The sequence below is a fragment of the Musa acuminata genome, chromosome BXJ1-8, assembly GCF_036884655.1.
Source record: "Musa acuminata AAA Group cultivar baxijiao chromosome BXJ1-8, Cavendish_Baxijiao_AAA, whole genome shotgun sequence".
NCBI classification, from domain to species: Eukaryota; Viridiplantae; Streptophyta; class Magnoliopsida; order Zingiberales; family Musaceae; genus Musa; species Musa acuminata.
Window position 1 is genome coordinate 12,672,543 of NC_088334.1, and position 72,089 is coordinate 12,744,631.

A 72,089-nucleotide genomic window follows, 5' to 3' on the forward strand; every position below is an offset into this window, starting at 1 on the left:
ATTAGGGAGAGATTATAATCCCTTAATTGAGATAGTTCTTAAAGGTTCTATCTATTTATACGCGAGAGCAGAGGGTATAGGATAAATAATTAGGAGAGTTTCTCTCATCAAGATTATCTTATAATGAATTATACTTTAAGTTGACTTCTTTTTTTGTATTGACCAATATATGTTATCAAATTTTAATTAGTTATATTATATATCTTATCTAATTATAAAGCTTACAAAAAATCTTACATTAACTTTTACTTCTTTCGAATTTAATTGTGATAGTACATTATCGAATCCATGATATAGTAATATCCAATCAATTCAACTTATGTCTAGATGTCAACTATACACCAACCATGCGTTTCTATATGATTATGAGGTGTCGATCGAGTTCTAATCCCGGTGTCAAATTCAATATTAAATTAATAATTAATAATAAACTTAAAAGATCACTGGTTTACGACGAGTGGCTACACAAAGACTCTGTATCCCAAAGCAGAGATGGAGATTAGCCTAAGAGCAGCACGTGAGATACAGTGCCTTTTGCCGATGGCCACTTACCTCGTCACGTGAGCTGACAGTACCCTTACGGAGCCAGTAATGGCTACTGGAGAGATGTATAGTGGCATGCGTCATTATTTTGGAGCTCAACATGTTCCGATGGCACGGGTTAATCATCAAGCATCGCATGCTTGACTTCTCCTTGTGTGATGGGCCAAAAGTGGACCTCTGAGGAGAAACATAAGCCGACTCAAACTTTACGATTGGCTCAAAGTATTTGCTGCATTCACTTTGGGTAGTCTCTTGACATGCAATCGAGAGGTTTTCCTTCTCGTTATATATTTATTCTTCATGAACTCGAGCAGTTGTGTCGATGTTGCTCTTATAGGTCGGAGTCTTTAATATTGATGTTAGTATCTTGCGCTATACTTACGGATCAAAAAGAACTAAGAAATAAAAATCTAAATCGAATCTATTCAAAGAAAACGAGATACACAAGCATATATCAAATCATCGCAATAAAAATCTCAAGTTTATAATGTAAAATCATGTAAATCATGAATTGAGGATTTTGATGTGAAAACTACGATACGACAACGAATCTCAACATAGTTTTGAGAGGATTCGATGATACAAAAACTTATGCTAAGAGCATACCTTTTCGACGACGACGACGATGATCAAATTAATAAATATATCAAATAATTTTTAAAAAAAATAATTCTAAAGTGAAATATTAATGAGAGAATGTCGTAACTGTATCTGATAAATATATATATATTTTTTGGTATGTATACAACTCCAATATTCTAACCGCTCGAATAAGAAATGATTCGAAAAATAATTTGATTGTGAAAACCTTTCGATTAGACTTGTCATGTCACGTTTGATTCTAACTCGAGAGAGGTTTTGCCGAAAGCCCAACGAGTCCACCAACAACGTCACGCCATTGACGGATTCCTCCGACTCCCTCTTACCTCGATGTCTTGTGGAGTGCGAGTAGGCACATCATACCCACATGAATCTTCCTTCTTTGGGTCCAACCCAGCAGCCATCGATGAAAAGCAAGGCTCGAGATGTCGACATCTGTAGCATGTGAAAGACCAGACACGGATTAAAGAAACAAGATGGTCCAATAGAGTCCAAGCGCAGGCAAAGAAGTGGTGGCACTGCACTTGGCCTTTCGCAATGTTGGTGGGTGTTCTTCTTCAACAGCCACCACCTTGACAAGATCAGCCCATGCGTGCAGGAAGACCTACCAACATCATGACATGATCAGACCTGTCATTCCAAGAACAAACTATAAACATCTCACTTGGCTTAATATTATAAGGTAAATTATATATATATATTTTTAAAGCGATACAAGTAATTTATATATATATTATATCCATCGATAAGGATATATTTACATGTGAAAGACGGAAAGAGATGAACTAAGTATTACGAATAGTTATTTAACCTTTTAGGTTGAGTTGACATCGAGTTATGTGTATTGAGTTTGATCGAATTTAAATTTTTAGATTGAATCGATGTCTAATTAAATATAGAAATATGGCATATTATATAATGCTTGAAAGAGAAGAGTAAAATTAAGGCAAATTTATCCACCTCAAATCTAAATTTCTACAAGAACATATGCCACTTGGAAGGTAGCAAGCAAGATGAGCCAGGAGAAGTGCTTCCAAGGAACAACTAGTGATGTGCCTGGCTGTTCCCCTACAACCCAACTCAGCTGCCATCCGATCTGTGGGTCACTCCTCTCCTCCGTTAGGGCACACCATTGCTGAGTGGAGGGAAGGTGGAAGAAAGAAAAGGAGGACATGTGGCCATAGACTCTCTTTAGGCCCCCCTTTTCGTCTTTGGATCGCTCACTGCGATCTACACATGATGTCAAAAAAGACGGAAAAGGAGCGACGCCTTTCTTTGCGTCCTCCACCGAAAGCTTAAGCTCGCGAGTGTTGCATGCATGTGGATGGAAAAATCAATTCTTCATGGCACAAAATAACAATGGTCTTTCACGTGCATCGACCGCATCATTCTTTGTCTGTGATCTCTGTTCTCTTCGTCTTCCAAATTGTTCCTGCCGCTGCATCGGGAGACACCAGGAAATAATGAGAAGAGGAAGGAGGAGGTCGCAGGGCACCAAGTTGTCGAGTGTCGTCCGGTAAGAACTAAACTTCCAGCTACTCGACGGGCCATGTCCGTTCTCCACTCCGCTGGCCAAAGCATCGAAAATGATTAGGTGGTGGATGTCCCACCGGAGCTTTCTGAGAAACTTATCATCATCTAATCAATGTTCATCAGAGACACAAACTAGATTACAACATGGGCATAACAGGTCTCTCTCCACTGTTCCCTGACATCAACTCATTATAAAAGGGGCAAGGGGCAAAGAAGGGGGAAGCAACCGCACGGACGCCCTATGCTTACTGTCTTCCCTCGAGCTAGGGAGCCGAGAGCTTAAGTTCTACCCACGTATAGTGAGAAGGAGAGAGGGTTCTCTGTTCTAAACTCGAGCTCGATGGAAGCTGAGGCACAGGCTTTGATGAGCAAGAGATCCACAGCCTCTCGGTTCAGAAGGGTGTGCGTCTTCTGCGGCAGCAGCCCCGGGAGGAAACCCAGTTACCAGCTCGCAGCGATCCAACTCGGCCATGAATTGGTCGGTCTCCGTCTGTCGTCCCAATCCTCCTGTGTTTTTTTCCCCTGAGAATGGAGCGTAGCAAGATATATGAGTCTCTCGCAGCTCCATCTGCGCTGGGCGTGGCTTATCTTTCCGGTGGAATTGGTCAGACTGATGCGAGTGGTTGCTCTGTCTTGCAGGTTCGAAGGAACATAGACTTGGTGTACGGTGGAGGAAGCGTTGGCCTCATGGGTCTCGTCTCCCAAGCCGTGCACGATGGCGGCCGCCATGTCTTGGGGTCCGTCTCTCTCCGTGTATAATACGCATATAATATGCTTGCCGATGCTAATGTTATCTTCTTTGGATACGTTGCAGAGTTATTCCCAGGACTCTGATGCCTCGAGAGGTACGTACGTCTTGCTACCTGCAATTTCTAATCTTTCTTTCGAAGAAGAACACGAGGTTGATGCGAGCATGGCCTGCAGATTACGGGAGAGACGGTGGGAGAGGTGAGGGCCGTGTCGGGAATGCACCAGAGGAAGGCGGAGATGGCCAGCCAAGCCGATGCCTTCATAGCATTGCCTGGTAAACAAACATCCGTGCCGAGAAGCACACTGTTTGACCGCCGTAACATCGCATTGGCATCTTAATCTCGTTGTTATCTACTCAGGTGGCTACGGAACCCTAGAAGAACTCCTCGAAGTGATAACTTGGGCTCAGCTGGGGATCCACGACAAGCCGGTGAGACCGACCCCCGTGCCTCGCTTCCAGGAGATGTTATCACCGTCGTATAATCGCCATCCTCTGGTGGGTTTGGCAGGTGGGGTTGCTGAACGTCGATGGCTACTACGACTCCCTGCTCTCCTTCATCGACAAGGCTGTGGACGAGGGATTCATCGCGCCTGCCGCTCGTCATATCATCATCTCCGCACAGACTTCCCACGAGTTGCTGTCGGAGCTCGAGGTACCGTGCGATCGAGTGGTGGCCGAAGACGATCGGTGCGGTCGATAAAGAGTATCTGAAACACATTCAAATTCATGCAGGATTACCAGCCGATGCACGACGGGGTTGCGCCACAGCTGAGCTGGGAGCGGGAGCGGTTGGGGCAGTCACCCAAATCGAACATCGGGCGTTGACGGCAGCCCCGCCGTGTAAACGTTGCCGACGTCCACGTGGCAGATACCTTCTAATTAGCAGAGCGGTGAGTCGTGGGTCCCATCGTGACTTTATCGTGGTTGACTTTGTTGACGCCGCCAAACTTTGATGGGGTCGAATCATCGTAGATGCTGACGTGGAGAAACAGGACTCGTGGCCTCCTCCTCCTGTCGGTAAACCTATTTTTATTATCATCAGTTTAATTATAATTATATATATATATAATCCGTGTTTTCTGTAAATATTTATGAGATCAATTAGCTAAAACCAGCCAGCAATATGATTGCTGCCTCTGAGCACATCATGCATCGACCGACTTTAATCACTATGAAGTCGATTTTGACCGTCCCCATCGACTTGGAAACGAAGCATGTGCTTCGTACCTTTCAAAAAAAAGAAAAGCAACGCATCACCAAAAGATCGAGAGAGATGTGTCCAAGAAGATATCCCATCGGACACTCAAATCATGAGACAGAAAAATAAACTAAGGTGAAGAAGGGCACATCCGATGCAGCTTTTCATCTTCCATATCCAATCTCGATCTTTCACTAATATTGATTGTAACATTAGCAGCAGCGGCAACGACAAAACATTATTCGCCGTTAATAATCGAAGGAAAGATGGAGACTGTTCCAGACAGCTACAAATAATTGCTCTTCAACTTAGCGAGGACATCTGAAGCGTCAGGGATGACGCTTCCTTTGGATAGATGGTCCAAGTTTACAGGGACGAGCAACGTGTCCTATCATGCCACCACATAGAAATAAGACATTGATGATGTCGATGACGGTGTTCTTTTATTGGAGAACGATCCGAGTTGGAAATAGACGATGAATAGGTAGACGATGTTCAATTATGTGGTAATCAAATCATATCCATGTGGTGGAAACGAGGTACGTAGGAACAAACAATTGCACAGGGAACAACGGAGGAAGAGCGAGGGAAGTAACTCCCAAAAGGACTCCTCGGGGGTCAACTCGATCGGTCTCTTTCGTTGTTCTTCTTCCAAGTGTTCGAAGAAGAAGAAGAGTTCTCACTGGCAGTAGGACGTTTGATGCATGACAGCGGCAGGAGACCCTGATGGACCTGTAGGAAAGGCGTCTCTCATCCACCTTCACACCCCTCACATGCGTAGATCCATGTGGCAAGTTGGACTAAAGAAGAGGATGAACAAACGTCAATCACGTGTCGTCGTCATGTATAGAATTCAAAAGGGTTTTGTGCATCGCTCGGCCTTCTTTCCTTTTGCGTCCTAACATCAACATGGACACAACGTCTGTTGGGAGCACTGACATGAAAGCGGCACACAGGTGCGGAGGCCTCTTGTCACTCTTTTGTAGTGCTTTATCTATCTACATCAGTACAGGCTGTGACATGAAAACATAGCTTTCCATTGAGTGGGCGGACAAGGATTAGTTTGAAAGGCATGCCTTCGGTTAGAATCGAACTATAAATTGAATCAGAATCAGACCGCTCAACCCAATAGTTGGCTGGTTCTAAATTAAATCGGAATTGATCCTGGATGACTCGATTCCGGTGCATAGGTTTAAAAAAATCAAAAACATCGATTCCAAATCTTTAATTTTAAATTTTTTTATTATTTAAAAATAAATTTATAAAATTTGTTAGATGAATTCTTAAAAAAAAATTTAAATCTGAAAATTTTTTTTTCTTTTTTCATAAATAATCATTTTATCCTTAGCTCCGATTAGATCTGTCTCCACTCTGCATCACCTTTGTATGCACGACGAGAATGGCAAGTCCAACGAGGACCAATCGTGGGGTCGAAGGAGAGATGGCTCTACATGAGTTGTGCAGGAAGTTGCACGAGGCAATAGCGAGCCTTTGAGTAAGGGCCAACCATGGGGGAAATGGGGGAGGCCAAGTTTAAGGTTACGAGCGACGATAACAGCCCTCGCGCGAGGGCTACAAACATCGACAATAAGCCCTTGCGCGAGAGTTACGAGAAACAGAATGACAACTGCATGCGACGATGAGTCCGACAAATTTTTTTTTTTTTCAAACTTGCTAGCGGTAAAATAATCTTTTCACACAACCAAAGGTACTTTGTAAGAAAATTTTAAAGCTGAGGCGCTCTACAAAAAATTCTCAAATTTAAAGTTTTTTCCAAAAATTTACCCAACTTTTTGTTTTATATTTTAAAATTTTTAATTAAAATAATAAAAAATTAATGATTTGAACTGAAACCACCTGAACCAAAATCAAAATCAAAACCATCGTTCTGGTTCCAATTCCCAATTTTGGGGAACCGGAACCGCCAGTTCAGAACACTTTATCAGGCCTAGCTGAGTTACCATTTATGTAATGCAAATAACTCATCAAAAAAACTGTCACATGTGCTTGCAAATTTTGCCAGAAATAGAAAACTATCTCAAAGACTTTAGGAAGCTTGTATCATTCTATAAACGAAGTCCTCGTCAACTAATACAATAAGGATTTAAACTATCAACATAGGAGAAGTGAATCAGATATATTACCACCAAATTAATTTTGCCACTTGGAGAAAAAGATGTGGATTTTTTTTACTTTTTGACCCTCGGAGATTTCTTTTCAGAATAGAAGCATAAGGGCAAGAGTGGTACCATAACGGGATCCACCAAGAGCATATAATTGGGGAAGACGAACCTTATCTCCTGATGCAACCCTCTTTTATCTTTTTGCAGTCGTACACATCCATAGTGCGTCGCAGCACTGTTTCAGATAACCAACGATACACAACTGTTCCTAGAAGCACCACTTCCATCAAAGCATGTCAATATTGATCAGAACAGTATGTAGATGTGATGCAGGAAGGTGCAAAAGCAAGCAGAGAAATGTTCCTTTTAGAATGTCAATCCAAAGCTCCTTCCTACATGGCTTCAAAAACACTTTAGAAAAAGTAACTTTAGTCATGACATGGGGACACAACTGAACGGATCACATTTCCAAATAGGGAACATGGAGAAGTCCATAAATTGCTACCACTCAAACGAAACTGAAACATGTACTTGCTATTAGTTGCCATCTTAAAGGATAGCCAAGTTGAGAGACACTGGTGTCTGTAATGAAGCTGTGTCAAGAGCAAGCAACTTTCTACATACTATAGTCCTCAACTGGAGAGTGGAGACAACTATTCTGAGAAGTGCTACCTAGTACCACTTATAAACGGATAGAAGCATAGTAAAACCAGTGAGATAATATAATGCATCAAGGAAGCATACCACCCGAATTGAAACAACCAGACTTTTAATCCAAGAATCTAATCTAATCTAATCTAATCTAACCAGACATAATTCGTTATCATGTCATGTTCAAAATATGCCTGCTACATTCATTGATCAAGTGGCAATAAGCTATACATACAGAGTTATGATAAAAGGTGTTGCAGTCAAACATACACTCCGGACATAAATGTATTATGTTTTAAGGCTCAGACAAGGAGCTCTAAATGATTCTCTACTGCAGACAAACAGAATCCTCAAAACCCTGCATGACCCCGACAAGTTCGTACTTAATATTATAGTGAGATGAAATTGAAGGCCCACTACTAAAGCTAGCAATAACTTTCAAATTTTAAAAGATTAGATGTGATATTCATGGTATGGTACATACAACAGAACTTTGAATTATTTGGCCAGAATAGAAAATGAGTTAGGAAAAGCAATAATTCACATAAACTAATGTGCCTATTAACATTAGAAAAAAAATTGTATAAACTGCAAACAATTTAAAAAAAAAAAAAAATCTGAATTTTAGTTGGGAGATCTATTCGATAAAAGAAATGTAAAAAAGGATGACCTTACGCTAGGTCGCAAGCAAAACTGCAGAACGTTAACTTAAATCCATCACTTGAATTATCTCAAAATGCATTTGCAAACTGGGCAGATTATTGGCAAAATAGAATCTTTCGGTTGCCTGCAGTTTTCCTTCACATCTATGAGCTTCATCTTTAAGCAATTGCAGCATAATATCTTTCTCCTTACGAATCCATGGCCTGTGACGGTCAAACCACTGCCTTGGAGTACCATGAAGAACAAAACGAACACTAGCATTGTGAACCAATAAAAGCTCAGCAACCTTCTTAATAACAGTCCGATCAGTCAAATATGCTCCAGCACTATTCAATCCGACATCAACATAATGGAACTCAGAGATGCTGAACAACAGATCATCCTCGGATATGGGATAGAGGTGATCTTGCCTCCTATCAAATATCTGGGGTGAAGCCTTCAAGTGAGCAAATTCAGTCACAAGCTGGTTGACCACAGTCCCACCTTTGCTGAAACCCAGAATTATTGTTTTAGGGAAAGGGGTTGGCAACAAAGTAGGTGCATCTACATTTCCTTTTGTTTGTTCCACCAGGTTGCTTGATGTCAAGCTTGGCACCTGCTAATCAACAAGAGAAAACAAAGGACAAAAATATGCATGTTGCCACCATATGAATTGTTAACAATTTTTTTTCCTTTTCTTTTACTGTAAGCAGATGGAAATTCACACCAAATCGGTAGGACAAAAGAAAACGGTACTAATTTTTAACTGTGTTATTTTCATATATGGACTTCAATATCAATGAGTTTCAGAATTGAACACTTTACGAATACAGACTGAAAAAATTAATTCAGAAAAAGCTAAATCCCTTAATATAAGAAAGACAATAATTTCTTAATACTATACCTTTCTTGCAGCACCTTCGTGGAGAATGTAAAGGAAATAGATAAGTAAAAGTGTCAGACGAGAATAGTCAATTTTCATAGGCGGACATTCCAGTTCCAGGATCTTTTCAAGCCAGCACCAGCAATTCGAACTCCCCTACTTCAAAGGCTTCTTCTTAAAAGCACCTTCCAGCAATTTATTGCATAATTCAATCCAAATCTAGGGATTCAGTAATTTTCTCGACCACTATTTTTCTACTTGGTATTTTGGGCAAGCTAATATAGGTATTGAAGAAAAAGGGAGAAAGACTATTGAAGCTCTTCATTTTCAGTTTAAATAACTAACAGAGGTTTGATATTTTGAGAAAAAAGGATGCATGAAGACTTCTGATGAAGTTACAGTTTATGACTATTTTCATACTCGTCATTTAAGAGTAATTTCTCAATGCATTGTACTAAATACACACGATAAATCTTTAATGATTGCAATTGTTCTGCCTCTCCAAGAAGACTAGTTGGTCATTATTAATTTTGTATATTTCTAACTAGTAAATGCTAAAGACCCCAAGCTATGTAGAAGATTTATCACTTAATTATTTTCAACATCACAGCTTAAAGGAGATTACTATTTGCAGCCCCTTTTTTTACTATTTACAACCCCATTTTAATTTTTTTAAAAAGTTCTAAACTATTCATGGCGTTGACAAGAAGCAACGTCAACAGCGAAAATGACATAAGAGGTTGTGGGGAAGAAAAAAGGAGTAAAATCGGTAATATTACGATCGTAAATAGTATAATAATATTTTATTATTTATTAATGGGTTGCCAAAAGCAATGGCTTGTCAATAGTAAAAAATAGGCTAGTAAGCTTCCAGCTTAAATTGTGTCTTCTTAAATAAGAAACCAAGGGTGGAAACACTTAAACTTACAGCATGCCGAAGGCTTAACATCTGTCTTCTTAAACCACTTAATATATTGGTTGGATTTTCGACGAAAGTGCAACAAAATGAGTCAACCAATCTCTGATTAAAAACTAGATCTCTGAATATTTTGCATATAGGAGATAGGTCTAACCAGATATTATCCATCAAATTAACAAATTTTGACTTCATTCACTGATGCTAGCATGAATGTACCTAAAGCATCTGCAAAGAAATAGGGGATGAAATTTGGACTGGGTTCAACACAAACCTTGTCGACCTAAACCGATCACTAAACGTGATTGGAATTCTTGGAAAACCTCAACCAAACCCTAACTTGGATTGGGTTCGTTTTTATCAAAAAGCCCAATGCAAGACCAATCTGAATTCGAGCTAACTCAACATGTCCTGAACCCAACAGTAAACAATTCAAACTTTTTTCTCAAGTACTTAGGTTAAATTAGATTAGGGTCGAAAAAGAAACAATCCTACCGAAGATCAGCTTTAGTTGATTAAGGTTAATAAATTTAGGTGTTGGGTTAGGTCAAGATTTACCTTTAGCCTGATTCAACACACCCAGGCTGCATTTCTAAGCAGAAACAGGGAGAAAATACAAAACCTATCATCATGCTATATTTTCTAGTAAAAGCGATCTCCGATGACTGCCTCAGATCTAGTGTCGATGCTTATGCAGGCAGCAAATGGCAGAGAGTTAAAGTGGTTTCACGCCAAAATTGCAGGCACACCCTCATTCAGATAGCTATAGGCCCTAGGGATGGTATGGAATGACCAGTTTGAGAGCATATATTGGTAAAGGGCCATCCTACTAGGATGGTATGGTATGAACACTTGTGGATTTATGATGTGGTTATTGTTTTGATGAGTTAGCTTTAGATCTTATGATTTATCGAGTGATGTGGTGTATGATTATAAACTACACAGGTTTTATGGATTGTTAGATGTTTGAATGTATTTAGTATCCTCAATTGTTAGTCAGGATCCTGAATTTTGGATTGTTGAGAAATTTTAATATTATCGATTTAAGACAGTTTCACACCTCTTGATTTAAACTACATAGAACAAAAAAGAAAAACACGGGCATATCAGTATGATATCCAGATCCCTGGAGTCCGGGCCTAAAATAGGATAACAGTTAGGTACAAAATGCCAAACATAAACTATAATTCATATGCAAGCAGTAATATATCATATGTTTCAGATACTATCCAAAACACTTTAATAAACAAGCACAAGTTATTTCCCCTTATACCAGGAGTACAGACTGATATATTTCTTGACCTCATATAAAACTCAAGCCAACTAAATCATAGCAGTTTTGTATTCTAGTCTAACCAACAACAAATATACTGGCATAAAAAGGGGCAAGACTAAATCTATATCTTAAAAGATCAGAAAAAAGAATAAAGAAAAGTCAGACAACAAGCTAAAAGTACTGCATAAACAACATAAATGGAGATCATTGAGATGAAAATCCCTGAATGCGTACAATAAGTATTCTGGAAACTATGTTAAGCATTATCTGAAGCTTCTGAATGAAAGTTAAATAAGAAATATTTGCAGGGAACATAAAGAGACACTTTTAGCCTATTCCCTGATGTATTGACACTTGATGCAATACCTACTCCATAATGATTTATTTTAGACATGCAAAAACTTTCATATACAGAAATACAAGTTCACTATGATTAATCAATCAATTTTACTAAAGGTTAGATCACCAAAAAAATCAACTAAAATTGATTTTTTACCAAAGCAAACAATTTTATTTACCATTAAAAGTACAATCTCATACTTTACATATATGTACATTGAGCTCAAATAGAAACACTCCCTTCACGTACACTAAAGAAGTATTCTCTCCATACAAGGGCATATTCCATTATTTTAATAATTCACTTTCTGAACACTATCCTCAGCCTCCGATGATAAAATTTAGCACTAACAGCCTCCTTAATCCTCAAAGTCATCTCCTCCTTGGACTCCATCTGTTTCTATAAATTCTGACACTTCTTTCAGCCCATAAGTGATGTAACAACAGCTTCTTTTAAGGCTTTTATAAAATTATTAATCAATGTTTTACCTTTACAGTAATCATAAAACCACCTCACCTTCTCTAGACCGTTGCGCTGTTGTTTATCTTGGCAAACATAAAACAAACCAGTTGTCCTGTCACTGAAAGAGTATAAAATAGTGCCACAGGCAAAACACAGCTCAACTGTTGCAGAATACCTCTCTGCACTAGCCTATCTCTGACCTACAACTTCGACTGCTGGATGACGTAGTTAAGGATCCATCGGACAATGTCGTAATTAGAGCAAAAGGTAATACAAGCAGCAAACATCAGAGAGGAAGAGGTGATACAGCAACATTGCAAGGCAGCAGCACCAGAAACAGATCAATATAAGAAGAGGAGAATGGCAGCAGCACCAGTGACAGATAAAGATAAAAAAGGAGGATGGTAGCAGCTCAACAGAAATAGAAAAAAGAAGAGGAGAAAACAGAAAAAGTATTTGTGGGCAGATAAATAAGGGGAAGATTGATTCAAACAACACAAAACAAATAAAAAAGAAGACAAGGACTTAGCTTTGACGAGTAACAATGACCACCCCTTTCCCTGTTTTCTTGGCATTGGTATAATGATTCTATCAGATAGCAATCTACAAATTATAAAGAACAAAACAACTGAAAGGTAGGACTCCTACAACTAAAACTTCTGAGGCATATGCCTACAACAAGCCTTATAAAGTATATTATACACCACAGTTGCAGGATGCCTTGAGGGGCAAAATCCTTGTCAATGCAACTCGAATGCCAACGAGAACTGCCATAATAACATCTAAAAGTGATGCCAACTACACCTTGTTTTCCTGTTACTGAAGTGACCTCACACCAAAAGAATGGCATCAGTCAGCCTAGCTTCCTTATTGTGAGAGCTAAAAGATTACTTGCTTCCACCATAATGAATTTATTATTCTACACTCTATAAAAATAAGGTACAATTGTATCAAATATGTGACAATGACATGAAAATCTAAAAGCAAATCAAGCCACCTTTGGAAGAATATTCTAAAAACAAAATTGAAACTAATTCTTACCTGTTCAAAACACCTGGATAAGATTGCAACAATTGCAGACGAAGCTGGAAATCCATTAGGGTCATACCGTTTTGGATCACCTCGAGAAGTCAATGATGGTATGAACTCCTTGTATACGGCAAAAGGTCCATTAAATGTAGATGCCTCCACTACCCAAACATTGGCTGAACACCCCAGTTTTGACACAAGCAATTCAGATATATTCCTTGAATCTGATAACCTCTCAATCACAGAATTCCCAGTTCCTTGGACCTTATCACCGTTAAATAAGATGGCATTCACAGAAGGCATCTGTTCCCAATGGCAAAAGCAAAAAACAAAGGGCAAAATCAGGGGTCTCAGGATCTGGAGACTGGAAGATCTATGGATAGAGACATTACCAAAAGAGTTCTGGAGGATGGTGAGAACATGAGTGAAGCAGCAACCTTTAAACAGGAGCCAGCTTTGGTCGGATTGAGGGAGACCTTAAAACATCCGGTCCACCGATCCATTGGTTGAGAAACCAAGGGTGACAGCTTTGAGCAAGCCAGGTGGCGATAAGACCTAATAATTTAAAAGATGAAAGATACATAGATGATAATAACATCGGAAACTGGAAACAAGGAATAAAGAAAAACCATCTCGTAATTTAATTTGAGCAGCCCAAGACTTTCTAACCAGAACTACCATAGGTTTATTTAAGCTACTCTAAGAAATCTTACCTGGGCAGACTACTTAAGGTGAAAAGATCATTGTCTGCCAACACCAATAAAAGGATATCATGCAGATGAGGGGAATATTTCCATACTGAAACAATTGGTGGAGAGCATAGGAATAAGTGCATATAAGTAGAATCTTAATGTCTCGATTTTGCTTACCTAGACTACCATGATATATGACAAAACAAATCTAAAGAGTAAGACATGCTCACATGATATACATACAACAGAAACCCACAGGTGCCAATATGTATGACCATTTCTTATAGTCAACTCAATGATCTAGTCATCTGCCATGCTCCTATGATGCATTAGTTTCAAGATTTGCAAAAGAAAGGGCAATGACCCAACCCATGAGATTATGCCAAATTTTAATTTTCTTATTTAAGGATCCGCTTTTCAAATAAGACCTGATTCTTTACCTTTTGTAGATTTTGTACTTTTAACATTGGTTATGCTTAATCTAAAGAAATAGGTCTGAGTAACTGGTGAAGTTATGGTCGACTTCCTAATTAGTCATCTATTTGAATTTCCAATTCAGGATAGAAATTTGTGCATAGGGTTATAATGCCCCCATTTGTGCAACTTCGAAGATGCACTACCCATGAAATAAGAAGTTTGTTCCTATTTTTTTGTTTTCGATGCCAAGTACAAAGAAGGGTGATCTATTATTTTTGCTATTTTAAATGCAACGGTTGATGTATTTAAGCACTGACATACTAAGAATCAATAACAAAGTACATGACATGAAAAGGAAACTAAGCAAAACTAAGCTTCTTTGTGGCAAAACCAATCAACCCAGTGATAGTTCAATTACATATGGTTTGCTCTAAACAAAAAGAAAGAAAGGGATGAGAGGCAGAGATCATCAACAAAAGTTGATGCTTCACTATTCCAGGTTATAAGATGCAAGTTAGCATTCTCCGTAATTATTGTTGAACCATATTAGCCAGCCAAAAAATATTTGATATATGTCTTGTCTTCTACCGTCCTGTAATTTTTTATCAGCAAGAACCAAAAAACAAAACCCTTTTCTTAGACCTCTAGTGTTTGATGACTGTAATTATCTAGTTCAGATAACCATACCTCAAGAAAGAGGTATCAAATACAACCCTGGTTCTACCTCTGAGACTCATAATCGTTTCAGAAAAGTCGATACGATGCCCCACAATCTTCAGTTGCATGAGGCTGCGGTAGTGCCTTTCCCTATGCTCCTAAACCTTCAAGATCGTATATCTCTCATTCTTCGGATGCCAATAATGTACGGTCAGCCGAACCAATCTAACAACGAAGCAAACGAGAGAACAAAAATCGAAACCGCCCATCAAATTCCGACACAATGCGCAAGAGATCGATCGAGAGAGCGACATAATGGCGATTATAGTACTCATCATCACTCCGCAACCTTAACAACAGAAACAGACAAGATAAGCAAGCAAAAAACCTGCTCGGACGAAAGAAGATCTCAGAAATCTACGAACCGGGGGCGCCGCCGGGAGAGCAAAGGGCGAACCGAAACCCTAGGTGCGGAAGAGAGAGAGAGAGAGAGAGAGGAAGCGAAAGCCGCGAAGGAGAAAAGCCGGGGGGAAGGAGGACGCCCGTCGCTCGCTCCTTTTGCCGCTTCCACCCGAGGCGTTTGGACTTGTGTTGGCCTCCCCGTTTGCGTTTGTTAGTTTATCGAGTTCCGGTAAAGGGCGGGCCTCTTTTATATGGGCCGCACACATTAAAGCGTGCCCCTATGGTGATGTGGCATCCGTGTGATGACGTTAAACATACTTAGAAAACCCATGACGTGGAGCATTAAATTTATAATAAGTGCCTTATTAACGAATATTAAAGGGTGATGGGTCAACCGAAACGGTCCTATGCCACCTCCTCATCCGTCATGTGAAATCGAGGTCAGATTCGATGCATAATGTGTCTAACTGTCTGCATTATATGCACCACACGTATGCCACATCATCACCGTCCCATTCCATGATTTGGAGACATATTTTATTTTTCGTATTGCTGATATAATAAATATTTTTCGAATTCGGATGAACTAGGCAATGATACACTTATCACAGTAACACCAAACACTATTGAGAATATTTTGAGTCTTATAGGAACAGTATTCCTTCTTAACAAGGCTACTGTATACTGTAAATGGGAACTTCTCCAAATACAATCTAAGCTCTCTCTCTCTCTCTCTCGCAATTATCATGTATAAACAAAAACCAGAAGGAAAGTGTAACTAAACTCACGGAAACAGATTAAATAGAATAGCAGATTATGTATATATACAGCAAAAAGGAAAAAAGGAAACTCAATTTATATATGTAATTAATGCATGCCATACCCTGCAAAATATTTTTTTAACTGTTATGTATACACGGAGAACAAATCCATTTTCTACTACTGACTTTGTACAAGAATAAGAAATCAAACCATTTTAGCCATTTGAAACCTAAAAAGAACCCCATCAAAACACAAGTTGTAGCATGAGAACCATACAAGTTATGCACGACAAAAAAATTAGTGCAATTTAACTAGGAAACAGCGATGAACACCGACCAGCTAACTGTTAAACCTCAACAACTCGACCATGATACAGTAATCCACGACTATGATTTGATGCCATGAACAGCGTACGGACATCTACTATTGAACTAATATGCTCAAGCTGGATGCTAAATACCAATAATCCTGGAAATTTATTGAGATGATAATACCATTCATACCATAATGCTGATTCATCATTCAAAACATGCTACCTTCACCTTCAATGTTGGACATGTACGCAAATGGAAACATTTTGTATCCTGTTCTAGATGATAAAAAGAGGTTTGAAGCAGAACTACCATATCAACAATCATATTGGCGACTGAATCTTCGTCCAATTATTCTTCTTGATCCAAACATGAATAAAATCATCAGCTGAAGTGATGCAGCATGTTATTCAAGAGAGAAATTTTTGCTGATCCGAATGCTGCGCTGCTGATCGGCGATCCCTTTGGCCAAACGTGCAGTTGTTGGAATCATTTCTGCAGGTCTTCCTGAAAAAGATGTGCTGGTAACCCTTGGTTTAAACCACCTTCTCAAAGCAAGACCATTTATTCTAATTTTCCCATATGATTCTTCTCCTTGATAAGGAAGGCCCAGTCTCCTCAACAGCGAACCAACTGCCTGACCAACCCTGTATTGCATATAACACCTCAGTTACCACAATCAAGATGAAGTATACTGCATAATCAAACGCAGCATTGACACAATGCTGATAGCTATTGTCTTAATGCGAAAAGCAGCAAACCTCTATATAAGAACAACTGAAAAGTGCAAGTATGCCACTAACATAATCCCAAAGCTATCATCTTAATGCAAAATGCAGAAATAAGTTGCAATATGCACAAACTATTTTTAAGTATTCAAGTGTATGCAAATGTGCCACTAGCATTATCATGTGCATATTCCTAGATGTTTTAATATGCGACAGTTTGTTTCTTAATAAGTGTGACATTAGCATTCAAGCAGGACTCTTAATAACTCATATTTCTAGAGCAGCATATCTCCTACTTGCTTTATTTTACCCATAGTATATATAACAAGGAATGCAATTTCATCCGGTTTGGTGTCGTACAGCCCGTATTTACCGATCCAACTGTTGGTCCAACCGTCGACCAACACACAAACCAACCCAATTTTGATTCAAGTGTAAAAAAAGCCTCACCACTTAGTAAGCCCTATGAACCAAGCAGTAAGGCTTCTGAACTCTGCTTACCGACTTAGGCTCGGTAATGACCTTGGATTGGGCAGCCCATTTTTTAAACAAATATTTAAAATGAAAAATTAAAACCCTAACTTATCCTCTTGTGTGTTCTCCCCCACATCTGCATCTGTCGTCGCCCGCATCCCTCACCGGCACCCCTCACCGTTCGCTCACACCAGCCCTCGTCAATATTCTTCTCCTTCTCCTCATCCTCCTTCAGTCTTCTGCCCTCTTGCACCTTCTCCGTCACTGCCTTCTACCATCCTTTCCTCCACTGCATACTTCCCTCCTCTCTTGTGCCACTGCCCCACCGCCTCTCCTGTGCCTTTGTTGCCTCCTCTCCTTCTGTGCTACAGCCTCTCCTCCTCCACCACCTCCTTCCCTCCTCTCTTGTGTCACAGCCTCTCCTCCTCCTTTGCCGCCACTGCCTCCTCTTTATTTTTTCAATTTTCGATTGATCTTTCAGTTTTTTTTTTCATAAAACTGTATCGAGTGTCTGTACATTGTACTTGGAGTACATAGCAATGAACGCAGTGATTTGAAAAGCGCTAGGCGTCAAAAGGCACTAAGGTCCAAAAATGCCCGACTCACCCGAGTGAAGTGAGGCGCTAAAATATAAAAATATAAAATATAATTAATAAATATAATTATTTAAAATTTTAAATAAAAATATGCTATTAAATTAAGAAAATATAAGGTACAAAATCACAATGTCACATTAACAATAAGTCTCAAAATTCAAAACAATAATTTCAAATAAATGAAAATTAACAGTATTAAAATCAAAATAATATATTATTAATCTAATAAATACAAATACTGTTACTAGTATACAGTTAACAGTATACTGTATACTGTTAATAATATACTATCGAAAGAGAAGAGAAGAGTGGACGGGAAGACCGAGGGTGCTGATTGAGAAAAGCGGGAGCGGAAGCGGGAGTGACGACAATGGCAACGGCAGCGGTAGCAGCAAGCAACAGCAGCGACAGCGGGAGTGGCGAGCGGAGAGAGTGGCAACAGTAGCAGCGAGCAACGACAGCGGGAGCGACGACAGTGGCAGCAACAGCGAGAGTGACGACAGTGGCAGTGGCAGCGAGAGCAACGACAGTGGCAGCAGCGAGCAGCGGGAGCGGCGAGCGACAACAGCGGCAACGAGCAGTGGGAGCGGCAGCGTGAACGGCGAGCAAGGTTAGGGTTGGGAAAGTCGCACTGATATCAGTGCTTTAGTTGGTTCAATTGAACCAACTAAAGCACCGGAGACCGAACCAGACCTAAAACGCTGGTTCAGTCACTTGGTTTAACCCAGGCGCTCGCCTGAAGCGCCCGACGCTTGGGCTTAGGCGGGTGCCCAAGCGGCACCTTTTTGAAGCGCACCGCCTGGAAATGAAGCGAGGCACTAGGGCCTCGTCTCGCCCCGCCCGAGCGCCTATTGAAATCACTGACTGGACATACAAGGGTTGGTACAAGATTGCATTCCTTGGTTTTTCATAGCCTAATAATCATAAAGAATAGAGATTGAACGGATGAGAATATCAATAAAAAATTTCAAATGCTGCCTAATAAAATAATCAATGTCATAAATTACAAACAAACATCTTTCACCTTCCAGCAAGGCTAATTGTTCTGTCTCCTTTGGAAAACTCTATTTGTGTCCTTTCCGTAGGTAACAAAATTGTGATATTTGGTAGCCTTGAACCTGCAAAAATAACCAAGAAGTTTTAATCAGTGGGGAGGCAAGCTAAGATCAGTGAGATGCTAAATTGACTTATTTCTTATGCGCAAGTCTTTGTACTATTATTGCTAGCACAATATGAATAGCATTATACTCTCCTCTCCATCACACATCCATGAGTGATATATCTAAACTTGATCACATATGTGTATTGGCAGTATCATCTCAACTTATTTTGGAAATGGAATTTGAAACTCATTCTCTATGTAAGAAATAATGACTAAAAATAATAATGTAAGAAATCAAGCATCAACAAAGAAGCAAGATCACCAGCAGCAAGCCGATACTTGAGACCTTTCAAAATTGTTAAGAGATACACCTGAAACATTTGTAAAGACTAATCAGCTATTATAAAGTGGTACATAACTCTCATATTAGAAATTGATCATTATCAGTATCTCTTTACCACAAAATTTAACTCAATTAAAGAACTATATGCAAGAACAGCTATGAAAACTAGAACAACAGTACCTGATAATAGACATGCATGTTTCTCGTGTAATGCTTAAAATTACAAGTTATCAGATATTGAAACTAAAAAATTTCTGGGTGTTAAACCCTAGTCATATAGGTTATTCTACAATGGCACATAATAAGCACAAGCAACACAAACACAACAGAGTTTCTCCTCTGTTGTTTTTTTTCTGCAAGGCCTTGAGGTTACTTATTAAAAGCATGAAATAAGTACATATGAAAAGAAAGAACAAAGAAGAGGATAGAAATTATAAAATAAAAAGGAGAAAAAAACACAAACGAACTTCATACCTCTCTGCAGAAGTCAGAAGCATTCCCATGAAGCTGACAAACTGACCCTTCTGATTATAGAACAATATCATGATTCAATCCTTTGAAAATTCTGTTGTTGCTTTCATTCCAGACAACAGCCTATTAGCTGTTAGGCTACTAACTGGACATCAATGACCAGGCAGCTGATGTGACAACCTAGGACATGCCCACCAGTCATACCACCACTGGTGCATATGCTAGAGGCTTCCAAAGTGCTTGATAATCAGAAGCCATGAGAAACCTACGGAATATGGCTGATCGATCACTTCTTTGTAATTTGTATATCCGCCACTTTCATTATTAGCAGCATCCGGAACCATTTTCTACTCAGTTTTCCTTTATTTGGCCAAGGATTGAGACATCAGTCATACCACCACCGAAACATATGCTAAAGGCATCCAAAGTGCTCTATGATTAGAGGCCCATGAGAAACCTATGTAATATGACAAATCAATCACTTCATTCTTTCTATTCTTTTCATCCTCACTTTCAATTCTCACTCTCTGAAATCATTGTATTTTCAACAAGATAATGTCGAAGTTTGTTGCTCTAAGTAGTTTTCCCTTGAGATCATATGTATTAAATATGCTGCATGAAGAAAAAAGCATGTTCTCATTCTCATGCAGCATTGAGCATGTCCTCATCACAATCAGATATTCTCTATCTTCTCTGACCTTATTTGATGAATTGTGAAATAATTTAAATGGTGTTCTAGATTATTATATATTTTACAAGTAATTTCAGATGAATATTCACAGTGAAATCATCACTCAGATCCCCACCATTAAAATTCAAGTAAACAATGCAAAATTTTATGTTACCTCAGCAACTGTTTTATTGTAAATTGTTCTCAAGCAACTTATGCACTTCATGATGCATACAGCCAAAGTTGTTCAAAATCCAAAAAACAATTTAGAAATAAAAAGTGCTAGTTGATCAGGAAATAAAAATAAAATTCATTTTTCTCTCTAAATTCTAAGCCACATTCACGGATCAAACAAGTCAAGTCTCGATATTCTTAAACCTATTTTCTCTAGTTTTACCCACTTAATGCTTTCCTTCCTTCAATTCCCATGCAATTAAAGCAGGCCTCATTACTCCAGAAATGTTAGTTACTTAAAAATGGAAACTGATACATGAGGCTTTGTGCAATCTTATTACATCTGGATATGGGATTGTTTATAGAAGTCAATCCAAATGACAATTTTAACAAAATATTGTTTTTCTTATCCAAGTGACAAGAACTTGAAAATGACAATAACAGACTAAACAATAAAAGTTAACAGAATTCTGAGGTTTTCAGGCAATCAAACCTCAGCGGTATGAATCTGCAATTTCCTTGCATCAACAACTGTATTATCTTTCATCGTTGCACGTGGAATTACTCCTAGTGAAGTAGCTTCCTGAGTACTAAGATTTAGGTTAGTTCCTTCGTGATGAATACATCAATGAAACTAAGCATGTAAACCAAATAGTTTGCTGCTGCTGCTGTTGTTCTTACCTCTAGTATGGAAAAAGAACGGATATCATATTCACCAAAACCATCTAGCAGTGAACTCACATTTGAAGATCTTGAGGAATCAAAACCTATTCCCAGGTTCTCAATAAATGTTTTTCTTAATGAAGAATCACGTGGAAACTGCAGGCATCCCAGCACTTGCGAAAAAACTTCAATTGTAGGTATGACACCAGCTTGAATGGTTTCACGATAGACCATTATTGCTAGTGAAGTCCTGGTAACATATCAACATCTAAAAACATAACATGCTGAAACCTTTCACCATCACTTACTTCATAATTAAGATAATTATCATGTATAAAATTTTGAGATATGTATCTAAATGTAGACTATGCTGTGTAAGACATCTTCTATTAATAGTTTCTTCTCTTGTACTTGTCGCACATCCTTAAGTTGACAAGCTATCATTCATTCCATTTTGGTTGCTCGGGAGAATATGCTAGGTCATTAAAGATCACCACAGTGCTACACCTAGCGCTAAATGGCAAAAGCTTACTCCTTTGATGATGTCCTCTCTCATATTCCTAATGAATATTATAAAACAAACGATCCCAACAAATAATGTCACATTCCTAGCAGCAGGCCTAGGAAAACTAGATCCAATGATTACAAAAAAATAAAAGGTCTAAAAATGAACTTTTTACAGAAATTTGAGAAAGTCTCTTATAAAATAAAATTAAAATACATTCAAATAGTCAAATAAACCTCTCCTCCCCTCAACTAAAGGATTGTAAACTAATCTTCAATGTCCATATGTGATATTTTCAAGATTAGAAAAGATAAATCTGTTAATACCAACATACCATTTACTATCAACTTGTGGCCGCCCTGTGTTGAAAGAAACAATAGGCTCACCAAGTGAATAAGCCTTCTTAAAACTGTATAAGCACAAACCTACAAAAAGAGCAATTAAGTTAAGAGAGAAATCTTAATATGGATTGACGAAACTGACATCAATAAAGATCCTAGAAAATGTGTAGTTACACTTATTTAAGCTTCCAAGTATAACAAACCAAAGCCAGATAATTCCAAGCCAAGACAATCTCCTACAATTGCTTAACAAAACAGAAAAGTGTATTTTTTGTTCTTGCGAAAAATTAACAAAATAGGTAGTTCACAAAATCACCAGTCAAACAGCGGCACATAATGATATTGGGAAGGACGCGATCCCTCTTTGCTTCTCCAAAGAGTGTAAAGGCCAATTCAGCTTCGCCATTTCTTTGAAACCAAAAGTTTCTCTTCAGAAAATGACCAGTAATGTAAATAGAACTAAGTTCATGACCATCACCTTTCACATGCTACTATGAGGACAGAATAAGTAATTTCATTTGGTTGTACACCTTTTTTTTTCATTTCATCAAGAACTTCAACAGACTTCAGTACTTGGTCAGCCTCGCCTGCACACATATGTAGTTATAAGCCATGGACAATTTTAAGAAATTTCATTTCATTTAGTAAGAATTCAGAGAGTTGGAGGAATGAGACAACAAATCAACAGATCCAGAAAGTTCTATGATGCTTTCATGATTGACATAGAAAATTATACTTATAGTCATAGATATATGAATGAAAATTTCAAACCAATATATATAATCACATCCTTAACCATTACAATATATTAAATTATAAACAAAACATAAATTATGACCCTTAAATTCACAAATGACAGGTACAAATCAATATACATAGGCCCAAATGAATAAATAGACTCTTCATTATTGCAGATTTATCATTGAAAAGAAAAGGTAAGTATTCATTGTCCTCTTTTAGAGGTTCATTATTTAAAATAGATAAGGTATGATTGTACCAATTAACATTGAGATACAAGTACAAAACCAAAGTTCTAAAGGTCCATTAACAGGGACACTGGACAGCACCCAAAACCATTATAACCTGTTACGAGGGTGATAATGACTTAGAGGGTGACCCAAGCCAAAACCATCCTCACGAGGGTTCAATTTGAGTCTCCATTATAACCAATTATGATGGTAATAATGCATTACGGAGTGATCAGAATCCAAACCACCTCTAAGAGGGCTCAGTCAGGGTGTCTTGGCCATCAACAAGCCATCATTGGCCTTTGTTAGCGATAAGATAATACTAGGATAGTATTGACAGGCTTTTCCAGAGAAAGCTCAAGACAAATATTGATTGTTTGATGATTAAACTAAGACAGAAAGGACATTTTAAAATATCTATAAAGGGATTTCCAAGGCCAAGGAGGATTCCTAAACCCAACAAGAGAAAGGACAACAGCTTGTGATAAACATTTTATTTGTTATTATTTTATCATATTATTTTGTGGTGCTTAGTTTTTAATTAAAACCTCGTTAATGCCCTATGCTTCTTAATAAAAATAGGGTTGGACAAGCCTTTAAACAACTAATATTGTGTCTTGATTCTCTTGAAAGTACTAGAGGTATCTTTAGATAGGATATTGCAGATTGACTTCAGTTCATAATAAATAACCTTTTCCCACAAGGCTTCTTGATTAGTTATATATAAGCATATAAGCCCCGTGGGTCCAAGAATTATTTATCTTTTTCAAATTAAAGAAGGCCCCTTGGACATAAAAATTTAACTGTTATTACTTTCACTGTTCTAATAGAATTAAAAGTTTGATCTAGTTACTTCCTTCTTCTTAGTTTTAAGTACTCATCTTCTTCAAATTAAAGGTGGCCCTGATAGAAAGGACAGATTTGATATCCTGCAGCCACTATCAACCATCCATCTCACTTGAGCCCGTGTGCATAACCCAGCTTACTAGAAATAAGCCCAGCAAGTTTTACATAACAATTTGACACACCATCCTTCTCTTTTCTGTGTTGGGAAAATCGCACCACATATTCTTTTAATGACTCAAATGGAAGTAATCAGCACTTCAAACTTTACATATCAATCAACCAAACATCCACTTTTGATTCAGGAATAACTAAGGCATCATAATATCCTGCACTCAAAACTCAAAAGCTTCATGTTTTCATCAAGACCAAACAAATATCCAGAATCATTCATTGGTAGGCAGCACATGAGGCACATGGCACCATTCGGCTTGCTACCAGGCAGCTGCATCATACTAGAGGCAAGTACTAGGCCTACTAAGACCTTTCTTACAAGACCACTGCAATTCGTAGTAGTAGGCCATATCATATTTATTGTTAGATTAGACCTTTTAGCCAAGTAACTTCCATTTGAGAGGCCCTAAACCATGCCTCGCAATGTACTTCAAGCCAACTTACTAGTACACTAATCTAATCATACACCAAATCCAATCCAACACCATTTTCCAATGCGGCATTAACTAAGGTATCAGGAAAAAAAAAAGAAGAAAGAAACTCAGAGCCATTTTGTTCATTATCTGGTAGGTTTACTAAACTCAGGAATTATGTAAGTTTCTATAACTGAATAAAACAAGAAGGGTAATTCACTATTAGGTTAGGAAATTCAGTGCATTTGTTATTACATTGACCCTCAAAGACCACATTGGTAGTAGCCTCATGAATTGGACCGTCCTTATGGAATTCATGAGTCAAGATTGTTTTCCGTAGCATGATTTGAAACACAATCAAGTAATAACAGAGTGTCCAAAATGAAATTTTATCAAGATACAATATACAGGCTAGAATGGCCTATTCATGGGACGACAATCTTCCTACCTTTAATTCAACAGTCACTTGCAGTTGCCATATCTTGCCCCCACAAACAACCCAAGCATAGAAAACTGTTAACAGTTCAAGCTTTCAAGTTAGCAAGGTAGAAAGAGACTAACCCCACCTTGGAGATTTTTGATGAAAGAGGCCATCCAATAAACTCAAATTCAATCAGACTTCAACCAAACTAATTTTAATTGGATCAAGATTAGATTATCCATCTCAGTTCAGGGACAATATAGCCGCTAACCAAAGCCAGTTAAAGTATAGCCACCTGGTTCATAACAGATTGCCCTGGCAAGAGGCATTAGAAGAGAGCTAAAAGAGCAAGGTTGAGTGTTTGACAAATAGAAGATTTGAAACCTATGTGCGACAGCAAATCAAAGCAGGATCACATACTATTATTTCATTCAAGAAAATGATAACTGACTTATGAAACATATCAAGTTACCTCATTGTTTAATCACAAGAACAAGATTAACACCGCCATTAATTAGGTAAAAATCTAGGTTACCACATTTTCTACTCTCAAAAGCAAAATAAAATCAGTCATTATTTAAATAAATATCTAGATTGCTCACAGTGATAGTAGAACAGATAACAATTCTGTTGAATCCCGGATTTTGATGATGAAATCAAGATTATGAACTAATAAGTGTACGAGATAAATAATGCAAGAAAACTTCAATCATGGACTCGAACCATTGAAGCAAGAGAATCAGACATTGGGTCGGAAAGCATCATGTCAGAAATTAGACGTCGAGCCGAAGGATTGGTTGACGTGCCATGAGTTCGGGCATTAGGCCGGAAGGATCGGGTATTGCGCTAAGAAGATCGGATACTGCGGGAGGTCAATATGCCGAAGGAAATGACGATGCACCAGAGGTTAGGACGAAGTGTCAAACGAGCAGATGACATGCTGGACAACATGTTGAAGGCTTCATGATTGTAATTGGAGTCGTTAAGTCTTGATCGGAGTCATTTAGAGTCTAATTGAGTTGGTTTTAGGGCGTAACCATGCCAACTTGACTAGGAGCCCATTGGGCCTGAACCAAGGTTGAATTGGGCCTGTCAGAAGGCCAATTCAGTGACCTGGGGTTGGGCTGGGCGATGGTACCACCTATGAACTGGAAAGTACGAAATATACTTTTCCGGGATTCCTGATGATAGTACCACCTAGGCAGGCGGTGGTACCATCCAGGCCAACGGTAGTATCACCCAGCCAAGCGATGGTACCACCAGAGTCCTAGTTCCCAAGCTCTGTCAGGCAGTAGTACAGCTAGTATCCTGAAAATCTAGGGATTTGAATTTTTAGCTTCATTTTTTAAACCATTTGGGGCTTATAAATACCCCACTCATGCTTGCTTAACAAAGTAACAAAAACTTATGATTTTAAGTGTGTAAACTCTCTTAAAGTGTTGAGTCTCTTCATCCTTGAGTCTAGAAGTCATTCTAAAGGAGGTGTGAGATCTTCTTGCAAAAGAGAGGTGTGAAAGTTCTCTCCTAAACCTGTGAAAAGGAGAAAGAGTTGTAACAAGGGTAGTTGATCTTCGCTCATTGAAAAGAAGATCGGTAATGAAAGTCGGTGGCCTCGAGGAAGAGGAATCGGAAGTGGACGTAGGTCGAGACGACCGAACCACTATAAATCTGGTTTACATATCTCTTTATGCTTTTCATTGCTATTACTAACTAATTTAGTTGCTCACTACCCTTACTCATATTCTAAGTTAAACACATTTCCGATATGTATTTTTCAATTGTTTTTCAAATTGGAACTTTATTTCGAAAGCACTAATTCACCACTCTCCCCCCCCCCCCACCCTCTTAGTGCCTTTACAATCATAACAAATACCAACAAGCATATACAGTTCGATCCAAGATATGATTAAAAACCCATTTTTGTATAATGGCAATTGCGAACTATTGTGCTATCTATAGTATCTGAAAACCTAACTACACAAAGCTTTCAATATCAGTATTTCCTTACATTAGTCACCATCAATTACTAGTAAGTCATTAAAGCTCTTCCTAAAATAATGGCTACTCTTGGCTGAAAATAACATCTCAATGGAGTTCACTTCCAGATTGAGTTTGATGAACAAATTGTTTGTAACACCTTGGTTTTCTCCCACATCAGGAGTGCCTAAAACTTAGGTTGACTTATAAGAGTCTGATGGCTGTACTAACTTAGGCTTAAGCATTTTAGATCAATGGCTTAGACTCGACAAAATTAACAAGACAATTATACCATCAGGTCATGACACTGTTGGGGCTAAAATATGGTCAGTAAAATAAACTTTTTAACAAGAGACGTTATTTTGTTTTCCGATTCACATATTCAAACTCAATTTATTATAGAAATTTTGTAGATTATTTAGCTTCAATATGATCATCTCTGAATGTTTCAATCTGAATAGTTTGCAGCTCTATAGAAGTGTATCAAAATAATTGATACAAAATTTAAAAAATCAAAATGAAGACAGCCACAGTACAGTTATCTGAGTCAGATACTTGCTAAATATAAAAGACCAACCAAGAAATAAAAGTTGATGTTTTCCATGGACTATACAGAAAAGAAAGAAAAGGAACTGCCATAACAAAGGTTCATGATTAAGAGACATACATAATGATGTGATTAAAGCATTCAACAAAGAAACTGTAGGAAGCAATTTTATTGCTTTAATCTCCTCATATAGCTCGAGTGCTTTCTTCCAGTCTTTGGCCTGAGAAAGAATGATAATTTATGTAAATAAACAATAACAGCCCGGCATAACGTGGTAACTACTTGGAGTCAGCGGTGAGTTATATTAAGGTTACGGCATATATCTATTACACCTAATTTTGACATTGTAAATAAACACCTATTCAGAAAAAGAGTAGAATGTTCACTTAGCATGAAAGTATTGCATGAATTAACATGACATGTATGCTGAATTCACCATCATACATTGCAACAAGCCCCCATCAAAGAGCTATATGACATATTTCCAACTTTTATTCCATCACTCTTTGCTTCTTGCAAGATTTTGAAGGCAGCATTTATCTTCCCAGCATGCCCAGCAACATCAATTATGGTGCTAAGAAACATCTGCATAGAACTTTCCAAGTATCAGGATGCAAAATTATAACCGATTCAAGAAGGTTTTCGGTAGGCAGCAACAACTTGTACAAGTAAATTAAACCAGACTCGCAAACCATTCAGCATTTGTTGTATATCATATAAATTACACAAAATCAGTTGAAGAGAACTGAAAATTGAATTGAAGTAAGCTGTTCACTTCACCTAAGCTGACAATTTCAATTTTAAAGACAGAAAACCAAATAACATTTTGTTATTATTCAAGTTTCCCTGCCCAAAATAAAAGCTGAAATTTGAACCAAACTGAATACACATTTGACCTACATTTTGCTCATTTTAACAACAATTGTGAAATATACAACTTACAAAAAACCAAATATATAAAAATTAATTACATAAATCCACCCAATCATAGATCTCCTTTTCGTCCAGACTATTACATATTGGTTCGGGTGTGAACTGGTATACAAACCACCCCCATTTAACTGTCAAATGGCCTTAATTAAAAAAATGAAAAGGGTTGAGATTGTGAGCCCTCTTCTTGGCAGACCCATCCTCTTGTTGTCGTATACCGTCCTCTCCACTCTTCTAGCTATCATCCGTCACCCTCTCCACTCTTCTAGCTATCATCTATCACCCTTGCTGCTTACTTCCCATCTTCTCCACGTCATATGACACCCTCTCCGCTCTTCTAGCTATCATTTGTCAACCTCCGCTCCTCTAGTCATCATCCATCACCACCTACCTCTCCTCTCCTCACTGCTGTCCACACACTTCGCTGCCCTCTTATGAACTTGGAAATGCTTCATCCTCCTCTTCTTCCTTCTACTTCCTCCTTCCTCCTCTCTTTCTTCTTCCTCTTCGAGTTTTCAGTATAGATCAATATACTGTGTCAGTACACCGATACCGGTGTTGGTACATACCGATCTGACTAGGAACTAGTAAATACCCGATATGAGATTGTAGTCCTTGGTCAAATATACTTTTAAAAATATGCATAAGCCTTTCTTTTAGCATTTCCTCCAAGAAAGTTTTATTTCCATATTTTCCATTAAGTACATTACAAATTTAATGATAAAATTTACATTTAATCAAATTAATATGTTTGAGCATAAACAAAATAATTCTAGAGAAATAATTTTTTGATATAACTGCCAATTTTACCAATTAGTGTAAGCTAGAATACAAACCGATTATGATCATCGTTGTGTCACTTTTGCTATATACAAATTTCCTATACCATAAAAAAAATTTATAAACAATTATTGTCTCAAATTGTATATAGAATTTAAATTTCTATATCATTATTCTTAGAACTTATATAATCTGTGATTTCCTTGGTAAATTTGTTAAAAATCTAAAACAAACCCCACCTCCCCTAAGGACATCATACAATTAAAATCCCTTGAATCATGGAATTCTTATTGCAAGATGCTAATCTCACAAACACACTCTCTCTCTCTCTCTCTCCCCCCCCTACCCGAAGGGGCAATGTCTATAGTCAGTGACATAATTAGTGATCAAATAAAAGGAATGTCATTTCATGTACCAGACCCATAGTTTGACCGGTATGCATTGATCGATATCGATGTACTGTGTGTCAATACATTGGTATGCATTGGTGCTTCGAAGGAGGAGAAGAAGAGAGGAAGGAAGACGAGTGAGGAGGAAGAGGGAGAAGGTAGTGGAGGAAGAGAAAGAGGAAGAGGAAGGAAGAGGAAGAAGGAAGAAGATGCAGTGGAGGAGGAGAAGAGAAGAAGGAAGCATCCTGGGAAGGTGGGTAGTAATGAACAACAGTGGCATCTGTTCCATGCCCCTTGCTAAAATAGGGCTCATGTTTGCAGGCCCTAATTTAAATTTAAGTTCTTTATTCTTTTATTGGCTTGGATCGGACCATCCGAAACAGGGGTGATTAGTGTACCGAACCATGCACAAACTGGTACCATCCATTTCATACTGGTCCGGGTGAAATGGAGAACTCTGATCGAATGAATAAATAGGATTGACATCCCCATGAGAAAGCTAATTCATCTAGAATCATTTCACTTAAAAGTGTTTCACATAGCAGATAATTATCTCTGGTCTTTTTTGCCCTAATCTTTCTTCTAAGCTTTCTTATGCACCTTAATCCATCTTTTTAATTAAAAAAAGCAAGTAGGCATTGCCTAATGTTGCCCAATAAACTATTATAATTCAGTAAATATTTCTTGCAGGTTTGCAGCTAACATTTTTTTTTCTAAAAATAGCTACATGGTGAATGTTAGACTATGTTAAACTCAAATTGATTACTTTTTTGCAGGTTAAAACTTTCAATAACTTCAAAAAATTTACATACAAGGTGCAAGCCTAGCCTGCCTTATGAGGTCATGGCCAACCAGATGTGGTCATCTGTCAAAGGTTTGGTTCATGTTGGCCAATTTAACATGTGATGGTCATCAATAGAATAAAAATCCAATTAAAGAAGCTACCATCCAGCACCAGAAATAGGGATGCACCAATATGTCTATGACACATAAATAATTGCCACTCCAAAAGCATCTCATAAAGATCAAATAGATAAGATGTCAAAATAATGGCAATTTAAATTAGAAATAAGACAAAGAATTTCAGTCAAAAGAAACTGCAAGAACTAGACTACAGCTTCTTATTTGGTGATGAAAAATTACCTCATCAGGTATGACTCCATTTCTTTTCATATCATCATAGATTTCAAGAGCAAATTGGAAATCACCTATCTGGCTACAACTCTTCGCAGCAATAGTGTAAACTTCTGGGGTGCCTGTTATGTGATACTCTTGAAGCATTTTGTAAACTTCACGAGTTCGTTCAACCTAATACAGGATCAGTAGTTCAAAATTCAACATAAGTAAACTAATTTAACATTAATTACTAGAACAAAAATGTGAAAAAATGAAATATGAGAAACTATACCTGACCAGCCTTACTGCATGCCTTAATCAAAGCACCAACAGTGACATGATCAGGGTCAATTGGTTTAGGTTCTGCCTTCATCTCTGCCAAGACATCAAATGCACGATCAACAGCTCCTACCTCACCACAGGCAGTGATGAGGGCATTGAATACAACTCGATCAGGCTGCACTTTCTACTGGCATACAAAACCTTCTTAAGTCCACAGAATATTACCAAATACAAAAAGGATAAATCATATAAGACAGAAACCTATAATTACAAAGCTATGATAAGCATCCAAACTAAGAACTACAATATCAATTAAAGCAATGCCAGACACTAGAATATGTTCATGATTGTACCTTCGATCTCATAATTCCATAAGCACCAAAAGCTTTAGCCACTTGTCCAGCCCTTGCACAGCCATCAATAAGTGTGCCATATGTGTTGGCATTTGGTTCTATTCCAGCATTTACCATTTCATGGAAAACCTAGGAAGAAAACTTTTGAGAATTTGTACAGATTTGGTGCTGAGTTCATGAAACACTAGCAAGCATTTTTTTTAACAACTGTTTTCACAAAGACTATCCTAGTTGACTAAGAATGGCTCCATGGCCTACACAACCAATTTTTTTATCCGTGCTACACAGTTAATCAAGAGTGGACATAAATTAGAAGCTTTTGGCCAAACCTGAAGGTTTTTCACAGACATATTAAGCTAAGAAAATTGAACAAAAGAATGTGACATCTGATAACATTTATAAAAGGTCCAAATTTCTAAACATATAGTCATTGCCAGCACTTTGACAATTATAATGCAGACAATGTCCAAGATGAATAAGTTAGTGACAACTATGACATGAAACCCTCCAACACATAGATACCAAAGATTACCTAAAGTGTTGAAAAATTATAAAAATATCTTTCCTCTCAAAATTTGTACCAGCAGTTATTGATTATATTGTGTTTAATGAAAATAGTTATTGTGCCAAAATGAGTACTCTCCAATTTTTATAGGGAAAATGAAAAGTTCTATCTTAAATTGTAACCAACAAGATCTCAGAACCCACTCGTTCATTTTTCTTTGCTAACCAAAGTTTCAAAACCCGTCCATATATGTCGGCATGGGCTGCTCTTTAGCCAACCAGGATAGAACCAACAGTTTCGCCCATTTCAGTCAGGTATGGTTTGTATCACCTGATATTCATAACCTTTTTTTTTCTAAATAGTGACATCTCATATTGGCTCTGCCCTTCTCTCTCTTTCTCTCCTCTTTTGCCTCCTCCCTACCACATTGCTACTTCCACCTCCTCCTCCACCTACCAGTATGCATTACCACCTCCTCTTGCTCCTTCGCCTCCTTATTTCCTCTGTCTTTCCCTTCTCCTCCACCTCTGCTAGTTACTTGGTAACTGTATCTTCTTTTTTATATATAAATAATGATAGCTCCTCTCTCCTCCCTCCTCCGCCTCCTCCTTCCTACATCACAACCACCTCCCACTGTTGTTACCTCTTCTTATATATATATATATATATATATATATATATATATATATATATAACTCCTCTCTCCCCCCTCCTCCCTTCTTCCTACATCACAACCGCCGCCTCCTACTCAGTGTCTGTCGTACCGAATCGTACCGCCCGATATGGGCGGTATGTACCGGTTCGACAGGCCAGCGGTATGCGGACCGCCCGGTACCGGTCCGCCTGTAGCAGTACAGTGCACTGCAACAGTGCACTGTAGCAGTATAGTGCACTATACACTGCACTGCTACAGTGCACTGTAGCAATGCAGTATATAGTGCTACAGTGTACTGGTGCACTGTAGCACTGTGCGCTGCACTGCTACAATGTTCGGTACACCTGGGTGTATCGCTCGGTACACCGTACCGTACTGGTATCGAGCCCAGATCGAAATACCGGTACAGTACGATATTGCGAACCTTGCTCCTACTGTTGTTCATTGTCACCTCCTCCCCACTATCACTACATCAGGAACTGGTTATTGAAATTTGAAAGTATAAAAGAAGATATTGCAGTTCAATCACAAGATTCACAACTACTCATCTAAGACTGTAGCTTCCATGATAAAGGAGAAGGAAAGCATACTTCAAACATAGCATCAACTTTTCCACTTTTGGCACAGGTTGATATCAGCGTAGTGTAAAGTTTGCAATCAGGTTTCAGTGCATCGTCCTTGATCAAAAGCATGACTTGAAAAGCTCCTAAAAGGCAACATGGAATCTATGCATTAGAATTTTGAAGTGAATACTCGAGCCATATTTTAAGTGATATTTAGAATAGTCAAAACTAATAGGTAGAATAAACGACCTTCAAAATCTTGAGAGCTTGCACATACAGATAGAAGCATATTAAATGTGCTCATCGTTGGGTTTTGAATTAATTTGCAAAACTGAAAAGCCTCTTTTACAGCCTTTTTATTCTTACAAGCTTTAAGAAAGCTCATATGATGAACCTGAAAATATAAGGACAATCAATAATCTGCACGATGAAACTCAGATAAGTTAAGCAAAAGCACGGGACATATAGAGTCACCGCAGTCACCTTGTCCATATCCAACAATCCCTTCCTTTCCATGCTTTCCAGAAAGTCGATGCATTCTGCCAACCTGATAAGCAAAGTCTGTCACTGGGAGACTTAAATTAAATGGGCCAGCATAAATTGTAGCAGAATAAAAACTCAGTAGATGATGTCAACTTGGAATGCTATTGGTAAGTTCTTTCTTCCAATACACCGACATTACCTTAAAAGCACTAGTTTTATGCATGAACCAGCTAAATCATTCACTCGGATAATGCTAATGTAAATAATACCTTCCATCCCTTAAGAGACGATTGTAGGTTCTCAACCATGATGACAGATCATTTGTACTTTTCTCAAAATTCCTCTTTGGCTGAGGCAATCTGGACAAGATTGTATCACCCTTTTTACATCTCATGTTTCTTCCTATGTCTTTGGCAAATTCATGCACATTTCTTAGTACTTTTTCTTCTCTTTTTGAAGCTTCCTTAAAGCATGACATAGGTGGTTGTTGTTTAGTAGGATCTGAAATTGACAAAGATGACTTGCTTGAAGCCAACTGAAGTTGAAAATACCTTGTTGTGACTCGAGCATAGACATTAATCATAAAATAAATAAGTAGAATACCTACTATTAATCTTTTCAAGCTTTACCTGCTGTAAGAAAAGAGCCTTTTGCAAGAGCATCCTGATACCTCAGGTCAAGCATTAACTGACTGCATGAACCATTGTTTTCTTGAAGGATGAGATGAAGAGGTTCTGCACTTAAACCTTTAAAGCATGATAGAGACCTGAAGTCAAGCTGTTCCTCTTCACTGCAAGCAAGAGTTTCTTTAAGGCATTGGCTATTATCCCTAGTAAGCATGGTTTTCTGACCACCCATGGATGTAATATGGCGTAAATCATCAGCCTGACTGACCAAATCCTGCTTCTTCTTAGCTGAGAAAGTAAAAGAAAGTTGAACTTGTAAGGCGTGTCAGCAACTACTACTGCTGTTGTTGTTATTCTGGCAGCAAATATGGTATTTTTAATGAAAACTTGTCTTTCTAGAACAATGATTTGTGGGTCAAAAGAATTATGCAGCCCTACAGATTATTCTATTTAGGTAACTACAAAAGAAAGCAGGACGTACTCATGCAGGTTGAAAAGCATAAAGTATCAACAATGTACATTCTTTTGTCTACGGCTGCAGGTACATCCAATTTATGAATGAAATATGGTAAGAAGCATGATGTTATTCAAATCAAAGCCATTTAGTTTGCGTTGGTTTAAGAAACCTAGCCCTCTTCAACTATAACTTCTGGTCTGCATCCAATACTCATCCACTATGAAATCATCACCGTACGACACACCACATTATGCAATTGTAAAAGAAAATGTTTGCCTCCGAATTGCTTTGGTATGCTGCACTAATGTGGGGTCAGACTAATACATATCACTGGTTTGGTATGTAATCCTTGACTCAGATTAACTAAAACATGGAACAAGCCATGTATTTTTCAAACATAATACTACAAGCACTTCTGAGTGTCCATCATATTTTAACTACAGTGAATATTTATAGTTGCAGGTGGTACTTCCAATTAGTATATAGAGGTATTTCTTTGTATCAGTGACCTTACATCTTAACAAATTCTATATTGCGTTACCAAAATATATTAGTATAAGTTACAGTGGTCGATCAATAAAAAATTATTCATCATCATGTTTCCTCTTTAAACTATTGCTGACCCAAATAAACCCAAAAATAGAAATGGATATGAAGAAATAAATCTTTTATATTGTAAAATTCACATAAAGGTCAATAGGATCATGCTACAACTAAATAGAACCAACTTGAATGCAGCCTACTGGTTTCTTAAAGGCATTACCTTGATCTAGATGCAAAAATCCATGAGGCCTCTCGGAAATTATATCACTTCCTCTGTTCATGGTTTGTTTATGTTGACCGATCATAAACTCTTTCGCCGCACCTTCCTTACTCCTACTAATGGCATCTTGCTCACAGGGTCCAGAGCCAACCGTAACATCAGAAACTTGTAAACCTGAGAACTGTCAAGTTTGCACCAGAAGTTAGATTACAAATGGTTTTCCACATATTCACATAATCCTTACCTTATATGGAACTCGTTGACTAATAATTTAAAGACCTGTAATGAAGAGAAGCCTCTTGATTTCTCCGGTAGCAGTAGTGAAATGGTTACCATGCAAAATATATATTATTGTGACAGGTTGACTCTCAAAGATAACTAGGGTGGCTGAGAGAGGTGAATTCCAACCAATTTTAAGTCTACATCGTTGTAAATACCAAAGAAGAAGAAATTTGCTTTTTTTCCCAAAGTAGAGAAAAGGAGATACAGTAGAGAAAAAAGAAAGATATGGAAACAGGGAACAGAGACCAAGTGCGAGCGGAGACAAAGTTATAATCACCAAATCTCACAAATCCTTTTATAAAATATCCAAAAACAACTAATCCTAACCAGATTATTTATTCTAGGCAATGCCGCTCATCTTTATCAAAACACAACTCAACAATTTCCACTCCAGTCAATTTATTAAATGAAAAGAGGGACAAGCATATAATCGCACCTTCCCAATTAAGACAATCGAATAATGTCTACACCTGCCAAACAAAGAAAAGAGGGAGCGAACATGTAATCCCCAGTCCCTGAAAGTACCATAACCAAGATAACCTACCACATAATATGGTTACCTTATTCTTTTGTCTGGGACTGATCAACACTTACAAAGACCAAAACCAGTAACAGATAGTAAATGATAGCTGCTTGCCAAATATCATCCATATAATGGCTTAGATACAGCCCATAAGATCTGCACTCTGCCCAACTACCATGACTAATAGAGAAACCCAAACTGTGTATTTAACTGAAGTAAACTGGAGCCACCTCAGATACAAATGACAAAACTAAACAAGATTAATTATAGAATCTGTTCAACGGGTTCACCATCCCACAAAAACCCATACAAGAAAGACCTATGAAACTCTTTAAAGTGAAGCCCTAATAACTAAATAACTTTCCTAAACCACAATATATCTAAAGATAAGACTCCTTATCATCGATGCCATACTCAAATAGGCCTCCTTTCCTAAACTACGCTCGGATAGGACACTACATGATATCATAAAATAACAAAATAATAATAATAATAATGACTGAACACCTACAAAAATCACAGAAAATAGTGAATAGAAAGGGCAGACCCAATGCGCAAGGCTGTCACCGACAAACAAAATTACCAAAGCCTAATTTCCAGATATTTAATGAAAGAAGCACCAAAGAGACAAACTGTCATCGAACACTAGATACCGTACATTAATCCAAAGAAAGATCAAGAACGGAAAACACATTAGGAAGAAAGAAGCAAAAGAACCCCTCACTTTGGGGGATTCACTCCTCCGCTTCCGCTTGTGATTCAGGTAAATGAACTGGAAGGCTGTGAAGGCAGCGACCACCGCGGCAGCGGTAAGAACGGAATCCTCGTACGAGAATTCCTGGGAGAGGCACCGGGGAGAATGGAATTGGAGGCCCGATTTCTTGAATCGCTTGAGGGAACGGAGGCCGGAGGGAGGCCGGAGATGGCTGCCGCATCCGAGGAATTCCCTCCGGGTGGAGAGAGGCAGGAGGCCCGGAGAGAAGGGGAGGTAGACGGAGCAGATGGGCCTTTGCGGCTTGGGGGTGAAGGCGACATCCATGAACGGAGATGGAGAGGAGATTGGGCGGAAGAAAGAGTGGCGTGGGATGGATATATGGGAGGACTTGGGATCCGACGTGGGTGGGTCACTTGAGTCGACCGTTTGGCAAGGATTTTTCTTTTCTGGGGTACCCACAAATATATACGTATATAATAGCAGCAGATAAACTATACAAAATATGTTTTATTTGTAGAGTAAAATTTAAAGCATTGATTCTGAGATAAATAAAAAATTTATATTTTTATATTAAATTTATTAATCAGTCAATTATCCTATGGATCACGAGGAATTACAATTCAAATATGAAAGAATTAATTGGTCACTTATTCTATAATGACTTATTTTTCGATATGTTAAAAGACTTAAATAGAAAATTATCGATCAATTATTGGGTTGACAGCTCATATTCAACCCAATGTGAGCTTTATCAGTCTATAGTCCATCCCCTCTTAATATAATCCTAAATCAATATAAGGGGGTGTGGTAGCTGCGTTTTGGCAAGAAGGTGGCTATGTTTTTGGGCAGAAAAGGATAGCAACGGGAGAGCTTTGCAGCAACAAAAAGGAGAAGAAAAAGACAAAAAAATAAGAAAAAGAAAGAGAAGAAAATAAGGACAACGCAGAGAGACTATTCTCAATCATCTAGTAGCGTTCTCATCTTAGGTTAGATCAAATCTACAGTAGACTCTTGCTGTGATTACTTGGGGAGGTTTTAGATATCGTGGACAGTGACGTGATCCTTGTATCCCAGTTATTCTCTTGTGATTGTTGCTAGGGTTTAGGGCAAGAGATTGAGATTTGTATATTCACTATTCTCATAATGGATTATCTCTAGTTTGTCCCGTGGTTTTTACCCTTCATATTGGAGGGGTTTTCCACGTATATTTTGGTGTTTTATTTGATTATGATTTCATTTAATTCCGCTGCATATCATGGCCTACTAGTATTTATTCATATACAAAGGTTATTCCGCTTTATATCCCCATCAACTAGTATCAGAGCCAGGTTTTTGGTGATTTAATTTTTGTGTTTGAACATGGAGGCCAGTAATGTTTCTCGCATGATTAGTTTGAATGAAAACAATTGGATAATATGGAAACCAAGAATGAAAGATCTCTTGTATTGCAAAGATTTGTATGGACCTTTGCAGGGGATAGTGCAAAACCTACAACTATGACAGATGATGAGTGGAAGAAGTTAGATCGAAAAACAATTGGGTTTATTCGATGGTGGCTTGATGATAGTGTCTTTCACCATATTTCTACTGAAATTTCTGCATATTCTCTTTGGAAAAAGTTGGAAAATCTCTATGAAAGAAAAACAACTGGCAATAAATTTTTTTTATCAGAAAACTTGTGAACCTAAAATATAGAGAGGGTGCTTCTATTGCTGAGCATTTGAATGAAATGCAAAGTATTACTAACCAGTTATCCTCTATGAAAATATCTCTTGATGATGAGTTGCAAGCATTGTTACTTCTCAGTTCATTACTAGAAAATTGGGAGACACTGGTGGTTTCCCTTAGTAATTCTACGTCAGATTGTATTGTCACCATGAGTCAAGTAACAAGCAGTTTGTTGAATGAGGAGTTGAAGAAAGAGTTCAGCAACATCTCAGAATGATTCATAGGCACTTATCTCGGAGAACAGAGGAAGGTCAAAGTCTAGAAGCAGTTCACATATGAATAGGAGCAAGTCAAGATCAAGAAAAGATATTGTTTGCTATAACTATGATGAGAAAGGACATTACAAGAACCAATGTAAGTAACCTAAGAAGAGCAAGAAAAAGGAAAAAGAAGTGGAGTCTATAGAGTCAAAAGATAATATCACAGCTATAGTGTAGGGTGGTGATTATTTGATTTGTCTCCTTCTGATGATATTTTTTCTTGTATGTGTCAGGATCTTGAGTGGGTGATTGACATAGGTGCTTCTTATCATACTACACCATGGAGGGAGTTTTTTGCTACATACAGGTCTAGAAATTTTGATGTTGTCAAGATGGGGAACTATGGCACAGCAGACATCATAGGCATGGGTGATATCCATTTAAAGACCAACCTTGGCTGCAAGTTGGTGTTTAAGGATGTGAGACATATGGTTGACTTGAGGCTGAATTTAATTTCAGTTGGAAGGCTAGATGATGAAGACTATGATAGCAGATTTCATAGAGGGTAATGAAAGCTCAGTAAGGGTTCTCTTGTTATAGCTAATGGAAAGAAATATCATACTTTATACAGGTTGCAGGCTAAAGCTTATGGTGAGCAGTTAAATGCTACAGAAAAGACTTCAGCATGGAGTTGTGGCATAGATGACTGGGACACATAAGCGAGAAGGGGCTACAAGCTCTTTCCAAGAGAGAGGTATTACCAGACCTTAGAGGTATACATCTGAACCCTTGTATTGATTGTTTGGCAGGTAAACAACATAGAGTTTCATTTGCTAGTCTTGTTTTATCTAGAAAAATGTATGTCTTAGACCGTGTTTATACAGATGTATGTGGTCCTTTGAGGACAAAAACTCCTAGTGGATCTATTGATGTTCTTGGTATAAGTGGTGCACTTTATTTTGTCACTTTTATATGATTTTTCCAGAAAAGTTTGGGCCTATGCTTTGAAGACCAAAGATCAGGTTATTAATGTCTTCAAAGAGTTTCATGCCAGGGTTGAAAGGGAGACAGAAAGGCAATTGAAATGCATAAGATCAGATAATAGTGGTGAGTATACAGGATTATTTAATAATTATTGCAGGTCACATGGAATCCAACATGAGATGACAGTTCCTAGTACACCTTAGCATAATGCAATTGTAGAAAGGATGAACCGCACCATCATGGAAAAGATTAGATATATGCTTTTACAGGCTAAGCTACCTAAAAGGTTTTGGGATGAGGCTTTGAGGACTGCAGTTGATGTGATCAACTTATCACCATGTACAGCCCTAGATGGTGATGTTTCAGAGCATGTATGGTTAGGGAAAGAGGCTTCCTACAGGCATTTGAAAGTATTTGGTTGTCATGCATTTGCATATATTCCAAACAATGAGAGGTCCAAGCTGGATGGTAAGTCTAAAGAATGTATTTTTCTTAGCTACTCACATGATTATTTTAGCTACAGGCTTTGGGATCCAGAAAAGCAGAAGGTGTTTAGAAGCAGAGACGTAGTCTTCTTTGAGGATCAAACTTTTGAAGATTTGAAGAAGAAGGCACCAGCCAATACTTCTACAGAAGGATTAGCAGATTGTGACCCAATTACTCCTCCAGTATATCAGGGTGATGGGGTAGATGTGCAGGAAGATAGTGTAGAGCCTGATGTTGATCTACCTGCAAGACATGTTGAGCAAGAGGAAGTTGGAGAGCAACTTCCAGCAGAACCTTAGTTGAGAAGATCTTCTAGACAACGTCAACCTTCCAAAAGGTACTCTACAGATGAGTATGTTATGCTTACTAATGCAGGTGAATCAGAGAATTACCAGGAAGTAGTTAAAAGTGAGCAGAAAGAGAAGTGGTTAGTTGCTATGCAGAAAGAGATGAATGCTCTTCAGAAGAACCACACTTATGATTTGGTGCTACTAGCAAATGGAATGAAGGCCTTGAAGAACAAGTGGGTTTTCAGGAAGACTCAAGAATATTGTTCTCAACCAAAGTACAAAGCTAGATTGGTTGTTAAAGGCTTTGGTCAAAAGAAAGGTATTGACTTTGAAGAGATTTTTTCTCCTATTGTTAAAATGTCTTCTATTCATATTGCTCTTGGTATTGCTACTAGCCAAGACTTAGAGGTTGAGTAGTTAGATATGAAGACAGCTTTCCTTCATAGGGATTTGGAGGAGGAAATTTATATGGAACAACCAGAAGGCTTCAAAGTCAAAGGTAAAGAGAACTTTGTCTACAAATTGAAGAAGAGCTTGTATGGGCTAAAGCAGGCTCCAAGACAATGGTACAAAAAGTTTGATTCATTTATGACAAAAAATGGATACAAAAGAACAGCTTCAGATAATTATGTGTACATCAAATGGTTTGGTGAGGATTTTATTATTCTCTTACTTTATGTTGATGACATGCTTATTCTTGGGAAAAATATGTCTAAAATTGACAGATTGAAGAAGGAGCTGAGTAAGTCTTTTGCAACAAAGGACATGGGGCCAGCAAAGCAAATACTGGGTATGCAGATTTCCCGTGACAAGAAAAATAAGTAGATTTGGTTATCACAGGAGAAATACATCGAGAAGATATTGGAAAGATTCAGTATGAGCAATGCAAAACTAGTTGGTTCTCCTCTTGCATGTCACTTCAAGTTGTGCTCAAAACAGAGTCCATCAAGTGATGAGGAGAAGGAGAAAATGCAAAAAGTTCCTTATGCTTCAGCAGTTGGAAGTTTAATATATGCAATGGTATGTACGAGGCCAGACATCGCATATGCAGTTGGTGTTACTAGCAGATTTCTTGCAAATCCAAGCAAAGAGCACTGGGCAGCAGTGAAGTGGATTTTTAGATATCTCAGAGGGAGCTCTAAGGTTTGTTTAAGCTTTAGAGGTGGACCACATGTGTTGATAGGTTACACAGATGCAGATATGGTAAGAGATATAGATACGAGGAAGTCTAATTCAGGTTATGTACTTACTTTTGCAGGGGGAGCTGTGTCATGGCAATCCAGGTTGCAAAGGTGTATTGCTCTCTCCACTATAGAAGCAAAATATATTGCTGCTACAGAGGTATACAAAGAAATGTTATGGATGAAAGAATTCTTACAAGAATTGAGGCTGAAATAGGAAAATTATGTGGTACATTGTGACAGCTAGAGTGCCATCCATTTATGTAAGAACTCAATGTTTCATTCCAAGTCAAAACCTATAGATGTCAGATACCACTGGATTCGAAATGTATTTAAAGAGAAGCAGTTGCGGCTTTAGAAAATTCACACAGATGACAACGGAGCAGACATGTTGATAAAAACTTTACCAAAAGAAAGACAGGAGATATGCCGAAAGTTGGTCGGCATGGTTTCACATTGAGGAGTCATGGAACAGCCTCCCTTATGGGCTGAAGGGGGAGGTTGTTGGGCTGACAGCCCATATTCAGCCCAATGTGGGCTTTATCAACCTATAGCACACACCCTCTCTTAACCTAACCCTAGATCAATATAAGGGGGGTGTGGTAGCTACGTTTTGGCAAGAAGGTGGTTGCGTTTTTGGGCAAAAAAGGGTAGCAACGTGGAGAGCTTTGCAGTAGTAAAGAGGAGAAAAAAAAGGTAGAAAAATAAGAGAAAGAAATGGAATAAAACAAGGACAACGCAAAGAGACTGTTCTCAATCATCTAGCAGTGTTCTCATCTCAAGTTAGATCAAATCTACAGTAGACTCTTGCTGTGATTACTTGGGGAGGTTTTAGATATCGTGGACAGTGACGTGATCCTTGTATCCCAGTTATTCTCTTGTGATTGTTACTAGGGTTTAGGGCAAGAGATTGAGATTTGTATATTCATTATTCTCATAGTGGATTATCTCTAGTTTACCTCGTGGTTTTTACCCTTCATAATGGAGGGGTTTTCCACGTATATTTTGGTGTTTTATTTGATTGTGATTTCATTTAATTCCGCTGGATATCATGGTCTGCTAGTATTTATTCATATACAAAGGTTATTCCGCTTTATATCCCCATCAATAATAGCTCATCGTATCTTACAATCATCATTGGATTCCATCTCGTATTTATTATGTCATGATTTTGATTTGAGATATGTTGATTTTACTTATTTAAGCTATGTTCATTCTTGATGATGAGATATGGATCCCTCGAATATAAAAAATTATAATACTTCGGTCTAGTGTTATAAGGAGGACTCAAATAAACTTGTAAGGTCTATACGAGTCTACAATGGCAACAAAGTAAATGATTATTTATCCCATGAGATTCAGGTTACAGTAGATTGGTTCAAACCCAATATACAAAACTTTAATTGATTAAGAATATATATAGATATGTATGTATTGTCTAAATAAGATTTAAATATAGGATCTTTACTTTGATATCATCATAATTTTTTTATTAATATCATTCTATTTAGAATAACGTAGCGTATATTGATTTATACCATTACCAATGACATTTGTCTCTATCGAGACATCATAGTGGTTAGTCCATCTTAGCATAATTTTATGCTATGATATTCAAATCCATGTGAGAACGCCTTATCTATCGTTTGACGTAATAAATATAATTTTTTTTAAAAAAAATTATATATTATATAAAACCATTTTTTGTTTTTAGCATTACTCATAATCTCTATGTTAGAAAGAAATTCAGAAAATAATTAGAAATCCTACATTTAATTATGGTAATAGAATTAATAGGAAGAGATGAGAACATATAGCAAGCGATGAAAGGGGAACAACAAAGTTGATTTCATTTATTGTTTTGATGTGTACGTTATACCTACAGCTCATCTGGAATGAGGGAGTCGGTGCGGCCCACAACACCGTATCCGATTCTAGGGTTCCAAGCATCGTTACTTGGACTGCTAATTGACAGGTCTAATCTAATCCACCCCTCTCTGTGCTGCTGCTGCTGCTAATTTGAGCGATGACGTGATCGAAAGAAGCACCTCAGATTGAGGTAAAGTTGTGTCCATCTAGAAAATGCTGCCCCGCATCACATTACATTGAAATCGGTAGAAAGATAACCGAGTTTGTGAAATGGAAGCGGAAGAGAAGAGGGAGGGTTTATATTAGTGGGTGAAGGCGTAGAAGATGGTGGCGATGTAGACGGCGAGGGCGGTGCAGACGAGGGTGACGAGGGTGGCGACGGCGCGGACGGCGGACTGGCTGCCGCAGGAGAGTAGGCCGAGGCGGATCTGGATGACGTCGACCATGGAGAGGAGGAGGAAGAGACAGCCCATGACGGATCCGACGGCGGAGGCGAGCATGCCGAGGCGGAGCACGCGGGCATTGATGTGGGCGCGGAAGGCCTCGTCCACGTCGTTGCTGTTGAGGAGGTTGATGGCCAGCTTGAGGCCCTGGGCGACGAGGCTGGAGAAGAGGAAGAAGCTGAAGGAGACCACCTCGAAGACGAGGAGGTTGCGGGCCACGTCGGGGCCGGCGTCGCACGTGGACCGCCCCTCCAGGCTGCGCTGGCCGGGGGCGGCGATGGACACCCCCACGAAGACGGCGATGGTGAAGAGGGAGTTCACGTTCACCAGCCCGTCCAGGGCCGTCACGTGGATGCTCGTCATCCCCCCTCCGCCGCCGCCGCTCATGGTGTACTCCTTGGGCTGGTTGTCCTCCGATCTAGGAAACAAGCAAACGGATCGAGCTGTCGCCTTAGCTTTTCCGCACGCCACCAACGAAGAAGGAAGGAAGCGAAAGAGACGATTACTTACGCGTCCATGGGAACGGGGGAGTGGATTCCAATACTAAGCAAGCAAGCGTCACTCCTCTGGCCTTTGTTATTGTAAGGGATTGGAATAATGGGAACCGCAACGGGGAAAGAGGAAAGGGTAAAGATGACGATGTGACGTCCAGCTTAGCTACAGTAAAATATCATCCGACGGTGTTCGTCTTTGATTGGCTTTTCAGCCTTGAGGTCTATTTCCAGGTCACGCAAAGGTTCGGGCACCGACCCTGCGAAAACAGCCTGTCTAATTTTAGTGGTAAAAATAATATCATCTGTAGGTGTAGCCAAACATCATGGGATTTATCATTGCTTGCGGATGGTCTGATTTACCCGAACCTGCTTAGATTAATAATAATCTTTTTTTTTAGGAAAATAGGTTTAAGACGGATTCGATTAGGCGATGTTTCAGACACTAGTCGAGTTGTTTGAGTTTATAGAGATGGTATTTATTGCCAAACGACGACCGTACTGAATCAGATAATTAGGTGGATGGATATATGTCCGATTCATTGTGTCGTTGGAAGCACTTTTGAGTCTCATGTCAGTTGTAAATAATGTTTGATATTTTTACATATAAACCAATATTTCTTTGCAGACGTAGCGTCTAATAATGATTCAATATGGCTTTCATAATAATATGATTATTAATATCAAACACGATGGAATTCGAGTTTCCCAACAATATAACGAACAGGTAGGTTGTCCTCTCGCAAGCACATCATTGCCCTAAACTTGAGGTACGACAAAAAATGGTGAATTTAGACACTCGCCGAAATGGGAGTCGTGCAATCACTTTTTTCCCATCAAAATGTGGAATTCAATCGATTTATCACACTCCCAGAGCTGCGCGTAACAGAAGGAAAGACAGATTCAAGAGACTATCAAGAGCTTATATATATGCCAATACAGACTCTAGATTATTCACCAAGATTTATCACAGAAACTAAGTATTACTCCGGAGAACGTAATATTTGGGAGAAAGTAGTAAGCATGGACAATCGACAACAGACTGACACATCAACGGACTCGATCCTGTGCGCGAGAGACTTTTTAGTCGACCTCCTCCATCTTGCTCTCCTCATTGTCATCTTCCTCCAAGGCAGGCATGTCGGTGTCGTCGCCGCCGGCTTCGTCCTCGTCGATGTTGAGACCGAGCTTCAGCATCCTGTGAATCCTTCCGGCAAACGTGTTCGGGTCCTCCAAGCTGAACCCGGAGGTCAACAGAGCAGTCTCGAACAAGAGCAAGACCAGATCCTTCACGGACTTGTCGTTCTTGTCTGCCTCGGCTCTCTTCCTCAGCTCCTCCATGATCCCGTTCTCAGGGTTGATCTCCATCGTCTTCTTGCTGGACATGTAAGAGCTCATGCTACTGTCCCTCAGCGCCTGGGCTTTCATGATCCTCTCCATGTTTGCCGTCCACCCGTACTCGCCCGTTACCAAACAGCAGGGAGAATCCACGATTCTGTCGGACACCACAACCTTCTCCACCTTGTCACCCAGGATCTCCTTCATGGTCTTGCAGAGGCTCTCAAAAGCAGCCTTCTTCTCCTCCTTTCTCTTCTTCTCCTCTTCGGTCTCCTCCAGTTTCAGCCCCTCCTTGGTAGCAGAAACCAGCTTCTTGCCATCGTACTCCTTCAGTTGTCCCACAGCATACTCGTCTATAGCATCCACCATGAAGAGCACCTCATAGCCCTTCTTCTTCAGTCTCTCCAGGAAGGGGGAGTTCTCAACAGCTTTCTTGCTCTCACCCGTGATGTAGTAGATGTCCGTCTGACCCTCATTCATCCGGGTCACATAGTCCTTCAAACTCGTCATCTCCTCACCGCTCTTGGTGGAGTGGTAGCGGAGGAGGTCGGCCAACTTAGCCCTGTTCTGGCTATCCTCGTGGATCCCGAGTTTCAAATTCTTTGAGAAAGCCTCGTAAAACTTGTTGTAATCCTCCTTGTTCTCGGCGATCTCAAAGAACATCTCGATGCACTTCTTCACGAGGTTCTTCCTGATCACCTTCAGGATCTTGTTCTGCTGCAGCATCTCACGGGAAATGTTGAGAGGAAGGTCATCAGAGTCCACGACGCCCTTCACAAAGCCGAGGTACTCCGGGATGAGTTCCTCGCAGTTGTCCATGATGAAGACCCTCCTAACGTAGAGCTTAATATTGTTCATCTTCTTCCTCGTGTCGAATAGGTCGAACGGGGCCCTCCTTGGCACGAAGAGAATGGCCTTGAATTCGAGCTGCCCCTCGACGGAGAAGTGCTTAACAGCCAAGTGATCCTCCCAGTCATTGGTCAGACTCTTGTAGAACGAGGCGTATTCCTCCTTGGCGATCTCCTCGGGCTTCCGAAGCCAGATGGGTTTCTGCTTGTTGATGAGCTGCCATTCGTGAGACACCTCCTTCACTTTCTTCTTCTTGGATTTCTTCTCGGTCTCCTCGTCAACTTCTTCAATATCACCCTCTTCTTCCTTCTTGTTGTCCTCGGCCTCGTCGTCACTGATCTCCTTTTCAGTTGTCTTCTCAGTCCACAAGTAGATAGGATAACTGATAAACTCAGAGTGCTTCTTGACCAAATCCTTTATTCTCCTCTCTTCAAGGTATTCCAGCTGTAACCATTTGTTCCATCGATCAGCAACCAAACAACGAACATAATATGATAACATTAAGTACATTACTAAGATCATGGCAGGAACTGTACCTGGTCTTCCTTGAGGAAGAGGGTAATCTTGGTTCCTCTGCCAAGTTGTTCACCAGTAGTGTCCCTAGTGACGGTGAAGGAGCCACCGGCTTGGGATTCCCAGGTGTACTGTTCGTCATCGTTGTGCTTGGTCGTCACAATGACCTTCTCAGCTACCAAATAGGCTGAGTAAAATCCGACACCGAATTGACCGATCATGCTCACATCGGCTCCGGCTTGCAATGCTTCCATGAATTCTTTTGTACCAGACCTAGCAATGGTCCCGAGATTGTTCACCAGATCTACAGCAGATACGAAACATACCGAGATCAGAATTGAGAGTTCCACGAGAGGTATTAGCAAGAAAATGAGCACCGAAAGAGTAGCTTTGAAGAGAATTTGTTTTCCATGAAATAAGTTATAGATTATTAGATAGGCTTAACATACATAACTTCTCCCCTGATGGGACACCTGCTAGTACTCTACATTCAAGACAGCAAAATAAACCAAATCACAGCTAATTCTGGTTAAATAGCCATGATCAATAAAATGCAAGCAAAACGAGGCCAGAAACAAGAATACCGAGGACGGAGTGCGTGGGTTTCGTTTTGCAATTGAAACAACAAGATCAGGCACCAATCAAATCAAACGATTGGAGAAATAGATCTTTACCAGCTTTGGTCATGCCGATGCCGCTGTCGATAATGGAGAGGGTCTTATTGGCCTTGTCTGGGACGAGGCGAATGAACAGCTCCGGTTGCGCATCGAGTTTGTTCTTGTCGGTCAGACTCTCGAATCGGATTTTATCCAGCGCCTATCCAAAGCAAACACACAAACCCAAGTCAATCGCAGTCGACAAAAGGCCAATACAAATTCACCAAAACACCAAGATCAACAAATCCCAGAGGACTCACATCTGAGGCGTTGCTGATGAGCTCCCGGAGGAAGATCTCCTTGTTAGAGTAGAAGGTGTTGATGATGAGGCTGAGGAGCTGATTGATCTCCGCCTGGAAAGCGAAGGTCTCCGTCTCGCCCATCTGCACCTCCGCCATCGCCGGTCGCTTCCGCTTCGCAGAAAGAACAGAGTAAAGCACAAGAGAGAGATCGAGGATTCGTAAACAGAGATCGGAGCGCGAGTGTAACGCGAGAGGAGAGAGGAACAAGGGATTCTTATATAGAATGCGGGGTTCGAGGAGCTTCCCAAAGGCATCGAGGAGTCTACCGGCCTCTGGAGACTTCCCCAACCGTCACGGCTTCTAGGAGCTTCCTCTGGCAGCGATTCATTTCGTGGCGCCAAATCCATCACTCCAGCGGCGGGAAAGAAAGACAGATTGATAAATCCGGTTCGAGTCGGTTCGAATTTTTTGGACCGCGTTAAAATTGGCCGTAATAACAACCGTGGATTTCGATTCTTTAATATTTATATATCTTCATTTATTCGTTTTAGCACGATTCGATAAAAGCACAGATATATAGGTTTCGTATTTTTATTCATCATATGGATAATATATTTTGTGTGAGAAGTACCAAGGTGACTTATAAGCGTTAATGAACTTTTCTAACCGTAATCGAGGTGTCAGCATAGCTCGATCTAGTTGTCAATGTTCAAGACCATCCTAAGGCCTTCGTTGGGTCAGACTCAGAGTTGGCTCCATGCGCGCTCCGTCTATCGGTACGTGTTGAATCTCGGATTTTGATGATAAAATCAGTTTATGATCTAATGTGTGTTTAAGTGACGTAGGACTAACTTCAATTATGGAAAGACAAATAGATTGAAGCAGGAAAATTCAGATGTTAGGTTAGAGTGGAATATGTCAGAAGAATGGACATTGAGCCAGAGAATAAGTTAACGTGTCGAAGGACTTCGTATCATGAGTTCGGGCATCGAGCCAAAGGATCGGATATTGCGTCAAAGGAGATCGAATGTTGCAGAAGGTCAGCATGCTAATTGTGCAATATACCGAAAGAGAGGACAATGCACCGAAGGATTGGACGAAGCACCAGATGAACTAATGACATGTTGAAAAATATAGGATTCGCGCTTACTATCATGTGTGTCTAGATCGAAGTAGTCTAGGTCTAATTGAGTTAGTTTCGAATATAACCAGGCTAACTTAATTAGGGGCTCATTGGGCCTGATTTAGGGTTGATTTGGGCCCATTGAGAGGCCCATTCAGTGACCCATAAATGGGTCAAGAGGTGGTACCGCCCAAATACAGTCTCCCAGATTGTATTAGGTAGTGGTATCATTAGTGTCAAGCGATGGTGTCGCCTAGACACGATCTCCTAAACTATGTTAAGCGATGGTATTGCCAATGTCATGCGGTGGTACCGCCTAGACATAATCTCCCAAACAGTGTCAGATGGTGGTACCATCTAGACATAGTCTCTCAAACTATGTCAAGTGGTGGTATTACCTAGTATCAATCTGGCAGGAGATAGTACCGCCAGTTATCAAGGGTGCAAGTGATAGTCACCGCCAATACTATTGAAAACCTGATAATTTAAATTTTAGCTCTAATTTTTAAAGTCATTTAGGGTCCATAAATACCTCATAAATTCCTACATATGAAAGGAAGAAATTGAGTAGAACAGAAAACGAATACTCGAGTGAAAAAGTATTATACTCTCTTTTAAAGTTTAGAATCTCTTTCTAATCGAGTTAGAGGTCTTTCTAAGTGAGGAGTGAGGTCTAGTGTAAAAGAGAAGTTGTAAAGGTTCTCTCCTAAGCATGTCAAAAAAAGAAAGAGTTGTAAGAGAGCAGTTGATCTTCGCCCATTGAAAGAATATCATTAGTGAACGCCGGTGGCCTCGACGGAAGAGGAATCGAGAGTGGACGTAGGTCGCAATGATCGAACCACTATAAACTCGGTTTGTATTTTTGTTCTACTTTTCATTCTCATTACTTATTGATTTAATTATCTACTACTCTTACTTGCTCACTACGATTATGAATGCTTTTAAGTCAAATGTATTTCCAATACAATTTCATCGAATGAAGTTTTTCAAATTGACGTAATTTTACGAAAGCACTAATTTACCTATTCCCCCTCTTAGTGTCGATACAATTCTAATAATACGTAGTCTACTTCGTCGTTGCCAGGCTCCTGCACATAGGCCTGAGTCAGGAGAAGAGAGGTCTCCCGACTTAGCCCCTCCAAAGGTTAAGTTAGTATTGGGTGTAGTTTAAAAGGGTTAAGCTTTCTGAAAAAATCCCCTCCTTCCTTCTTGATTAAGGAGAGTTAGCTTTTATACTTGTGAGTATGAGTTGATCGTGTGAGATCAAATAACTGTGTTCGGCTCCTCTGGCGGTTGGCTTAAGCTTTTGTGCGAGCGCCGACCGACTTGCATGGATTAATGTTGCGTGGTGCCTTCTCGAGCTTTTCGGGGCGGTTATACCGTGATGATGTCGTTTCGTACGGAGAAGACTATATCATGAGCTTTTTGGAACGGTTGCCCACCACATGTGTGTTGCATGCCACATCGAACTTGAAGTTTCACGTCCGCATTATTGTGTCTGCTTGCTTAGGTTCACGTGGGCGATATCAAAATGTACTATCAATAAACTTAAAAAAATATATACTTAAAATATATATATTTTTGCTTTTATAGATATAAATTTATGTTTGTTTGTTTTAATAGATATAGGTTTATACCTATTTGAATATTTAAATATTCAAAAATATTTAAAATGGGGCCTAATTTATAATTTATATCTGTTTGACCGATCTAAATCAGAATTGAAACTTTTTTTTATTTGTTTTAGAACGGTTAGATAAAAACACAGAGATATACGTCTCTTGTTTTTATTTATCATATGGTTAATATGTTAAGCAATTTCTCGTTGTGTGCAATGTACACAAGGTGGTCAATAAACTTCAAAAAAATATTTATCTTGAGAAAAATAGTGTTTTATTTATATTTTCCAATTCAATTCTCCACGGCACAAATGCAGAAAAGATGTGTTTTTACGTGTAACTTCAAATATGCAAATAATAATTCAATTCTAATAGCATCTTTGCTATGTAGCTCGAATTATCCGTTATGATGTTGATTTTAGGTATAAAATGATATATACGATGAAAATTTACTAGACAAAATTAAATTATTCGAGATACCCATATCAAACTAATTATTTAGACTTTGTTTTTTTTTAATACAATTTAGACGTTCACTATTTTTTTTTATTGGACAACATTTTCTCACATATATATATATATATATATATATATATATATATATATATATATATATATATATAAGATTAAAGTATTTTAAACAAAGTTAATCAAAAATACACTCGATATTAAACTAAAATTACGCCTAATGCGTTCTTCCCAAACAGAATATTAGAAAAGTGGCCAACGTATTTTTCTTGAGCTAAATATCGAAAATGCATATTTCCTTTTTAGATCATGCATACAAAATATTTAATGTAATATTCTCATACTAAACATCCAAAATGAGCTCAATGCGTGAGCCAAACATAAAAAAAACATGTTTGATGCATCATTCTTGAACCAACAAGTATAAAAAATACACCCAATAAATCCATAGACCAAGCATCGAAAATGTGCCCATTGTGTTCTTCTCGGGCTACATGTCAAACATACCTTTGATGCATACTTCATAAGCTAATCATAAAAAATATGCCTAGTATAAGTACCCCAATCAGCCCTGCCATTTAGGTTACTGTCAAAAGCAAGAGAAAAGAGCCAAAGAGAAAAAAAGGAGAGGTGCTACCAAGTTCTTCTCGTCGCAACCCCTTCTTCCCTAAATTCTAATAGCTAAAGCTTTACTTTGAAGTTTTATCTGTTGTGAGAAATCTAAGAGCCCTGTTGTTTATTGTCCAAATCTGAAGAGGAAGTTTAAACAGCAAAGACATCAAAACTAACAATAAATTCTCTCCCGATAGCACCATTGCCAAGACAATTTGTATTTAAATATCTTTTGTTCGAGTCTTTCATGTTCCTTATTCCATTGCTTAATCAACACTTTAATTTTATGAGTAATAGAGGTTGTGTTTTTTTTATTTTATATTATTTTTAGTGATATCTTTATCCTCTATCAAACCTTCCATTCGAGAGATTGTATTGAATTATACATCCTACTCATATGAAGAACATGTCTTCTGCACATTGTATTACATAAATTATCACATACTACATATAATAAATGCACAATTTATAAAAAAAATTATTTCAATATTTTTATCTTTATAATGCATGTGTCGAAAATATATTCAACTAAAAAATAGCTATGACTTCTTGATAGTGTCATAAATCACGAAAAAGTCTCTTGTAAGTGAAAATAAATATTAAAACATAAAAACAATTATATATACTGAGTAAGAACATCCAAAAAAATTATAAAAATAATATTCAATATACATGAAACATATTCAAATATTAATACTTTAATATGAAATAATAACATATCAATTCATCATGAAACTCATATATCAAATAAATAATGATAATTTTTATATAATAAATAAAATAATGCATCAGTCTCATATAACACATCTAAACAATATACAAAACTGTCAAATGATAAGAGGATACATCAAACACTCGATGATGCATTTGTTAGCATAAAATCTATAATATGCTATATTAAATATAAAAATAATCTTTTATGTCAGGATTAAAATCAAATATAATTAGATATAGTTTTATGATACGTACCTTTTGATACCATCTGAAGAAAAAAAAATCTTTGCTTTCATCTACAAAGACATCGTCTTTAGATCTAAGATCATTGTCAATCTACAAGAGAACTAATCCTTCTCCTCTCTTCCTATCCTTTCATAGGACCACCTAGTTTGATAAGACTGTAATCTCTCAACTAAATCACCTATGAGGTGCGTAACATCTCTTCTTGTCCGGTCCTTGAAGGTCCTATCTATTTATAGGCGAGAGCAAAGGGTCTAGGATTAATAATTAGGAGAGTTCATTTATCAAGGTTATCTCCTAAGGAATCATATTTTAAGTGGACTTCTTTTTTATTGGCCAATATATGTCTTCAGAATCCAATTAGTTATATTATATATATTTTATTCAAGTATAAAGGGTCACAAAATCTAATATTCTCCCACTTGACCCATTAATTGATAAGATATAAAAAGATATTCAAAATCAAAATAAATAAAATAAAATTTATTTAAAAAATAATTTTACCTAATTGGATTCTAAAGAATTTTGAAAAATATTTTATACATGGCTATAAATTTTAAAATAAGTCAATAAATCCAATAAACATAATAATACTATATTAAGTCCAACTATCAATACGAGTCATAGTGGTTGTATATCATCAATATCATACTTGCTAGTCATATGTGCCCTACAAACCAATCATGTGAGTGATGACACGTGTGACTTGACACACAATCTCTTTGCTTATTATATTATGACATTTATCACTTTATATTATATTATACTATATAATATATATATATATATATATATATATATATATATATATATATATATATATATATATATTTGGATCTATGCAATGAGAATAAGATAATGATAATGAGATCGATTCACCTTTAAACACAAATCCTAAATAATCCCGGTCATAGGTTACTCGAGAGAGACATCGAGATAACCGAACAGATTGGTATATTGTATACCCGTCTATATGATAGATGTAGCTAGTCTCATAGCTGCTCATGTGGAGACACTAGGGATACAATATATGTGCTCATTGGGGAATTAGTTCACTGATTGATCCGCTTACGGAATACTAAATAGTTGATGATGCCTTTTTGTCAGACAACGATTATGTAGTCCTAGTGGTGTATCTGGTCCTTTGACTTGAGACACTAAGGATGTCTTGTATAAGTGCATCACTCTTTGATACCAGACTTATAGGTTTGGATGTCCCAGATCTAGTATAGCCAATTATCGGGAGTGATAATCAACTTTACAAGAGCTATTGAGTGTCGATAGAAGATCATCCACTCTCGATGTCATGAGATGAATATCTCATATGTTCTTGCTTAGACAAATCTTTGACCAAGGTCATTCGGATTGAGAGAGAAAAAGTTCTCCGAGAGAATCTGATTAGAGTGAGACTCGATTAGAAACCGTATGGGTCTGATAGTACCATGTCCGGTATACGATATCTAGGATATTAGATGGATGAGGGACTATAGGTACACGATAACTGAGGATAGACATATCCAATGGATCGGATTTCCCTGTATCGTTTGGGGACTACGGTGTAGTGGCCTAGTACGTCCGCAGTCGATGAGTCGAGTGAATTATTATGGAGATAATAATTTACTGAGCCAGAAGGAGTTCTGACAAATATGACTTATGGCCAGCTATATATTGGATCTAGAGGGTCACACACATATGGTAGGCATTGCGATGAGTAGAGGTTCGGATATGAGATATCCGTCGAATCCCCTATCTTATTGGATATCCAATAAGCCCCTGAATTATTGAATGAGATCCAATAAGAGCACATGAGAGATTATTGGATAGAGATCCACTAATCTTAGAAGCTTGGGCAGTTGGATGGAAATCCAATACCCAACAGGGGAGGATCCATTAGGGTTAAATTGACAAGAGACATCTATAAATAGAAGGGAATTAGTGGTTCATAGAGTCTTTTGCTTCCTCTCATATTCTCCTCCCCCTCTCCACCTCAAAGCAGGTTTGGAGTTTTGATGAGCGTCATCGCAGTCTTGCTGTGTGGATCACCACTAGAGAGGAGGGCACTTAACCTCCTTCACCCGCTTCTAGAGATCTGCAGGGATTCAGGGATATACAATCTCCCTATGTAACATAATCTATCTCATACGTGGTTTTCTGTTTTGTGGAATTTTTGCACACTAATCTTCACACGACGACGAACATATCTTTGAGAATTTGGAATTTTATTTTCTGGTCTTCCCCTGTGCTTGTGATGTTGGCTCCAAGATTTCCCAATAGTGGTATCAGAGCCAAGTTGTTCATGCGAAAGATTGGTTTTTAAACTACATGTGTTGTGTTCTAGAAGGCTGTGGGCACAACAGCCTATGGGGGTGCCCACTTGCAAGGGCGACACCGTTAGCGGGCATGCCGCCCGTAGGCAGGGGCAGCGCCCTCGCCCCCCATCGCATAGGTCGTCGTCGATAGGGTGGCAGCGACGGCGGCGACAGCAGGTGAGACGGAGAAGGGTATTAGGGTTTTTGGGCAAAAAAATAGTTTTGTCCCTATAAATTTGATAAATTCCTTTATGTCCTTTTATCTAAATTATTAAAATACCCCTTAGAATTTAGATAATTTTCTACATGTCCTTGATTTCATTAAATATTAATTAATTAAAAGTTTTAATTGATTATTATTTTTTATTATTATTTAATAGTCATACATAATGATAATTGATACATGTGATATATGATGTATGGACGGATGATCACGGACAATGTGATGTGTGTGCTTGTGATTATTATTATTGGGGCATGCAAGTTTCTATTTTATTTCTCATTTATTGTCGGGCCTGCGTGCCTATGATTAAGTTATAATCACACGAGGAGGCGTAGTGGGAGCGTAGATGTGATAGCAGGACCTACGAGACGGATGATCGCGATGCATGAAGATGTGTTGAGATGCCGACGGAACATACGAGGACCAAATGGACGATCATAGGGCATGGAGATGCACTGCTGCACACATAGATCTTGATGTGAGTGATTAGGCCCACTGGCTCAGGCCTGATCACATTAGGCTGTGGTCCATGATCATTTGGTGTGATTGTTCATGTGACGTGTGATTGCTTATACACCTACTAGATATGTATCTATATTTGTATGCGTATAGATATATATTAAATATCTATGAGTGTGACATGTTATATTAGGAGACCAAATCATAGAAACCCATCTCTCGATAATATTAAGTCGGTAAATGTAAGCCAATTAGATTGACCCACGTAGCCTTCCATCGTTATAGGTAGAGATCGATTCTCAATGTAGGTTGAGTTGGTCGAGTCCCTCAAGGCTCACCTATATCACGATTTACTATCTTGCCTACGACATAGAAATGTCACCAGTGACATGAGGACATGGTATGCTTGGTCGAGTCCCTCGAGGGTATATCATCAAATCAGACTCATCTTGTAATGATAGTGTTGACTTAACCGAACATCATGGTTGGTCGAGTCCCTCAAGACCATAGTGATGCGGAGGCCAAACAGGACGGGAATCACAAAGAGTTGTGATCGGCAAGAGTTGCCCACCTTTTGTGCTTAGTATGATTGGTCGAGTCCTTCTGTTTTATGTATTGAGGGTGTCGCGTGACTCATCAATAAAATAGTGGGAGTATATTAAGATAGAAGTTCGTATCTTGATTGTTTATTTTTTATAAAATTTATATGTTATTTATTTTTGCTACATCTTTATTTTTAGAAAATATCACTTTCAAATCCTTTACGTGGTATACTAGATGTCAACCGCCTCACTGGTCTAAATTATACGGATTGGCTCCATAACTTGAGAATTATTCTTACGGTGGAGAAAATCACATACGTCCTTGATACAATGATGCCTACGCCCGAGGAAGGGGCAAGCAAGGATAAGATCGCTCGCTATGTGAAATACATTGATGACTCAACTCTTGCTCAGTGTAACATGTTGGGCTTCATGACTCCTGAGTTATAGAGACAACATGAAAAGATGGATGCCAAATCCATTCTCCTACATGTCCGCAAACTATTTAAGGAACAGGGAAGGACTCAACGGTATGAGATATCCAAGAGCCTATTCCGTGCCAGGATGACTGAGGCTTGGTTCTGAATCGGTGTCCCCTCAGTCATCCTGGCACGGAATAGGCTCTTGGATATCTCATAATGAATTTTAATATGAACAAGCTTTAGGTGACTCTCCCGGAGCTCCTCAATATGTTGAGGGAGGCAGAGAGCACTATCAAGAAAGAAAAGCCAGTTCTCTACACTAATGAGACCAGAACGAAAAGAAAAGCAGAAAAGTCCCTTAAGAAGAGCAAGGGCAAGGGCAGACTAGGTAAAGTAAAGGTTGCTAAGAAAGAACCGACAAAAGACAAAGGCCAGTGCTTCCACTGCAGAAAAGATGAGCACTGGAAGAGGAACTGCAAAGAATACCTTGTAGAGAGGGCGAAACAAAAGCTTGGAGAAGCTTTAGGTACATTCATGATCAATCTCTATTTGTTACTCTTATGATAACACATGTGTATTGGATATCGGTAGTGCTTATCATATTTGCAATTCATTGCAGGTTCTAGCAAGGCTTAGGAGATTGGCCTAAGGTGAGATGGACCTCAAGATGGGCAATGGAGCAAAAGTTGCTGCGGTAGCTGTTAGCGAGGTCACCCTACATCTGCCTGGTGGAGCTATTATTGCATTGGATGCATGTTATTTTGTTCCTTCTATTATTAAAAATACTATTTCCATTTCATGTTTGATAGTTAATGGATATAAATTAGTTTTTAAGAACAATGATTGTTCAATATTATTAGATGATGAGATCATCACGAGAGAAACATTGCATAATGGTTTGTTTATACTAGACACTACTCCACATATCATGAATGTAAGTATGTCCAAGAGGAAACGAGATGAGGTGAACAGTGCATACTTATGGCATTGTAGGCTAGGTCAAATCCCTGAGGGAAGGATTCAAAAGTTGCTAAAGGATGAAATATCTAGATCTATTCGACTATGAGTCATATGCAACTAGCGAGCCTTGCCTTAATAGAAAACTAACCAACTCTCCATTTAGTGGAACTAGAGAAAGAGCCACTGAGCTGCTGGAATTTATACATAGTGATGTATGTGGACCCATGTCAACTCATGCCATTGGTGGTTACTCCTATTTCATTACCTTTACTGATGATTTCTCAAGGTATGGACATGTGTTCTTAATGAAATACAAATTCGAGGCCTTTGAGAAATTCAGAGAGAATAAGAATGAAGTGGAAAACTAGATTAAAAAGAGTATCAAGTCTCTTTGATCAAATCGAGGAGGTGAGTACTTAAGTATAGAGTTTACCCAATTCCTCAAGGACCATGGGATTCTATCCCAATAGACACATTCTTATACACCTCAGCTTAATGATACATCTGAAAGGAGGAATTGTATGCTGTTAGACATGGTACAGTCCATGATGAGTTTCACTGACCTACCCATCTCATTCTGGGAATATGCCCTAGAGACCGCAGCTTACCTTCTGAACATAGTTCCAATTAAGTCGATAGTGTCTATACTAAATGAGATATGAAAAGAAAAGAAGCCCGATCTTAAAGTTGTTAAGATTTGGGGCTACCCTGCCCATGTTAAAAGATACAACCCCGATATGTTGGAATCGATGACGGAGCGGTGCAAGTTCGTGGGATACTCTAAGGAAACTTTTGGGCATTATTTATATCATCTTGATGACCAAAAGGTCTTTGTAGCCAAGAGAGCGGTGTTCCTTAAGAAGGAACACAGCTCAAGCACCATTCTACAGCCCGAGTCTATTCAGGTACCTAACACACAAGTTCTAACTTTACGTAGGTTCGACAGAGGATCCCATCCTCCTGAGAGATTTGTGGGATATATTGGAGGAAATGATGTTGAGGATATTAATCATCAGACCTATGAGGAGGCTTTTATGAGTATAAACTCTAGGGAGTGGCAAGAAGGCATGAACTCTGAGATAGATTTCATGTACTCCAACAAGGTTTGGAACCTAGTTGATGCACGCGAGGGTATTGTACCAATCTGTCACGACCTTAGCTGGTTTTGCCTAAGGCGTGCGGCACCCTCGCGCGTCCGTCCGCAAAGGTCAGCCTCCCCGAAGCCTCCCATTGTCCCTTAGGACTAACAAAAGAGAGAACGGGTTAAAGAGAACGCCTCAATCGGGATCCACAAGCAAACATGTCCGAAAAACACTTCATAGACAATGCAAATTACAAACAGACTTTACAAGCTCTGAACAGTGGCACAACAAAGGGTAAAATGGTCCATTACAGACCGAAAAGCTCTCGAACGTGTCCACATGACACAACCTTTATTTACAAGCCTAAAGAGGCCACCAACCCAACTAAAATGGGACTATTAAGCCTTCGGTCGCCCCTTTACATTCTGTACAAGGCATGAACATGCCAAAAGATAACGGACAGACATAAGCATTACATCCAATATCTTGTTTAGAAGTTTGTCCGTTACATTCTCCCCCACTTATCCCTTCGACGTCCTCGTCGAAGCCTTTGTGAACACTGCAACTCTTCGCCTTTGTTGAGTCTTCAATCTTCCGCTCCAGCTGCAATGCGCCTCCTGGCTCCTAGCTTCTCTCTGCTGCTGTTTCTGAGTAGTCGAACCTTTGATCCGCCATGCTGCTTCAACTCGCCAATGACTCTGACTCTGGTGTGGGGTTGGCTGAGTTGTGTTGATCCTCGTTGATTCCTACGGATCCACCAAATGAAGGAAAAGACCATTCTTACTGCGCCAGTTTCTCAAAATTTCCACATGCTGCTTGAACTGGGTGGATGCTTGTTGGAGCTTTAATGAGCATCGCCTCGCAAACTTCTGAAGTTTTGGGTCCTTCCTCCACAAAATCTGCTCATTGACTCTTCTTTCAGTTAGTTGTCACATCCAAGTAGGTTCGCATCACTTCCGCTTTCGATTGGCATTTCGTTGGGAAATGAAGCGGACAATCTACTCTCAGTAGCACTGATCACCGTTGGTGAGGATTTTGGCAACTATTGTCTTCCATTATCTTCGAAGGGTCTTTGAACTTGTGCAGAGCTTCTTTGCTGGATAGATAAGAGAACTGGGGTACTCGGTTTCGCCCATTCTCTTAAGAGTTGAGAAGGCAAAGGTTACTTGACTTTGCCCGCCTCCTCGAGGTTGTACTTCATGCATCGAGCTGGTTACTGGCCTTCGCCTGCTCTTTGCTCACACTTCTGAAGCACTTGAAGTGTTTGCACTCCTTGCGTTGAGTTAGCTACTGTGATTCACCTTCTCAATGCCATTGAACTTCTGGAATGCAGGAAGTTTTCACCCCAACTTGGAGTAATTCTCTGATAGATGAGGTCGCCTCTGGGATTGTACCGTCTTCTCCATCAACCCTGCCGCCTACTCCACTGAGTAGCAAAGGTACAGCACCACGTACTGCCTGCTTCGTTCCTTGGTCGTGCACTCTTGCATGACCCGAAGTCCTTCACTTACGGCTATCTTGATGAGAAACTTGTTGACACCGGTCTTACGAAGTTTCTTGGCCTCTGCCCTTCAGCCTTGTCTCGGTACTTGGAGATTGCCTCTGCATGCTCCACCTCCTCGGCCCCTTTCACGACCAAGCACTCTCCCTCCGTGAGAGCAAGGGATCAATGACTTGCACGGAAGTCCCGCCTCTGCGGTACCATGGCGCTGCCATGCCCATGGCCCTACTATCCGTCGCCTCGCCTCTGTATCCCTTTCCTTCACAATCAGTAGAGATGTCTCCGTGGCACTCCTCTGAGTCCACCTCCATTCTAACTGATGCTTGATTTTGGGTAGCTAAGTCCCTCTGGACTCGTCGTCGCTTCCTCGCCCCTTTCGACCTCCTGCTTCAACACCTCTGTGTTCTCCAAGCAGTCTGTTTGGTCGATGGAAAGACAGACTGCAACTCCCATGCATGGCCTCTGCCATCACATTGTAGGGTTTGCACCGATTCTGTTCTCCTTAGCTTCCTTGGTAGCAACGTTCGCTTACTCGACCTTGTCCTCTGACTTGTCGGGCTCCCTTAAGCGAATATGAGCTCTGGAACAGTCCAACTCTCCAGCTGCTTCGATCATACCTCTGCATGATCAAGTCCCTCTCATAGGACTCACTGGTCCTTGCATTCGAACTTTTCCCTTGGTGGAACCCAGCCCCCATATGCTGATGACCAAGGTTTTCATCCGATGCAAAATTCGGTGCACGCCCGGAAGACCCGCCTCTGCGGTACCATGGCCTTCACTCCTTGAATCCATAGCCCTTCTTGCCGTCGTGTTGTTCACCAAAGCGGAGCTCCCAGTAGCTCCCGATCATACCTCCATATGATCTAGTCCCTCCCGGGACTATGTCGTGTGTGTCGCATTGCCACAAACTGTTCCACCACGATCCGCTGCACCATGTCGCCTCCTGGTGACATCTCCATTGCATTCTGATCCTTGTGGAATAAACTCGAATGGCAACACTGTGGCATATTCTTCAAGAGTACCCGCCTCTGCGTCCTCTTGCCCCGTGCTAAGGCCTTCTGTACCCAACTTCGCCTCCGCAAATTGAGTCGCCTTAGTTCCTCCATCGAATGCTCCTCCGAGATAAGGTGCATGTGCCCCGAAGCTCCCTTCGTCTTTGGCACCATGCAAGATGAGTCCGCTCTGTCAGAATGAAGGACCCAGGGAACAGCATGATTCTACTCCTGCCTCTGCAAGAGTTCATGTCCTTGACCTCTGTCTAGGGAAAGCGCTGTGCCTCTGCTCCATGTTCCAACTTCTATGCTGGCTCCCTACATGCGGCTTGGGTTCTTCGCCAAGTTACACCCAAGTTGCTCCGCTCCTCGTTTTTGCATTGAGTCGATGGTGGCCCTCGCGCCCACCATTCCACGGGTCAGCCCTCCCTTGAGTCCGATCTCCATATCGACTCCAAGTGTGCCTCCATTTGAGTTGCTTTGGGTCGCTCCCCCACTTGATCTCGCAATGCATCCACCGATGCATTCTCTCAAGCGAGATCATGCGACGACTCCTCGCCGCTTGCTCAGTCCATCGAGCTTCGTGGAGTTGTTGTTTTGTTGAGGTACTCCTCCTCAACATGTGCAGTCCGTCGCACATGATTCTCCCTCTGGAGAGCTGAGACTTATCCCTCCTGGATAACTGTCCCGTTGGAGCAACATCTCTCTTCGTTTCGGAGACCACCATCCCCTTGGACTACTCCGATCTGCTGAATAAACTGTGCATTGTTCTGCCTCTTGCAAACGCACTTGCTAGATTGTGCCTCCACGTCAATACAGCCACCGCTGCACCCCTCAAGGCCTAGCAACATGCTGAACTCGTTGCACACTTCAGCCTCCTCTGGACGTATCCTTCGCATGTCGAAGAGAAAGTTTCAATGCTCCATGGCGCCGAGTCTCGACCGCCTTGGGATGGCCACGAACAATCCATCGTCCGCATACAAGCCCATGCATGAGTACCGAATTCTTCGAGTTAGCAATTCCCCTCACCTCTGTGAGCTTTGCACAACTCTTTCGATCGCTGAGCAACTCATTCCACTTTGCATGGTCTCGTCCTTTGCCAAGCGCCTCGCTTGCCTTGAGCACCATCAAGTAAAGTTGTCAACATTGAGCCGTAGCTCAAACTCAGCCATCCCAACCTTTGTGCGCTCCAAATTCTTCCAAGCTTGCCTGTTCTCGTGGTGCCTCTTGCGCGAAGGGTTGGCCATTCCTCTGAATACCAATCTCAGATGCCCGCTCCTCTGAGCGACTCTTTTCCCTACATCTCCATGCCCGTTTTCCCTCAAACGGTCGCGCGTGTGCTGACTGCCCTCAACGCAGCCCCGCTAGGTCCCCCACGTTTGCATGTCAAGTGTTTCTATGAGTGCTTGTCCCGCTCTGATACCACAATGTCACGACCTTAGCTGGTTTTGCCTAAGGCGTGCGGCACCCTCGCGCGTCCGTCCGCAAAGGTCAGCCTCCCCGAAGCCTCCCATTGTCCCTTAGGACCAACAAAAGAGAGAACGGGTTAAAGAGAACGCCTCAATCGGGATCCACAAGCAAACATGTCCGAAAAACACTTCATAGACAATGCAAATTACAAACAGACTTTACAAGCTCTGAACAGTGGCACAACAAAGGGTAAAATGGTCCATTACAGACCGAAAAGCTCTCGAACGTGTCCACATGACACAACCTTTATTTACAAGCCTAAAGAGGCCACCAACCCAACTAAAATGGGACTATTAAGCCTTCGGCCGCCCCTTTACATTCTGTACAAGGCATGAACATGCCAAAAGACAACGGACAGACATAAGCATTACATCTAACATCTTGTTTAGAAGTTTATCCGTTACAAATCGGTTGCAAGTGTATCCTTAAGAAAAAGATCAGAGTAGATGGAAATGCTAGTGTTTATGGGATATTGTCAAAGACAATGTATTGACTATGACGAAACCTTCTCACCCATTGCCATATTAAAATCCATCCAAATTCTGTTTGCTATTGTAGCACACTATGATGAGATTTGACAGATAAATATGAAACTGCATTCCTCAATGGGAATCTCGATGAGGATGTGTATATGATACAACTCGAGATATTCATATCCAAGGACTGTCCAGATAAGGTGTGCAGGTTGCTTAGATCCATTTATAGGCTAAAGCAAACTTCCCAAAGTTGGAACATAAAATTTGATGAGGCAATCAGATCTTATAACTTAATTAAAAATAAAGATGAGCCTTGTGTGTACAGGAAGGTAAGTGGGAGTGCTATCACCTTCTTCGTGTTGTATGTGGATGACATCTTGATCATTGGGAATGATGTAGGAATGTTATTCACAGTAAAGGCTTAGTTATCTAGACACTTCTTCAAGAATGACTTAAGGGAAGCATCCTATATCTTGGGGATTCAGATCTATAGAGATATATCTAATAGGATGCTTGGCTTGTCTCAATCTAGGTAAATAGACACCATTGTCAAAAGGTTTGACATTAAAAATTCCAAGAGAGATCTCATATCGATGAGACATAGGATATCGCTTTCTAGGAGTATGTCCCTAAAGACTCCTGAAGAAAGGACAAACATGGATATGATACCCTATGCCTTAGCAATAGGGTCTATCATGTATATCATGCTATGTACCAGACCTAATATAGTGCATGCTTTGAGTGTCATGAGCAGGTATCAGGCGGATCTAGGCTTGGAGCACTGTAAAGCAGTAAAGTGTATCCTTAAGTACTTGAGAAGGAATAAGGATCTTTTACTAGTATATGAAGGTAGTAGCCCTAGGGTTGAATGTTACATAGACTTGAGTTTTCAGTCTGATGTTGATGATAGCAAGTTGAATTCAAGGTATGTGTATACCTTGAATGGAGGAGTAGTGTGCTAGAAGAGTTCTAAGTAAGATACTACTATTAACTCGACCACAAATGTGAAGTACATTGTTGCAGCAAAGGCAGCAAAAGAGAGAGTTAAGATGAAGAAGTTCATCACAGATCTGAGAGTCGTCTTTGGCAGCGAGGAGTTGATTCCATTATATTACGACAATAATAGGGCGATTGCTCAAATGAGGGAACCCGGGTCTCATCAGAAGTATTCTGAGGAGGTTCCAGCTTATTAGAGATATAGTGACCTGAGAAGATGTAGTAGTAGAAAGAATTTCATATGAAGATAATATTGTAGATCCACGGACAAAGTCGTTGTCTTATATTATCTTTGAGCATCATAGGGGTCTGATGGGGATCAGACACATAGGTGATTAGCTTTAAGTCAAGTTAGAGATTACAAGTCATATGTGCCTTGCAAGCTAATCATGTGAGTGATGATATGTGTGACTTGACACGCTATCTTTTTGCTTATTACATTTTGGCATTTATCACTTTATTGTTGGGAAATCTTGGGGGCGACATCATATGCGCAGCGGAAGAACAAGAAAACAAAATCCCCGATTCCCAAAGAGATGTTCGTCGTCGTGCGAAGATTAGTGCGTAAAATCCGCGAAACTTAAAACTGCGTATAAAGTAGATTGTGTTACCTAGGGAGATCGTATATCCATATTTCCTTACAGATCTTTAGAAGAGGGTGAAGGAGGTCAAGCGTCCTCCTCTCTAGCGGTGATCCACACAGTAGGGTTACGACGACGCTCCTCAAAACTTCAAGCCTGCTCTGAGGTGGAGAGGGAGAGGAGAATAGGAAAGACAAGCAAAGGCTCTAGCCTATGAGGCTATGAATCACTCCTATTTATAGAGGTCCCCTGTCAAACCCTAATGGGTCCTCCCCTAGTGGGTATTGGATCTGCATCCAATAAGACAAGGGCTCCGTCGGATATCTCATATCCGAACCTCTACTCATCGCAATACCTACCATATGTGTGTGACCCTCTAGGCCCAATATCGAGCTGGCCGTGAGTCATACCCGTCAGAACTCCTTCTAACTCAGTGAATTATTATCTCTGTAATAATTCACTTGACTCATCGACTACGGACGTACTAGGCCACTACGCCGTAGTCCCTAGACGATACAGGGGAATCCAATCCATTGGACCTGTCTGTCCTCAGTTACCGTTTACCTATAGTCCCTCATCCATCTAATATCCCAGAGACCGTATATCGAGCATGGTGCTGTCAGACTCATACGGTTTCTACTCGAGTCTCGCTCTAATCGGATTCTCCCGGAGAACTCTTTCTCTCTCAACCCGAATGACCTTGGCCAAGGATTTGTCTGAGCAAGAATACATGGGATATTCCTCTCATGACGTCGAGAGTGGATGATCCTCTATCGACACTCAATAGCCCTCGTAAGGTCGACTACCACTCCCAATGACCAGCTGTACTAGATATGGGACAGCCAAACCTATAAGTCTGGTATCAAAGAGTGGAGCACTAATACAGGACATCCTTGGTGTCTCAAGTCTAAGGACCAGATATACCACTAGGACTACAGAATCGCTGTCTGACAATAAGGCATCAACAACCATCCAGCATTCCGTAAGCGGATCAATCAGTGAACTCATTCTCCAATGAGCACCTATACTGTATCCCTAGTGTCCCTACACAAGCAGCTATGAGACCAGCTGCATACATCATATGGACGGGTATACAGCACACTAATCTGTCCGGTTATCACGATGTCCCTCTCGAGTAACCTATGACCGGGATTATTTAAGATATGTGTTTAAAGGTGAATCGATCTCATTATCGTGATCTCATCACGATCCGATTCCCATTGCACAAATCCAAGGACATCATAATATATATATATATATATATATATATATATATATATATATATATATATATATATATATATATATATATATATATATATATGCATTCATGCAATAGTTATAAAGTGATATACGCCAAAATATAATAAGCAAAAAAGATTATGTATCAAGTCACACGTGCCATCACTCACATGATTGGCTTGCTGGGCACCTATGACTAGCATTTATATATATATATATATATATATATATATATATATATATATATATATATTGTAATGTTCTTAGATTTATGCAATGAGAATCAGATCGAGATCACGATAATGAAATCGATTCGTTTTTAAACACATATACTAAATAATCCCGATCATAGGTTACTCGAGAGGGACATTAAGATAACTGGACAAACTAGTGTGTTGTATACTTGTCCATATAATGGATGCAACTAATCTCATAGCTGCTCGTGTGAGGACACTAGGGATATAATGCAGGTGCTTATGTGATGCTGAATGGTTGATGATGCCTTATTGTCAGACAGCGATTCCGTAGTCCCAATAGTGTATCTAGTCCTTAGACTTGAGACATTAAGGATGTTCTATATAAGTGCTCCACTCTTTGATACTGGACTTATAGGTTTGGATGTCCCAGATCTAGCATAGTTGGTCATCAAGAGTTGCAGCAAACCTTATGAGGGCTATTGAGTGTCGATAGAGGATCATCCACTCTCGGTGTCATTCGAGGAATATCCTGTGTTCTTGCTGCTAGTCATAGGTGCCCAGCAAGCCAATCACGTGAGTGATGACACGTGTGACTTGATATAGAATCTTTTTGCTTATTATATTTTGGCGTATATCACTTTATAACTATTGCATATGTGCATATATATATTGTGATGTCCTTGGATTTGTGCAATGGGAATCGGATCGTGATGAGATCACGATAATGAGATCAATTCACCTTTAAACACATATCCTAAATAATCCCGGTCATAGGTTACTGGAGAGGGACATCGTGATAACCGAATAGACTGGTGTGCTGTATACCCGTCTATATGATGGATGCAGCTGGTCTCATAGCTACTCGTGTAGGGACACTAGGGATACAGTACAGGTGCTCATTGGAGAATGAGTTCACTGATTGATCCGCTTACGGAATGCTGGATGGTTGATGATGCCTTATTGTCAGACAGCGATTCCATAGTCCTAGTGGTGTATCTGGTCCTTAGACTTAAGACACCAAGGATGTCCTGTATGAGTGCTCCACTCTTTGATATCAGACTTATAGGTTTGGCTGTCCCAGATCTAGTATAGCTGGTCATTGGGAGTGGTAGTCGACCTTACGAGGGCTATTGAGTGTCGATAGAGGATCATCCACTCTCGGCGTCATGAGAGGAATATCCCATGTGTTCTTGCTCAGACAAATCCCTGGCCAGGGTCATTCGGGTTGAGAGAGAAAGAGTTCTCCGGGAGAATCCGATTAGAGCGAGACTCGAGTAGAAACCGTATGGGTCTGACAGCACCATGCTCGATATACGGTCTCTGGGATATTAGATGGATGAGGGACTATAGGTAAACGGTAACTGAGGACAGACAGGTCCAATGGATTGGATTCCCCTGTATCGTCTAGGGACTACGGCGTAGTGGCCTAGTACGTCCGTAGTCGATGAGTCAAGTGAATTATTACAGAGATAATAATTCACTGAGTTAGAAGGAGTTCTGACGGGTATGACTCACGGCCAGCTCGATATTGGGCCTAGAGGGTCACACACATATGGTAGGTATTGCGATGAGTAGAGGTTCGGATATGAGATATCCGACGGAGCCCTTGTCTTATTGGATGCAGATCCAATACCCACTAGGGGAGGACCCATTAGGGTTTGACAGGGGACCTCTATAAATAGGAGGGATTTAGAGCCTCATAGGCTAGAGCCTTTGCTTGCCTTTCCTATTCTCCTCTTCCTCTCCACCTCAGAGCAAGCCTGGAGTCTTGAGGAGCGTTGTCGTAACCCTGCTGTGTGGATCACCGCTAGAGAGGAGGACGCTTGACCTCCTTCACCCTCTCCTAAGGATCTGCAACGAAACAGGGATATACGATCTCCCTAGGTAACACAACCTACTTTATACGTAGTTTTAAGTTTCGCGGATTTTGCGCACCAATCTTCGCACGACGACGAACATCTTTTTGAGAATCGGGGATTTTGTTTTCTTGTTCTTCCGCTGCGCATGTGATGTCGCCCCCATGATTTCCCAACACTTGCTCAGACAAATCCCTAGCCAGAGTCATTCGGATTGAGAGAGAAAGAGTTCTTCGGGAGAATCCGATTAGAGTGACACTCAAGTAAAAATCGTATAGGTCTGACAGCACCACGCTCGGTATACGATCTCTATGATATTAGATGGATGAGGGACTAGAAGTATATGGTAACCGAGGACAGACAAGTCTAATGGATCGGATTCTTCTGTATCGTCTGGGGACTACGGTGTAGTGGCCTAGTACGTTCACAGTCGATGAGTCAAGTGAATTATTATGGAGATAATAATTCATTGAGCTAGAAGGAGTTCTGACAAGTATGACTCACGGCCAGCTCGATATTGAGCTTAGAGGGTCACACATATATGGTAGGCATTGCGATGAGTAGAGGTTCGAATATGATATATCCGTCAGATCCCATATCTTATTGGATATCCAATAAGCCTCTGAATTATTGGATCCTATGGATGAGATCCAATAAGAGCCCATGAGAGATTATTGGATAGAGATCCACTAATCTTAGAGGCTTGGGTAGTTGGATAGAGATCCAATACCCAATATAAGGGGATCCATTAGGGTTAAATTGACAGGGGACCTCTATAAATAAGAGGGAATCAGTGGTTCATATGCTAGAGTCTTTTGTTTCCTCTCCTATTTTCCTCCTCCTCTTCACTTTAGAGTAGGCTTGGAGATTTAATGAGTGTCATCTCAGCCCTACTGTGTGGATCACTGCTAGAGAGGAGGGCGCTTGACCTCATTCACCCGCTTCTAAAGATCTGCAGAGATTTAGGGATATACAATCTCCCTAGGTAACACAATCTATCTCACATGTGGTTTTCTGTTTCGTAGAACTTTTAGGCACTAATCTTCGCATGACGATGAACATATCTTTGGGAATTTGGGATTTTGTTTTATGTTCTTCCACTACGCATGTGAGGTCGCCCCTAAGATTTCCAACAATACACCTTTCTATGTGTCATAACATTGTTAGTCTTTCTTAATATAGTCCATAATGATCAATGTAATTTATCTTATTAAGATAATCCTGTTATTATATTCAACTATAATATACATAAACATAAATATAAACATGATGACAGAAACAAATAACTTTAATTAAGCAAGAAAAATATCAATAATAACATCTACCTAAACATGAATCATCATATCTTTTATAACTTGCTCACAAGTCTCATTCTAAGAACATGTAATTTAATAATTTATACTATAAAGTTTTTATCAATGGATCAGCAATCATCATAGTGGTGCTCAGGTTCTCAATTGACACATGTTATTTCTGGACTCTTTCTCTAACCACCAAGTATTTTATCTCGATATGCTTGGAACCACTAGAGTACTTGCCATTCTTAGAGAAGAAAACTGTTGTGATGTTATCACAAAATATCTTCAGCGGCCTGACAAGTGAGTCGACCACACCAAGTCCTAAGATAAAATTTTACAGCCATAAAGCTTGATTTGTGGCCTCAAAGCATATCACAAATTCAGCTTCCATTGTTAATGATGCAATAAACGATTGCTTTACAGTTTTCCAAAAAATTGCTCCACTAGCTAACATGAATACAAATCCTGAAGTGGACTTCTTGCTATCGAGGTAATTTATAAAATCAGCATCTAAATATCCTATCACTTCAAGCTGATCTGATCTCCTATATATGAGCATATAATCTTTCGTCCTCTACAGATATATTATAATTTTCTTTGTAGCTTTCCAATGATCTATTTTTGGGTTGCTTTGGTATCTTCCTAGCATTACAACTACAAAACTGATATCTGGTCTTGTACATGTTTGAGCATATAATAGACTTCCAACTGCACACCTATTAGGAATATTCTTTATTTTATTCTTTTCTAAGTCATTTTTTCGGGCACTAGTTTTGGCTAAAATTTTCACCTCTAGTAATAGGTATATTATTAGCTAAGCAAAGTTGCATATTAAATCTTTCTAAGATACAATTAATATATCCTTTTTGAGACAATCCTAATAATCCTTGAGATATATCTCCAAATATCTCAATGCTAATAACATAGACTACTTTATTCATATCAATCATCTTAAAGTTCTTGTTGAGAAATATCTTTGATTCGTGTAATAAATTAATATCACTACTACCAAGTAAAATATCATCTACATATAAGATCAATATAATAAACTTGCTCTCACTTATCTTCAGATATATGCGTTGATCAACAGTATTTTCCTTAAATCCGAAAGAAGTAATGGTATTATGAAACTTTATATACAATTGTCTAGAAGCTTGTTTAAGGCCATAAATGAATTTCTTAAGTTTAGAAGCCCAACTTTCTTTTTCCTTTTCTTTGAATCCTTCATATTATTCCATATAGATTTCTTCATCCAGATCCCCATTCAGAAATGATGTTTTCACATCCATTTGATATACCTCAAGATCATAATGAGCTACTAATGCTATGATGATTCTCAACAAGTCCTTTCTAGAAACTCGATAAAAAGTTTCGTTATAGCCGATGCTTTCTTTCTTAGAAAAATCTTTAGCCACAAGTCTGACTTTATATCATTCGATATTGCCCGTTGAATCATGTTTTATCTTAAAACTTCATTTACAATCGACTCTTTTACAATTATTGGGTAATTTCATGAGTTCCCAAATACTATTCTGGACTATTGATTTTAACTCTTCTTTCATTGCATCATACCATTTTTCAGAATCGTTATTTTCTATAACTTATGAAAATGATAAGGAGTCTCTTTTTATTCCTATATCATAATTTGATACTTGTAGATATACCACATAATTATCAGAAATGTTATGTTTTCTTTTCCTTTGAGATCTTCTTAAAGCTACCAATTATGATTGTTCTACAAGATCATCAACGGCGACATCAACATCATGTGATAGTTCTTCGATGTTATTTTGTTATTAACCCTCGTCAATACTCTCACTGATTTGAGGAATAACAATCTCTCGAATAGGAGATGATGTGGGATAATTAACTTGAATCTCCTCAATATCAAAAATGATACTTCGATATTTTTCACTCCCACTTATTTCTCCATTTCCTTGAAATCTTGCATTATCAGATTCTACTATCCTCGTACTATGATTAAGATAATAAAATTTGTATTCCTTGGATTTTTTTGGATAACCAATAAAATATCCATAAATAGTTCTTGGATACAGTTTCTTTTCATGTGGATTGAATACTCTTATCTCTGTATGACACACCCCCAAATATGTAAATGTCTCAAACTGGGCTTCTTACTAGTCCACAACTCAAATAGAGTAGATAAAACTGACTTACTAGGAACCCTATCTAAGATATATATACCTGTCATAAGAGCTTCACCCCACATTGACTCAGGTACAGAGGAAAAACTCATCATGCTCCTAACCATATCTATATTTCGCCTTTCAGCAAACTGTCCTCCTATGGCACACCTGCTAATGTATATTAAGCACAAATGCCCTGTTATTCTAGGAATCTAGCAAAAAGACCAATATTCTGACTAGATTCATCATATCCGCCATAAAATTTAC

At 39.4% G+C, this 72,089-nt stretch overlaps 5 protein-coding genes across 12 annotated transcripts; 1 reads left to right on the forward strand and 4 right to left on the reverse strand.

Annotated features, from left to right (window-relative positions):
* Positions 1–2,855: 2,855 nt before the first annotated feature.
* LOC135587567 (cytokinin riboside 5'-monophosphate phosphoribohydrolase LOG3-like) lies at positions 2,856–5,124 on the forward strand. Of its 2 annotated transcripts, XM_065079127.1 has the most exons (9): positions 2,856–3,154; positions 3,316–3,413; positions 3,491–3,521; positions 3,601–3,700; positions 3,786–3,856; positions 3,936–4,079; positions 4,160–4,317; positions 4,400–4,760; positions 4,845–5,124. In XM_065079127.1, the coding sequence occupies exons 1-7, from the start codon at positions 3,017–3,019 to the stop codon at positions 4,250–4,252; spliced, it is 675 nt and encodes a 224-aa protein (XP_064935199.1). In that variant the 5' UTR covers positions 2,856–3,016; the 3' UTR covers positions 4,253–4,317; positions 4,400–4,760; positions 4,845–5,124. The 2 variants fall into 2 exon arrangements, with proteins under 2 accessions (XP_064935199.1, XP_064935198.1); XM_065079126.1 differs by having other exon boundaries at positions 2,859–3,154; positions 4,160–4,760.
* A 1,505-nt stretch (positions 5,125–6,629) lies between these two features.
* Positions 6,630–15,320, reverse strand: LOC135584344 (uncharacterized). 7 transcript variants are annotated; one of them, XM_065079131.1, is made up of 6 exons: positions 15,102–15,320; positions 14,744–14,938; positions 13,340–13,502; positions 12,960–13,250; positions 8,070–8,657; positions 6,630–7,010 (listed from the first exon to the last, which is right to left on the reverse strand). In XM_065079131.1, exons 2-5 carry the CDS (start codon positions 14,839–14,841, stop codon positions 8,103–8,105), a joined length of 1,107 nt encoding a protein of 368 aa, XP_064935203.1. In that variant the 5' UTR covers positions 14,842–14,938; positions 15,102–15,320; the 3' UTR covers positions 6,630–7,010; positions 8,070–8,102. The 7 variants fall into 7 exon arrangements, with proteins under 7 accessions (XP_064935203.1, XP_064935202.1, XP_064935201.1 ...); XM_065079130.1 differs by having other exon boundaries at positions 6,630–7,016; XM_065079129.1 differs by having other exon boundaries at positions 6,630–8,657; positions 14,744–15,062; positions 15,139–15,320.
* Positions 15,321–16,327: 1,007 nt separating this feature from the next.
* On the reverse strand, positions 16,328–37,436 carry LOC103994992 (pentatricopeptide repeat-containing protein MRL1, chloroplastic). The gene is made up of 20 exons (XM_009415475.3): positions 37,030–37,436; positions 35,501–35,681; positions 34,284–34,568; positions 33,924–34,155; positions 33,655–33,718; positions 33,421–33,565; positions 33,199–33,314; positions 31,449–31,577; positions 31,106–31,279; positions 30,841–31,005; positions 28,043–28,183; positions 27,719–27,818; positions 22,734–22,842; positions 22,572–22,663; positions 22,249–22,339; positions 21,428–21,659; positions 21,240–21,329; positions 19,411–19,459; positions 19,011–19,104; positions 16,328–16,835 (listed from the first exon to the last, which is right to left on the reverse strand). The coding sequence occupies exons 1-20, from the start codon at positions 37,342–37,344 to the stop codon at positions 16,595–16,597; spliced, it is 3,045 nt and encodes a 1,014-aa protein (XP_009413750.2). The 5' UTR covers positions 37,345–37,436; the 3' UTR covers positions 16,328–16,594.
* Positions 37,437–43,943: 6,507 nt separating this feature from the next.
* LOC135587570 (uncharacterized) lies at positions 43,944–44,865 on the reverse strand. The gene is made up of 2 exons (XM_065079136.1): positions 44,712–44,865; positions 43,944–44,619 (listed from the first exon to the last, which is right to left on the reverse strand). Exons 1-2 carry the CDS (start codon positions 44,717–44,719, stop codon positions 44,061–44,063), a joined length of 567 nt encoding a protein of 188 aa, XP_064935208.1. The 5' UTR covers positions 44,720–44,865; the 3' UTR covers positions 43,944–44,060.
* A 727-nt stretch (positions 44,866–45,592) lies between these two features.
* Positions 45,593–48,542, reverse strand: LOC135587569 (heat shock protein 83-like). The gene is made up of 4 exons (XM_065079135.1): positions 48,309–48,542; positions 48,067–48,208; positions 47,416–47,696; positions 45,593–47,323 (listed from the first exon to the last, which is right to left on the reverse strand). The coding sequence occupies exons 1-4, from the start codon at positions 48,444–48,446 to the stop codon at positions 45,776–45,778; spliced, it is 2,109 nt and encodes a 702-aa protein (XP_064935207.1). The 5' UTR covers positions 48,447–48,542; the 3' UTR covers positions 45,593–45,775.
* Between the last annotated feature and the right edge of the window lie 23,547 nt (positions 48,543–72,089).

Coding starts and splice junctions, on each gene's coding strand:
- LOC135584344 (XM_065079129.1), bottom strand. CDS start 14,841: ATGCAACTGAAGATTGTGGGGCATCGTATCGACTTTTCTGAAACGATT. Junction 13,503..14,743: donor TTTGATACCTCTTTCTTGAG/GTATGGTTATCT, acceptor TTAAATTATTAG/GTCTTATCGCCACCTGGCTT. Junction 13,251..13,339: donor CATCCTCCAGAACTCTTTTG/GTAATGTCTCTA, acceptor CATTGGGAACAG/ATGCCTTCTGTGAATGCCAT.
- LOC135587567 (XM_065079127.1), top strand. CDS start 3,017: ATGGAAGCTGAGGCACAGGCTTTGATGAGCAAGAGATCCACAGCCTCT. Junction 3,857..3,935: donor TGGGGATCCACGACAAGCCG/GTGAGACCGACC, acceptor TGGGTTTGGCAG/GTGGGGTTGCTGAACGTCGA. Junction 4,080..4,159: donor AGTTGCTGTCGGAGCTCGAG/GTACCGTGCGAT, acceptor AAATTCATGCAG/GATTACCAGCCGATGCACGA.
- LOC103994992 (XM_009415475.3), bottom strand. CDS start 37,344: ATGGATGTCGCCTTCACCCCCAAGCCGCAAAGGCCCATCTGCTCCGTC. Junction 33,566..33,654: donor GATTGTTGGATATGGACAAG/GTGACTGCGGTG, acceptor TTATATTTTCAG/GTTCATCATATGAGCTTTCT. Junction 16,836..19,010: donor ACAATTAGCCTTGCTGGAAG/GTGAAAGATGTT, acceptor TATGCAATACAG/GGTTGGTCAGGCAGTTGGTT.
- LOC135587569 (XM_065079135.1), bottom strand. CDS start 48,446: ATGGCGGAGGTGCAGATGGGCGAGACGGAGACCTTCGCTTTCCAGGCG. Junction 47,697..48,066: donor CATCGGCATGACCAAAGCTG/GTAAAGATCTAT, acceptor TATCTGCTGTAG/ATCTGGTGAACAATCTCGGG. Junction 47,324..47,415: donor TCTTCCTCAAGGAAGACCAG/GTACAGTTCCTG, acceptor AAATGGTTACAG/CTGGAATACCTTGAAGAGAG.